Source organism: Vicia villosa, linkage group LG1 (genome assembly GCF_029867415.1).
Source record: "Vicia villosa cultivar HV-30 ecotype Madison, WI linkage group LG1, Vvil1.0, whole genome shotgun sequence".
Lineage (NCBI taxonomy): Eukaryota > Viridiplantae > Streptophyta > Magnoliopsida > Fabales > Fabaceae > Vicia > Vicia villosa.
Window position 1 is genome coordinate 6,210,584 of NC_081180.1, and position 57,534 is coordinate 6,268,117.

The 57,534-nt window shown below is 30.5% G+C and overlaps 3 protein-coding genes across 3 annotated transcripts; all 3 read left to right on the top strand.

Moving 5' to 3' along the window:
- Positions 1-4,326: 4,326 nt before the first annotated feature.
- Positions 4,327-6,752, top strand: LOC131627420 (eukaryotic translation initiation factor 5A-2). Its single transcript, XM_058898282.1, has 5 exons — positions 4,327-4,523; positions 5,254-5,376; positions 5,460-5,516; positions 6,205-6,279; positions 6,392-6,752. Exons 1-5 carry the CDS (start codon positions 4,401-4,403, stop codon positions 6,491-6,493), a joined length of 480 nt encoding a protein of 159 aa, XP_058754265.1. The 5' UTR covers positions 4,327-4,400; the 3' UTR covers positions 6,494-6,752.
- A 966-nt stretch (positions 6,753-7,718) lies between these two features.
- Positions 7,719-12,075, top strand: LOC131627426 (probable WRKY transcription factor 32). Its single transcript, XM_058898288.1, has 4 exons — positions 7,719-8,313; positions 9,144-9,833; positions 9,954-10,108; positions 11,488-12,075. The coding sequence occupies exons 1-4, from the start codon at positions 8,041-8,043 to the stop codon at positions 11,852-11,854; spliced, it is 1,485 nt and encodes a 494-aa protein (XP_058754271.1). The 5' UTR covers positions 7,719-8,040; the 3' UTR covers positions 11,855-12,075.
- A 22,241-nt stretch (positions 12,076-34,316) lies between these two features.
- On the top strand, positions 34,317-38,529 carry LOC131627435 (uncharacterized). Its single transcript, XM_058898296.1, has 5 exons — positions 34,317-35,547; positions 36,260-36,317; positions 36,414-36,497; positions 36,655-36,796; positions 37,963-38,529. The coding sequence occupies exons 1-5, from the start codon at positions 35,073-35,075 to the stop codon at positions 38,332-38,334; spliced, it is 1,131 nt and encodes a 376-aa protein (XP_058754279.1). The 5' UTR covers positions 34,317-35,072; the 3' UTR covers positions 38,335-38,529.
- Positions 38,530-57,534: the final 19,005 nt, after the last annotated feature.

The window sequence follows — 57,534 nt, forward strand, 5'->3', positions numbered from 1 at the left end:
CATAAAGTTTGCTTCACCTCCTCAACACGAATTTCTTTGTTATGGTAGATCAATTATCCAAACACAAACACTTCAAATCACTCTCATTCTCAGTACATTTATTAGAAACTTAATTGATTTCCCTATTAGTTTGGTTACTTAGTTTTATTGGGCTTTAGTCGGTTTGTTAGTTACAGCCCAAGTGTATATAGATCACTTTCCTTTCCATTTGTACAGTATGAATCATTAATTTGGAGAGTTTCGTATCCCACCCCTTGGATTTTTTTAGGCACCATGTACGTTTCCAAAAATACCCCCTATTTTTGTAGATGTAATTCCATACACACTTTTTTTTACTCAACGTTGGTTTGTTCCGTAGGTTTATCTACGGACGGATGCATTCCTGTGATGTATCTCCGGAACCATTTTTTTAATAAACTTGCGCCAGACTCTCTTCTTCTCCCTCATTCTCAAACCTTTTCATCTTCCCCTCTCCAAACTCTCTCAAACCTCAAAAATCAATTTTCAACCAAACTTATCTTTTTTTCTCTCGAGTTCGATAGGGAGCATCAACTTCAACAATCAACACACTCCAAATCATTCAAAGCCCAATATAATCGGTAAATTTTCGAGTTTCTGGAGTGTTTTCGAGTATTTCCCGTAAAAGAGTTAGAATATACTTTTAGGTGGAGAGATCCTTAGATAGTTTTAGAAACATAGTTTAGAGACAATGTAGGTATTGTTTGTTGTGTAAAACGAACGATCAGGACCTCAAAAATTTAATTTTCAAGGGTTCCAGACGTCATTGTCGTGTATGAAGAGTTGTTGAAGGTTACGGAGGTGCATCTACGAAACAAGTTAACATTAAGGTAGTTTCGTATATGCAGCTCCGGAACATCCTAGATGTTAAGTATGTTGGGTGCTTCCGTAACTGTATCTACCGAAGCTTTCCTTATGTACATATCCGGAGTTAAGAATTGGTTTTGTTTCTTTTGTTTTTATAATTTATTGGTATCTAATTCTAATTTATTTGTTATACTTTGCAGACCTTATGGATGATAGGACAGACCGACTCATACATGGGAGGATTGCACAACATGCATCCGTGCAACGTGCACGGAGCTAGATTGTGGCAGAGGGAGTTGATGCCTCTGTTCCAGCTGTTCTAGCAGATACCATAGTTGAGGCTACGCCACAACCTACTCCGTAACCTAGTGCATAGGCCCCATATACTTCTTCATCCCGGAGGCCTCGGGATGCCGATGAGGGTACATCACAGGCCTTGTTCTCCCGTATACCTCGTCGGGATAAATTTGTGCCACTTACTGTCAATGATGTTTTTTCCGGTGCCACCTCTAGAAGGTGATGACCCACTGCATGAGGATGCGCCTGAGGGTTTCCCGGGGTCCCTCCTATACGTCGTGCTGACAAGGTACGCCGATCATGCTTCCAGACATGTTTGGGATTGTGAGGTAACATTGCTCGTATTAATTCTTTATTTTTTTAATGGAAATTTATTATTTATAACATTAATTCTTGTTAACATTATTTTCATTGGAAATTTTCAAGAGATGCCGACCCAGAAGTTCTATAACCATGGGCGAAAGATATTAGCTTTTGAGCAGCCACATGAGGCGTGGTTCCAGGATGTCCTCAGTGCCTCTAGTCTAAAGGACCTTTGTGAGATCGGTTATAGCTTGATCCACAACGGGGTGTTGGTGGCATTTGCGGAAAGATGGCACCCGAAAACGTCCTCCTTCTTTCTACCTCGTGGGGAGATCACTATTACATAAGACGATGTCTCATGTCTGTTGCATATACCTATCAGGGGTGTCCTCCTCCGTCATAGTAAGATGACAAAGGAGAAAGCGAGAAAACTTCTGGTTTAGGAGCTTGGATGCACTTGAGGATGTGGATAAGACCCGCGACGCTCACGTGAGGTTTTCCTTCCTGTTGCGGATATTTAAATAAGGTTTTAGTGTATGTGTGCTTATAGTCATATACTTTTACGAAAAAGCCCTTTGCTTACATAAATTTACTCGTTTACTAAGTCGGAAGATATTATCTTCTATGTTGACACTGCTTGAGATCTCTCGAGACTTTAGATATTACACTTTATTTTCCTTTCTTGAATAGTCAAGTTCATCAAATCATATCACTTGGATTTACATCTTTAACCGCTTAAGTACTATGCTTGACTTATCATCACTCGTCCTTATGGATGACCTTATGAATTACCTTATGGTTGTCCTTTACAATTGTCATCATTAAAAGAAGATGTATTGGTTAAAGACCTGTTACATGCAAAACAAGGTTTCACACCTACCACGTTAAGCTCGAACCAGACTTTCACTTGGGGGCAGGGAAGGGGTATCGAGTCTTGGCCGAATACGACACCCAAGACATCCAATAAAAAATCAAGTACGATATTAGAAAATAAGCTATCTCCTAGAAAAACAATTTGGGAACTTAAAGCAATGACATATAAGCAAATAATGATAATGGTAAGAAATCAAAATTGGAACTGCAAAGGAGGAATCATGAAGCTTATTTATCCATTGAGGACATAAGTACGTCGGGTACACACATACCAAGGAAATAAATTCATCGGATTAATACCCCAAGAAGACTTGTTTTCCATTCTCTATCATTTGGTCAGGACAACTAGTTCTCAAGAATCATGCACTAAGGGATAAAAGTTTCCCACCTATTGCAAATCATTGTTAAAAGAATCACGTGCAAAAAAGCAACTCCCATCCACTAACTTTGCGTACTCAATGGACAATGTTAAATTCGCGAGATGCATCTCACTAAGACCGTCCTCGACCTTCTTTCAATCTTTATGAGACTCCTTCAATAACGCTTCAAGCTATTGTACCTTTCTACGGGAATGATTTAATGTCTGATTCGTTTCAACAAGAGTAATATTCGTTATATATTTTGATGATTGGGCAAAATCTAAAGCTTCATTCTTCTTTATCACTTCTTGCACGAGGAATTTCACTGTCTTAGTCAACGAGCAGTGGTGCCCCATCAGCAACATCTTATGTATAAAAAACAAGTTAAACACCCCTTCAAGCTCCTCTAGATACCGATCTCTCTTGACGATCATGGTGTTAATGTTCTATTGAAAGCACCTATTTTCCCTTCGAAGATAATCGAGCACGAATGCTTCTTCCAGCCTAACACAACCAAATGCCAAGACGGGTGATGCTCAACCCATATAATAAGCCAAGTATTATAACTCTTATTAACGAGCTTCTTCGGATTTGTGTAAGAAATATGAGTAATCTTCTTTAGAAATAAAGGCCTGAATTTCCCTAGTCCCCGATCAATGTAAGCCGAAAGTTTAGTCGATGACGCTTAACAAACAACCTTTTTACTTGAGGCACTTAAAGCTCAAGACTAAGGTCCATACTTTCTCCATCATTAGGTCGTGACGAACATAAAGCCTCTTTCACCGTCATCTAATATGATGAATCTCGGAGTTCCACTTGCTCTAGAGTAGGTTGACCCAAGGTAATAGAAATAGTACAGACCGTTGTTGGAACCCCTAGTAATCGGAAAATTGGAAGCACTAACTAAGTGAGAGAGAGAGAGTGAGAGATATAACTTGGAGAGTCCTCCTCATATGTTGCACCATTTTCTCGCATTTTATCTTATCTATAAGACAAAAATAGACACGTTATAGAACCCCAAAGAATATTCAAGAAAGAGAAGATTATTTGGCTCACTCATCAAAAATAACATTTTTATTCTCTTTCGTGCCGACATGCACCAATAGGCGTGTCTCAGTGAATCATTTTAGTTGCTTATTTGATGTTGCATCATAAGGGATAATGCCCCAATGTGACCTAGATCCTCAAAGAAGGACGCAACCACCTCTTAAAAAAAAAGTCTTCTTGAGAGAAATCGTTCATCCTTTAAATATAAGACATATGCTCTGACAAGAAATGACTCTGGCGTCAGAATTTAGAAAATATATCTGAATATTAGTAAGGCGACCCAAAATTTATAGAGCATGTTTTAACGTGTACTTCTTCGTTCAAGGGAATGACAAGAAAAAATATCCTTGAAATGCATGTATTTAAAATATAGTTTTATTTAAAAATAATAATTTTATTTGATAAAAAGTCCGAAAATATCTAAGCTAGTATTGTTATTATCTATTTATTTTTTATTTATAATTATTTGAAAAAAAACCATAAAACGTGTATCTATCCACAAAGGAAAAGAAAAGAAAGTAATGGGCGAAACATCTTATCAAACAAAAAAGGAATCACATCGAACGGCCAGGATTGCACGTGTGATTAGGTTTTAGAATAAGAGAGGGACCACCGCACCCATAAGTCTCCTAATTCTTTCCTCCTCTTCTTCAACCCTCAAACGTTTCTCACACACACAGCATCAATTCATCAACCATGTCCGACGAAGAGCACCAATTCGAAGCCGCCGCCGATGCCGGTGCCTCCAAGACCTACCCTCAGCAGGCCGGTACCATTCGCAAGAACGGGTACATCGTCATCAAAGGCAGGCCATGCAAGGTTTTTTATCTCTTTCGTTTTTTCTACGATTTTTTAGCTTTGAGATTTGTGTTTTTCTTGATTTCGTTACTAGATCTCTTATTTGATATTCGTGGTTGTTATTGAACTGAGGTTTCTCTCTCTGAATTTGTGATGCTGTTTGATTTGGATTTGTATGAGTTTTTTTGGGTACTAATTTACATGGTTTACTTTATGTTGTGTTGATTTTGGTAGATTCGATTGATTGTTAAAACTGGTAACGCTTGAACCCTAGAAAGGAACTTGAGATGAGTTTTTTTTTTTATTTGATCGTATTAAGTGGAGACGTAGGGTGTTTTGCGCTTAGATCTGGCACTGGTAGCGAGGTGTAAAGATTTTGGAATGATTTTGAGGTGTTTGGTTCTTCTAAAATACATTTGATTCTGCATCAAGAATTAAACATCAATTTTGCATAAAGTTATTCAAACATAAACCACTTTACATTCACCACAGAAACTGGAATTTACTTTTAACCTGAATCAATTTTATAGAATCAATTCAATCAACATTAATTTTTTTCACTGCAGAACCTGCAAATATATGTTAAGTTTGATTGTAAAGAGTAGCATGGTGATCACTTTACCTTTTTGAGGTCCTAAGAATGGATTATCAGTGATGAATGTGCACAATGAATTCTTTGATATATTATTTGTTGTTAAGATTTGTGTTTTCAGTTGTGTTAACTTTGTTTTTTTTTTGTGTATCTTGATAGGTTGTTGAAGTTTCTACTTCAAAAACAGGAAAGCATGGACATGCAAAGTGTCACTTTGTTGCCATTGATATTTTCAATGGGAAAAAGCTTGAAGATATTGTTCCTTCATCTCACAATTGTGATGTAAGTGATATTTGCTTTTGTTTGTGTGGGTTATATTTGCAGGTTTGAGATGTAATTTTGTGATCATTGTTTTTTATTTGCAGGTTCCCCATGTGAACCGTACCGACTATCAGCTGATTGATATTTCTGAAGATGGCTTTGTAAGTTTTCTTTTACTTATTATACTGTAAATTAAGTTTAAGAGAAATTAGGATACATATCTATTTTGTTGAAGGCTGTTTTGCTTTCTTTTTGTTTGCTGAATGCTGAAGATGCTACCATATCCTGAAATCTGAGAGTATGTTTTTTGGAAGGTTTCTATACATGACAACAATATGTCATCTGTCATGTTTTCATTCCATGAAGAAAATCAAATGTCATCTTATTTTGACTTGTGTATAAAAAAAACTTATCTTGAGTTGATAAGTATTATTTGATTAAGTAAAAAATGAAGTTTTTCTTAAACTTATCTTAAACAAATAGATGACAACAATAGTCTTCTGTCATGTTTTCATTCCATGAAGAAAATCTAAGCTTTCACATTAAATTCTACCAAATGAATAATAAAATTTATTTTTTGGACTTAAACAAATAACACTGTTCAACTCAAGATAAGTTTTTTATACACAAGTCATAATAAGATGACATGGGGCGCATTTCCAACCTTAAATTTTTCTCATGTTGGTTGAATATAACTTGGTTGATTTGGAAAAGAAAAAAACGAACAATTATGATTCCATTGGCTGCTGATGTAATGACTAACGCGTCTACAGCAAGAAATAGAGACATGATTTTGGTATTCTTTGAGAGTAGCTAACATTTCTTAACCTATTTGTGTGTTACTTTTAGGTGAGTCTGTTGACTGATAATGGAAGTACCAAGGATGATTTGAAACTTCCCACTGATGATGCACTTCTTACTCAGGTATTGGGTTTTATGATATTAGTTATTATAATTTATGATCTTATGACACATGTTTTGTGTTTATGACACATGTTTTGTGTCTCTAATTGATTTCTTGGATATTTTCATATAGATTAAGGATGGATTTGCTGAAGGAAAAGATCTTGTGGTTTCTGTCATGTCTGCAATGGGAGAAGAGCAGATCTGTTCTTTGAAGGACATAAGCAAGACCTAGTTTGCTTTAGTAATATTCTGGCTGTTGGGTGATAGCGCATATTTTATTCTTATGTTGCTAACCGGTAGTAATTTTTCATATGCATGTGTGCGCAATAAACTTGAAAAAATGGAAGCTGCCTTGAGCTTGAGGCTGGAAATAGGAACTTTATTTATCTTTGTGTCTTTAAGTTATTAAACCCTGCAGTTTTGGCTGGTTGAATTTGTCATAAATGTACCTTATAACTTTATGCTTTTATTGAGTTTAATATTGAACCTTATCATTCCTCTCTTCATCGTTTTTATTATGGCTGTGGACTGTGGTGGTCTGTATATGCTCAAAAATCTGCATATTTTTTATTGCTGTGGTGGTCTGAATGCTCAAAAATTTGACATGTGTGTTTTACTTTTGGTGGTCTGAATGCTCAAAAATTTGACATGTGTGTTTTACTTTTAGTATAGCCTTTTAACTTGGGATTACAGGTGTTCAATAAGTAATACTATTATTGTAAATGCTATTATAATGATATTGACACAAAGCTAGACATCAATACCATGTTTTTATACCACTAATAATTTTTTTTTATTACTTTATTGTTCAAGAACAAAACATAACCTTATTAATATTGCTTTTTGATTAAAAACAAAACGTATTTCATTGATGATTTTTATCGATCAAGATGTGACACACTTTAATGAAAACTGCAATTGGGGACTATCCGTGGTGGTGAGAAATTTTGATGCGCATCCTGTCAATACAAATCTACTAAATTATGTTAAAAGATAAATCACAATAACAAAAATAAGATAAAGAAACATCACACAAATTATTTATACAAATCAATTTAAAAATGAGTTTTTTCAAACCAGAAGAAAGCAACTTTGTAATCCACTATTGATCAATACTTTTTAATAAGAGATTATAAACGAGTTTTATAAAATAACTCCCATAATCAATAAGAACATCTTTTATTATTCACCTAATTTATCTCGCTTTCTCCATCTTTTAATGCATGAACCACACAATCATAAGGAATTTAAGAGTGTTTTACAATAAAATAGGATGGGGTACCTTAATTTGAAAAGTTTGAAAAAGATGCCTGTATAGTAAAATAAAATAGAACATTTGACTCTTGAGAAAAAAAGAAAAAAAAAAGGAAAAAAAGGATGGTAGAGAGTTATCCACGTCGGATTTAAGTAACTTTAAAAGCAAAAGAGAAAAAAGAGAAACAGCACAGTATTATTACTCGTCAATCAAAGAAGCAGTAGTAACATTAAAGAACTAACGCCGTTAACATTACTGCGAATCAGTAACGGAGAAACAAACGGTGTTTGTTAGTACTACCAGGTACGAGAAAGAGCATCATAACATAAGTCACAACAAAAACAACGAGAATGAACGCGAAACACCTGAGTAGTGAGTGAGTGAGTCAACACTAGTCAAACTCAAACTCACAACAACACATAAACCGTTTCACGAAACTCTAAACTCGTTTCGTTTTGTTTTTCTAACAAAACCATAAAAAGAATCTTCTAGAACCTCTCCTTTCTTTCTCCGTCGGAATTTCCATGGCTGAGCACCGCGTCTCCGAACCTTTCCCAGTGGGACCCACTCAGCTTGGAAATAACTCTGAAACTAACGACGAAAAAGTAAAAGCTGAAGAACGAGTCGGTGAATCACCGCGTGTCACCGAGTCGAAACAAGGCGATTCAGCGAGTTCTATTGAACATTCCGTAGAGCGTAATTCAGAAACCCTAGTTGTTCCTCCATCTTCGATTTCGCAGAAGCAGAGTTTTGATACGCCGAATACGCTCAATTCGGGTGATAAAGCTGAAAATAAGGTTAGAGATCATTCATAGTAGGAAATTTTGTTTCTTTTTTTGTGCGATCGTTGAAGTTTTTAATTGTTGAAGTAATTGAATTTCTTTCCTTACTTTGCTTGATCGTTTTGTGGGAATTCGTTTAGAATTGGGGAATTTGTTCTTCAAAATTTTGATTAGGGTTTTGAGTGCAAAGTAATGCTTATGTGTGAAGTGTTTACTGGAAATTTTGAAACACATTAATTTAATTACTCTTTTTTGTTCTGGATCTGAGATCAAGCATATAAATGCTAGTGTTAACTTCTGCTTTAAAGGTTATAAATTTGGAAAGTCTGGATTGAAAATGGTTGCTAAATGCTAGTTTGACAATATTTCATTTTAGCTAGGGTTTAGCACTTATAAAACTTAATCGAGGAATAGTTCCAAAGTCTCATCAAAATTGAGTTACTTGCTGTGTCTAATAATAGAATAGATCCGAAACTGAGACTTCAAGTTATATGTAAATCATGTATGATGTTGGTGAAGTTTCTTAGGATTTTTTTCCCCAGTAGTTTGCACTGCCCAATTCTGATTCCGACACTGTTGTCTGGTATACTAATGAATGGTCTGTCTGATTGTGCATTTATTGGTACAAAATCTATAGCCGCAAATTGACGGAGATATACATTTGTTGAGATTTCATCTAGTGAATTAGGCTTCGTAGTAATATTTTTTATTGCTTTTCTTGAATGAACAATTCTTAAGGCTAAGCAATTTTTTTGCATTCAAATTAAGCATCAGAAAGTTGCATGTTATGTATATCACGAGGTGTTTTATTTCTTTAGTATTAAAGTAGGCTATTTAATGCTCAGGAAACAGTTGGACCTCCTGAAAAGGAAATTACTGCAAGTGAAGCAGCCTCGACACCTCCAACTCCGACTGAAAATCAGCTTCAAATGACCGTGTATTCACCAAATTCTGTTACAAAATCTTTTTCACCTGTTCCTTTTTCAACCATACAAATACATAAAATGTCTCCTCCAAGCATTAGTTACACACCTGTACCAGGAGCAGGCAAAAAAAATCCTTCTGGTGGTAAAGCCTTATCTTCAGTTTCTGTTCCAAGGACATCAGCATCCGATGGATACAACTGGCGGAAATATGGTCAGAAGCAAGTGAAGAGTCCTACTACAGGTTCTCGAAGCTATTACAGGTGTACTCAGTCAAACTGTTGTGCTAAGAAGATTGAATGCTGGGGTCATTCAGGTCATGTGATAGAGACTGTTTATAAAAGTGAGCACAGTCATGATCCCCCGCGGAAGATTAATTCCCTTAGGGAAAGTAAGTTTGCATCTCCCAAAGAACCTACTGCAGTGAATAGTGTTTTAGTGAAGCCGGTCAATATTCTGAAAGATTCTGATCCGTCCACATCTTCCAAAGCTCAAGAAGAAGCACCGTGCGGTGATGACAAAAAACCGCAAAACTCGTCTAATATCAATGGTAATGGTCAAATTATTTTGAAGGAGGAACATCTAGACGAGCCAGAGCCAAAACGAAGGCAAGTCCGTGTATGAAATCATATTATTTATCGATAAAGCTTAGACAATAAGCCCATTTGCTCTAGTAGTGACAGGATATAGTGATTAATTTATGTTCTAATATTTAATTTGATAACCAGAAAGGAGAAAGGCGACTTAATTCTCCCAGATTCTCATGTAAAACCTGAAAAGAAATCCAAGTTTGTTGTACATGCAGCAGGAGATGTGGGGATATCAGGTGATGGATACCGATGGCGCAAGTATGGGCAGAAAATGGTGAAGGGTAACCCACATCCCAGGTAAAATGCCTTTATCCACAAGCCAAGTATGCTTTATTCATTTATTTTTATGGTAAATTCTTTGGGACTGGTACCCTTAACTAAATCTATTTTAAACTTTAATTTATTTTAAAAATAAACTATTATAAAAAGTGACGTGACAGGATAATGGGTACATACCCAACAAAACTCGAGTGGTACCAGAGTGTTCACATTTTTTATTTATTTTTTATATGAATTTCATTGTTGCATTGATAAATCTGCATATTCAGTTGAGGATTGTGAAAATTGAGTTGTATTTATTTGGATTTTAGGTTTAACTGGTGTATAATGTTTTTTGAAATATGCCACGTATGTTAAAGTCCAATAAAAAAAGTTGCAACTTGCACTTATTTCTCTAGTTTTTAAAATATTGTCATATTATCTTAATGATTATGAGTAACTCTTGAGACTATGGAGATTCACTTGCATTACGAGTAACTTGTCATACTTACTCTTTTAATAATTCTTTATACACATTAAATTATATCACTTAAATTGTTGAATATTGTCATATTATCTTAACGATGCAAACCAAATTATAGATAAATTGTACATATGTAGTTATGTTATTTTGTAGTTGACATTTATTTTTATTTTAGAAATATATCATGCCTTAAGTTTTAAGTTATTTGATAAAATATCAAATATCTTTTGAACTTTATGTAAATTTGTAGACTTGATAAATGAAACTTGGTAAATTTATAGCCTATATAGGTTAGGTATGTTTGTAAATATTGTGTTAGACTAATACTAGTGGGTAGCAGAGCTTGATTAATTTCATTCAGGGGGTCAAATTATTTAATGTTAAGGAATACAATAATGCACTTAAAAGGAATCGATTCCAAGCCATCGTCTTCCTTAAAAATCAAGCTTAGCCACTAGACCACCATAAACTTAGTTGATAGATATGGTCAACACACTACATGTAAGATATCACTAATGCCACAATGTTATACCTATGAAACACTAAAATAAACACTATAGACACATGCACACCAGTAATAGTTTAAGAAAGTAGTAGTGATTGAATGTAACCACATGATATGTCTGATATTCGATACTGTTGGACACATCCCCAATTCAAGGTGTTAGTTCCGCATGGATATATGCATATTGAAAATAAAAAACTTGGGGGTAGCATCATGTATCCATCCATCACGGTAGCATCATGTATCCATGAAAATAGAACCGGATCTTCAAGAAAATGCATCCAAATGAAATTTCTGTTTTTATCTGTCTTTAGGAGTGATATTAAAGCCCTTCTTTTTTTCTTTTCAGGGGCTGTTTAGTTTCCTTTTTAGTTTTCTTTAATTCTACAGTTAAATTGAACTATCTTCCTATCTCCTGCTTTATTTCAGAAACTACTACAGATGCACTTCTGCCGGATGTCCTGTCCGGAAGCACATCGAGACAGCAGTAGACAACTTAGATGCTGTCATCATAACATACAAGGGTGTACATGACCATGACACTCCTGTGCCGAAGAAACGACATGGCCCACCAAGTGCTCCTCTCGTGGCTGCTGCAGCACCTGCCTCGATGAATAATTTGCAGTTGATTAAACCAAGCTCGCCTCTGCAAAACCAGAAAATTTCTACTCAATGGTCAGTGGACACAAAAGGTGAACTAACTGGGGAAGCCATAGCCATGGACCTTGGGGGTGAGAAAGCAATAGAGTCAGCTCAAACTCTTCTGAGCATAGGTTTTGAAATTAAGCCTTGCTGAATTCATCACGAAAAACCTCGCAGTTGTAGCATCATATAAATTGGTTAGCCCGGTCTCTTGTAATTTCACAGCTTCCTGTGTTTATTCCTTGGTTTTCTTCTCATGTAGGCTTTAGCAGAACAGTTTGTGTGTGTTTGTTTGTAAATCCATTCAGTTTGTCTGAAACAGTTTGCTAGTAGTGGAACAAGTAATAAAGAATTGATTGGCATAATTTATGTTCATGGTAATGGAGGACAAGTATAGTATGACTGTTACCATTACCCTAGTAGGTATGTGACAAATTTTGTATTCATTCCTACTCATCATTGCATATCCACCTACCTTGAATTCCATAGTCAAAAGCTAAAAAAAATCAAAAGCTAAAAAAAAATGTTTAAAGATGGTTTTAAATTAGATGGTTTGATCTGGCCTGCCATCATTCTAGATCAGTCATTGGACCTCCCTCTTGGTCCCTGGCCGCCAATTGCTCATTATGTTCATTAGATCATTCTAATTCAGTCATTGGATCTTCCTTGGTCCTTGGCCGCCATTGCTCATTATGTTCATTAGATCATTCTAATTCAGTCATTGGATCTTCCTTGGTCCTTGGCCGCCATTGCTCATTATGTTCATTAGATCATTCTAATTCAGTCATTGGATCTTCCTTGGTCTTTGGTCGTCATTGCTCATTATGTTCATTACATGATCTTTCCTTTCCATTCACCACCTCTAGACGTTTTAACAAAACCTAACAACATGAATCTCAACTTCAACAGTCACAGAAAAATGTTTTTTTGTTTGATCTGATCACATTAAAGTCAACTACACTAAAAAAACATGTCAACTACACTAAAAAACAAGTTACCAATGGCTTTTAAAAAAGCATAAAGAAAGTCATTAACCATTGTATTGCTCCATCGTGGTCTGGTCTTAGATTTAGCCTATGTTTGTTTTCACCGTGGAAACTTCTCCAAACATGTGTTTACCAAAAGCTACAATTTCTAGTTTAAAATTACGGTAGAAGTGCATTGGGAAGCGTAAATAGCAAAAACATGTGTTTACCAAAAACTACAATTTCTAGTTTAAAATTACGGTAGAAGTGCATTGGGAAGCGTAAATAGCAAGACAAACGTGGATCCAAACATGCAATTAGAGACTTTATCTTTTAGAAAAAGAAATCAAATTCTTGTGTTGGCTCGCCAGACACAACTCAGTTTCCATTCTCTCCATGTTGCATCATCATGATATGAACACATTTACTTTGTGCACACTGTGTGGCTTAGAGGATGAGTATTTTCTCCATTATATTTGGAATTGTAGTGCATCCACATACCTTTGACATCTTCTTGACTTTACTAATATGGACTTTTTTAACGCAAACAAGTGTAGAAACACTTGACTACAAAATGGACTAGCTAATAATAACTATTATTGTGATATAATCCAAATTAAGTAATTAAAGCCCAAGCTCAAATTAATTAGGATTTGTTTGTTACTTAGTATATAAGTTAGTTGTATATAAATAGATATATTGTAAATCAGTTTTTATTCATTCAATAATATTAATCCTTATTTTCTTATTCTCTCTCTTTCTATCCTTACTAAAAGTGTCTCACGCACTAACAAATTGGTATCTAGAGCTTCTGGTTCGTGTTCTTGACTGTGTTTTCAAAAATTTCACGTTGGTGGTTGTGTTTCCATGGAACGTGAATCAATCGCTGCAAAGATGAATGGTACCATGGCATTTTGAATTCTATTCCAATTCTTGACGACAAAAATTGGAACCGATGGAGCAAGCATATGAAGTCCTTGTTTAGCTTTCATGAATTTCTAGAAGTGGTAAAAAACGGTGTTCCTGAGCTTGCTCAGGATTGACGTGCAGAAAATTGCACACAATGAGACGAAGAAGAAAGATTGCAAGGCTGCATATTACATTCAATCGGCGGTAGATTTGGCGAATTTCGATAAGATCTTTCATGTTGAATCGACGAAGGAGGCATGGGATATTCTTGTTAAGTACTATGAATGAGGTGAAAAAGTGAAAGTCATTAAATTACAGACTTTGCAATGATAGTATGAATTGCAGCAGATGAAAGAAGATGAAAAGATTGCAGGTTATGTGTCGAAGGTGTAGAATCTCGTTCATCTCTCGAAGGGTTGTGGTGAAACGCTAACTGATAAGATGATACTTGAGAAGGTATTGCGTATGTTAACCTCTCACTTTGATCACATTATCGTTGCTATTCAAGAATCCAACAATCTCGAAACCCTAAAATTGGAAAATTTGGTTGGTTCGTTGGAGGGGCATGAGATTAGGATTGTCGAAAAGAAAGGGGTTTAAATTTCGATACAACCACTTCAGGCTCAAGCATGGAATAAGCATGGTGGTTTCAACAAGTTCAAACGCAAATGAGACAAGACTCAGAGAAAAAAGTCTTGGTTAAACCCTCCAAAGCATAAGGTCGATATAGAGCTTCTGAATCCTCAAAAAGAGAAGGAAAGTCTTATCAGAAAGACAAAGAAGAGAAAAAAAGGTGTGCAATGCTATAATTGTGAAAAGTGGGGTCACTTGGCCAAAAATTGTCGGTACATGAAAGTTTAGGGAGCGACAAAAGGTAAGGACGAATGAGCGAACCTTGCACTTTAAGATTCAGATGATTTGGTGCTCATGGCTGCAATTACTGATGAGCATGACAACTCTAAGATCTGGTTCCTTGACACAGGTTGCTCGAATCAAATGAGCACCAAAAGGGTTTGGGATAAACCTTTTTGGCCACATACATACGGTCTAACAAAACATATAATAAAATTGGGATTCTACCCCACTCGCCTTTTTACGATTGCTATCCTTAGATTTTTCTGCTGCTTTCTCTTTTGCACAATTTCATATTCCTCCAAAAGTTTCATCTAACTTTTCTATTTATATTACCCTAATTCACTTATTTTATTTAAAAAAATCCAATATTCAATTATTTTAATCAAATAATAATTCTCCCAAATATTTATTTTATTCCAAACATACCACTAATATTTAATTATTTTAATAAACTTAATTATTTTAATAATTTATTAATTTCCACCATACATTCAGTTCTTTCTAAAGACACCTATTTTCTCAATTATCTCTAATTACCTAATAAACAATTTCCAAAACATATCTAAATCATACTCAAATAATTAAAATAAATAAATCAAAATTAAATAACTAAATTTAGGGTGTTACAGACGACGCTATGTTGGAATGTGGATCGCGAGTCTTTGGATTGGTCTTCATGGAAATTGCCTTCACACGACGATACAACCATAAATTTGTATCCAAAACCCTTTTCATTTTCTATTTCGAGGAGCTCTCGAGGAATTCAAAAATCTTGACGGCAAAAATTGTAGTTGAGAATATAATCCGTTGAATCGGTTGTGGTAGATTCTGAGTGTTTGATTCTGAGCGCTTATCTACTCCAATGTCCACTCCAATACAACAAAGAGATCTAGATCTGAGACGGAAAAAATCCATATTTGGAACTTTTGAGTTTGCTCAATGGTGTTCGTGAGGCAAATGAGATTTTCATGGAAATCGCATGAATCAAAAGTCATTTCCCACAAACGACACCATTATTCTATTTGAAAACTAAAAATGGATGTTTTAGCTTCTCGAAGGAACCACCAATGAAGAAAGTTGGATAACTACAGATCATGAATGATAATTTTGATATCTGTTACAACGGTTCGAGATGGCCCTGTGGATGGCAACGAGTCGGGTCGGGTGCGGGTTTCGCACTACCCAAATCCGCATCCGAAATCAGCATCCAAACCCAAATTTTGTTCGGGTGGCAAAATAACACACACGCCCACACCCGTTGGGTTCAGGTTTTTTTCACCCAAACCCGAACCCGCAGTTAAATACATAAAATATATTTTTCCTACAATTTTCCACAATATATATATATATATATATATATATATATATATATATATATATATATATATATATATATATATATATATATATATATATATATATATATATATATATATATATATATATATATATATATATATATATATATATATATGAGGAGGGATCAAATTACACCCGAAGAGTTACACCACGAGTTACACTCGTTCAATAACTACATCTCGAATTAATATTTTTTAAATTCAACCGTTCGATTGAAACATAATATCATATAGATCATACATATAAAGTTTGAGCTTAATCTGTAATGATTTACTATATCATCAAGATATCCAAAGATTAACGTTAAAATGAGCTTTCATATAACGTTAATTTTGATGTAATTCAATGACATAGTAAATCATTATATATTAAGCTCAAACTTTATAGGTATGATCTATATGATATTATGTTTCAATCCAACGGTTAAATTTAAAAAATATTAATTCGAGATGTAGTTATTGAACGAGTGTAACTCGTGGTGTAACTCTTCGGGTGTAATTTGATCCCTCCTCTCTCTCTCTCTCTCTCTCTCTCTATATATATATATATATATATATATATATATATATATATATATATATATATATATATATATATATATATATATATATATATATATAGGTGTGGCCCTGATCATGGACTCGTAGGGCGGGAGCCCAGGGCCCCATAATTTTAGGGGCACCAAAAAATTGTTTTTTTACCTTATGTATATTAAAAGAAAATTTTATATTATAAAAATATTTGTTAGAACTTTTTTTTTTGTTGAAAATACTGGTTAACAAAATTATAGGGTCACTACAAAGTCAAAATTAATAAAAGAATGTAATTTCCCATGAATAAAATATAGAGTAAAATAAAATTAACTAATTCTCCTAAAATAAAATAAATTAATATATCCATAATTTTAGTAACTAAACAATTTAATTGAGGCACTAAAATTAAAATAATGATATAGAGAATATTAATATATATTATTGATAATGTTTTGATACGTTAGAAATCTTCTAACTGTGTCAAATTTGGATTAAACTGTTGATCTTGATGGTGAAATTTTGTTTGAAGAATTGAAAGTTATTAGAGAAGATTTAACCGTTGAATCAAAATCAAGCTATACGATATTTAGTTCTTTAAAGACTTTTAATTGTTTTCCTAATGCATGCATAACTTATAGAATAATATTGACTATTTCTATCAGAGTTGCATCTGCTGGAAGAAATTTTTCTAAATTAACAGTATTAAAATCTTATTTGAGATCTACAATGTCACAAGATAGATTAAATAGTCTTGCGTTGATTTCAATTGAAAATAATTTTTTTGAAGAACTTTGATTATTATCAAATTATTAATGATTTTGCAACAAAAAATGCTAAGTTGATGATATTTAAATAATTTTAAAGGTTTGGTATTTTTTTTATAGGAAAAAAATCAAATTAAGAAGAAGAAGAAGAAGAAAAAGAAGAAGAAGAAGAAGAAGAATAACCCTTTTTATAGTGGATTATATTTTTATGTAGTATAAACATTGATTCAAAGATCCATACTTGTATTCTTTTTGCAAAATGTCAAATGCAAACGTGTTTTTATTCAATTTTCTTTTATCCTTATGTATTTATTGTTAAAAAATATTATAAGGGTACCAATATATATATATATATATATATATATATATATATATATATATATATATATATATATATATATATATATATATATATATATATATATATATATATATATATATATATATATATATATATATATAGGGGTGTGATTTCGGTTGCAGCAGAGTGATAAATTTTCCAGCCTATCAGCCGAATTATGAAACTACTGTTTCGTTTTGCTTTGAATTTTTCCCAGAAGTTAAAAAAAAATTGAGAAACAATACTCCTTTAGAATAAAATTCGAAAGGATTTCGACGCTCAAAGTCGCAAATTCCTCGTTTTTCTATTTTATTTGATTTAATTTCTATTTTCATATTTTCAAAAAAATCTCAAAAAATTTGTAGCTTCGTTATCTTATTTTATTTGATTTTTGATCAGATTTTTATATTTTTTTGATTTTATTTTGATCACTTTTCCATTTTTCCATTTGTTTTCTTAACCGTAACATTCCATGGTTTATGAACAGGTTTCCTATGGAAGGAACTTTATCCCTTGACCTCAAGGAGGTTATTCGTATTTGACCAAAAGCCTTTTGACTTTTGGCCAAATCAAGGTTATAGGCCAAAAACCTTTTGGTATTTGGCCAAATCAGGTTATTTGTAATTTTGTCCATAATTTAATTTTCTAAACCCCAATTCTTTTCTTGTGTTGTTATTATTATTATTATTATTATTATTATCTTCGTTATTAACATTATTACTATCATTTTCTGTGGGTACTTCCTTCCCATCATGCACCCTCAAGGCCTAGCCACATAGAATCCAGCCACACCATATCATATCAAATCCTGGTTTTTCTTTAATTCATTTTTTTTAATTATTGGTTTATTGTTTTATTATTTAAAATTTCACTAAAACCTTATTTTTTTTTCTCAAACCATAAAATTCATGTTATTTTCATAAATCACTCTAAAATCTATTTTTATAAAATTAATTTGTTTTTTTAATTTAAATTAATAATTTAGAGTAATATTTATTTTTTGGTTTAAATAATTAATTTTTTTAAATTTAGGTTAATTCAACAATAACATTTTTAGACTTAGGTTAATTTAATTAAATTAGGATTTTTAGGCTAATTTATTTTTAGGTTTTCTAACCCTGATTTTATTTTTTGGCTAACTAATTTTCATCATGACTACTAATCACAGTTTTCCCTAACCCTTTTAATTTTTGATCTGTTACCTAATAATTGTTGAGGTTTTTTATGCGCGAATTCTTTCCTCACCCCATACTCTGTGACTGTCAAATGCCTTCTGTTAAATATTTTGCCCCTTTTTATTTTATTATCTGCCTTTTTTTCAATTATTTAATTTTCTGTCTTTTAAATATTAGGAAATATGTATAGGTCGCAATAAATTTTCTTGTAATAGTTGTAGGTTTTATTTCCTGACTTTATTTTTCTGCCCTACAGGGGTTTATTGTAATAGCGTAGAAACTTTTAATTCTGCCTTTATTTCAATTGCGTGGTTAGTAATCTTAGGGAGTGCAAGCCTTGTTAAAATGAATTAGCCCACTTATCTACAAGATAAATATCTGAATTTAACCACATGATTGTGCCACACACACCTTTAGGGTAATCCTTCTTATGCTGCCTGTTGCCTTATAAATCTCAAAATAGTCAAGTCCTTCAAATACGAGGATACCTAAAGCAAATGTCGCTCTCAGTTCATAAATCATCATAAGATCATAGTCCCCACGAAGTTGCCTAACAGAAAAATGATCTAGTCCCTCGATGTTGCCTCGGTAATATGATGATTGTCCCAATTGTTAAGGTATCCTCGCTGGTTGCCTAAGAATGATTATTCTATCCTTCCCTAAAGACTACCTACCTCTACATGGTAGAGACAGTTTTATGGCGAACGATATTTCTCGATGACCCTTCAATATCCAATGGAAGGACTTCCTACCCTCCTATGGTATGGATAGCCCTTTCAAACTGAAAAGCTAAAAGAATAATTTTTCTAACTTAGGGTAGGTGCTCCTGATTGCTTGCTCTATTCAAATTCAAATTCGAAATTCCAATCTCTTTTTCCACTTATTTTCAAAACGAGGCTACGCTTATTTACAAGCTAAAGTCCTTATTCAAAAATCTTTTTCTAATCACACACTACACTTCAAACATTTTGAAAAAACCAAGTGAGCTAAGCAATTAAGAGCCCGTAGATAACCATGAATACAAAGGGTGCTTACACCTTCCCTTTGTATAACCTACCCCCCGAACTCAATCTTTTTAAAAGGTTTTTTCCTATTCTTTTAGCCTTTCTATATATTGGTTAAAATAAAAGTCGGTGGCGACTCTTGCTATTCGCAACATTTAAAAAAGTCAGTTCTCCCACCGTATTATAGAATTGGCGACTCTGTTGGGGATTTCGAATAAAAAGAGGGGTTACCTTAAATTTTAGGATCACTTAAATGTTTTCAATTGTTTGTTTTGCTTGCTTTATTTTAAAGGTTGCTTGGGAATTAAATAAAGGACGAATCCAATACCCGGATTCAAGTACACTTGAGATAGGAGCGGCATAGTCATGAAGACCTCCCTTGTGCATGCTTGGGATTGGTCAATATTAGAGTTCGCGCTTGAGTTAGGCCTCCACTGGTTATTATATACCTATTTTGCATGAGAGAGGTTTACGTATGTACCTTTGGGTGCGTCGGAGCTCAAGGACCTTTAGTCACCTTTAACCCATCTTGACTTTTAGGAACGTAGTGGGAGGGCTATTCTTGATGCATGTCAAGTTATGGTTGCGACCCGATACTACAACTCAGATAGGTTTCTTCTTAAAGTATCATTGCGTGGTATGCATGTACCATGTTCTAGGGTGCTTTAGAAGGGTTAACAATTCTGAGTAACTTTGTAGAACCCGCTGCTGATTTCATCCTTATCTTTAGAAGTACCTATTGGGGAAGGGTAGCTACCTGGTCAGACTTCATGCAAGCCTTTAAACCTAAGGATATTTGTGTGACTTGCTTGTGTGTGCTACTAACCCTTCGATTTCCTTGCAGGTTTTTTTCTTGTGGGACTCACTCGTCCTTATTACCTTATGCTTCGCTTACTACATTACATCTATATGACATCGTGACATCGTAACATCATAACATAGCATATTGACTAACCCCTTTCAAGGATCTTAGGGATTTAGGACGCACAATTTCAGGTGTTCTTATCAAGGACGGAATTCCTATCAAGGGGCAAGAGGATTTATTTTCCTCTAGCCATGTGCCTTCCAATTCAGAGATACTATACCTATCAAGGAGCAAGAGGATTTATTTTCCTCTAGCCACATGCTTTCAAACTCAAGGACAGGTATCCTGAATCGGAGGCGATGCCTCACTCGATATGGTGAGCTTGATTCTCAAAGAAGGACGTTCCAAGACAAAAGTCAACATTCTTCAGACAAAACTGTGACCGATCTAATTTCCAAATGTCGCAAACTAATTTTCCTAAAAGATCCTTGGAAACATTGCATTTGCATTCATAACATCGCATAACAGGTTTCTTACAAAAGGTCTCTCATCCTTCCTCGCTGTTTATTTCAGCATCATGGATCTCGAGCAATCAGTAAAAAAAATGCAGGTTCAAAACAAACCAGTTCAAAGAGATGATCCTTAACTTGGCCAAGGGGCAAGAAGAGTTGAAAGCACTTCTGATCAAGAAGGAGAAGAATCAACATAGGCATCAAGGTAGTCAAGATAATCGGAGATCCAAACCTAAGCGATCATTTACTCTGTTGCACATGCCGCTGTCTCAAGTTCTGCAACAACTGCTCAATCAGAACTTGATAACCCTATTGCCTCCATATTCAGTTCCTGCCAATCCGGCTCCTGGGTACAAGTATAATGGAAGATGTGCTTATTATTCGAACCGTCTTGGTCATGATACCGAGGATTGTGGACCATTGAAGCACAGGATTCAAGACTTAATTTATGATAAGATCATTGACTTCAACTCACCTGAGAAGCCTCATATGACTGATACTGTGCACAACCAGAAATGGCGTAATGAACATAACCAATCGGTTTGGGGAGTTCTAATCTCCACGTCGGCACAACAACAACAACGTAAACAGGGCGCGCCCAAAAGACAATTCACAAAGATCAACATGAATTTGCCCGAAGCGTTACAACGGTTGCTGAAAGAAGGGCTAATTACCTTGAGGGACCCTCCTAAGAATCCTAATACCTCCTCTCCCCGCTATAATCCTAATGTGAGGTGTACATATCACTCCAATAGTCCTGGACATGACACTAACAATTGCTGGACATTGAAGAATAAGATTTAAGATATGATTGATGATGGGGAAATTAGATTCAACCCTCCTAAGACCCTTATGGTGATCATTGTTCCCATGCCTAATCATAACAAGACTGATTAATGTCAAGAAGGATGGATTGTTGGGTCATTAGCTTTGCTTTCATTTGTAATTTTCTTTCCTGTTTGTTTAAACATTCAGCTCATGATAGACATTATCTGTTTTAATAATAATCATTAGTGCGTTGCATATGTTTGCCTTGAATCAATCATTTCGCTATCACTCATTTAAACTGTGTTTTTTCTTCGTTTTATGTTTTGTGATATTCAACTTCTGCTAAGCTGCAAGCCTTTTGAGGGAGGATGACGAATACGATACCGCAACCTCATACAGTATGCTTTTGAACAAATTGTGCTGACGATGTACATGCATTGTTTCAATTCCTAAATAGTGGAGATATAAGGATGATAATCCCTCGTCAACCCCTTTGAGCCTAAGGAGTAGAAGTTTTTTTCCCGTACAAATTGAAACCTCAATCATAACCTTGGGCAGGGTAGTTACTTAGTTAACCCAGTTATGCCAGTATGCCTTTTACACAAGTAATGATGGATTATCGTAACAATTAAGTCAGGCAGTCAACATTCATCAAAAAGAAGGAAAAATGAAAAAACTGTCAAGTCAAAACCTATGAAGGAGAGTTATCAAAAATTGAGACATCCCGCTGACTGTAATCTCAAAATAAACAGTTCAGGAAAAAGTTAGGGATAACAAAATCAAAGTCAAAAAGAGGTTGCTACAAATCCTCGACAAAAGAAAAAAAGAATATATTACAAGAAGGATGGCTGCCTGTCCAAATTAAACTTCCTTACTTTAACCATCATCAAATATCAATGTTACAACTTCAAGCTTTGCTAAAGCTTAAACGCAAAGTTAACTGAGCATAGGATCGAAGAACATCACGAAGATTGGGATGGGTATAAATAAACTTTGAGTCGTTATCCTTTGTTTCTTAAACCGTGAACCAAGTCACGTAACAACCATTGAAAGTCCTAATTGAAGCATGGTTAGTTCGAAAGCATACTGTCACCCAAAAGGTATCCTGACTCCTTAAGGTTTGCCATAAATGCTGAGTTGATATCTTGTTTTTACAAACATCACATTTTTATAAACATCACGCTTTTCCATATCCTTTTTAATGTTTTTAAAAAAAAACAAGACATACATATGCATTGCATCTCATGAATTCATTATTAAACATATCTTGCTGCATAATTTCAAATGTTAGCATCAGGAAGAATTTGCACAGGGTACAACTAATGACCAAAAGTTGTCCCGATAGACAAGATCACTTCAGAAGCAACGTCTCCTACGTATACAAGGGGGCATGGCATGGTTTATCCGATCGATCTGGGGCAATCAGGTCAAGATTCCGAGAATCTCTCAAGGATGCCAAAAAATCAGGGGCATACACCCAGGTGCTTCTAAAGCTACTTCCCAGCCAATATGGGGGATTGTCCTAAGCCTATGATTACTAGGGGCATGTCACCTTTAGTACACATCTCATAAAAGTCCTCGCGAGGAAAATATTTCCAAAATCTTTACTAGCAGGGGCAAATCTAGGCAAGTCCAGTTGACACTTCGACCAATACTCATTGACGAGTCCAGGAATGGCAAATGCTATAATCACTGGGGGCAATATTCAAGGCATCCATGGTTTCCTACAGTGCCAAGCTCACAGGGATCATATCCCTACAAAGTAATCCTCAAGAAGATATCTCCAATGTTATCTTCCCGACAGATACTTAGTTCCCCAACGGAGTTTACATCTTCAACACTGCCGGTTCTCCGATACTTCTGTTTTCTCTAAACAAGGTTATTAAAATCTCTTATCCCCAGTCAAGGTACATCAAGATCAATCATTCAAATTGCTCTCACCCACAAGCAGAAATCATAAATCCCCAGCTGAGCATCTTCAAAACAAGACCAGACATCAAAATCACAATGATATAGAGATTTATTTTCTCAATCAAGAAAAATCACTAATATACTCCAGATAGCATAAACATATTCATACATTGCATACATTACTTCATAATAAACATACAAGTTTCTCATTTAGTTTGAGAGACTCGTCATATAATACATGCATCATGACATTGCATAAAGACTAACTTTACATTTTTCAAAATACAGGTACAAACAGATAAACAAAATCAACAACTCAAGATCTAAATTCATCAATACAAACGGTGGAGACGATCATTTTAAGATCTAAATAGGTTACCCCACAAGGTGCCGAGACGATCAACAATCAAAGATCTAAATTCATCAATACAAACGGTGGAGACGATCATTCCAAGATCTAAATTGGTTACCCCACAAGGTGCCGAGACGATCAACAATTCAAGATCTAAATTCATCAATACAAACGGTGGAGACGATCATTCTAAGATCTAAATTGGTTACCCCACAAGGTGTCGAGACGATCAACAATCAAAGATCTAAATTCATCAATACAAACGGTGGAGACGATCATTCCAAGATCATAAATTGGTTACCCCACAAGGTGAAGGCAAAATAACCCATCATCAACAACAACAACAATAATAATAATATTAATAATAATAATAGTAATAGTAACTTATATCATCAATTCTAAAATCAATATAATTGATTTAGTTTTTTATTTTAATTACTTAATATTAGTTATCCATAATAAATTCAACAACAATATGAGAATTTATTTGGGGAGGAGAATAGGTGGTGAGTGGAAAGTCTTTTGGGTTTTATAATGCCATAATATATGGGGTTAGAGAAATAAAGAATTGCATGAGGAGAATTACGTGAAACCAACATATCTCTGGTAGATTTTTTTGCTAAGTTAGCACATGATTATGCTAATGCTACACATGTATCTAATACAATTATTAGTATGTAAAAGGAGGTTCAACTTATCAAATGGGAGCCGTCACCATTATACTGATGGAGCTTTTAAGGAAGATGAGAGAGTTGGGTGTAGTTGTATTAGAAGACGAAGTAATGGAGATTATATATGTGGTTTTGCTAAGAATCTTGGAGTTTGATGTGCTTATGTGGTAGAGTTCTAGGGAGTGTCATTGTTGATGGCAAGGAGATTGGGGTGAAAGCTGGTTATGTGAATCAAGACTCGTCTTTAGTGGTGAACGATATCAACAACAATAATAATGGTAAGCTCATGGATAGATCCTTAAGGAAATTGAAAATTATTATAATGTTATGCAGAAACTTTCTTAAGGGTATGTTTGGTTCAATGGAGGGGAGGAGAAGGAGAGGAGGGAATTTAACTAAATATATGTTTGGTTCAAAGAAGGGGAGGGGAGGGATTTTTAACAACATGTATGTTTGGTTCACAAGGAGAGGGGAGAGATTTTAAAATTAAATTACCTTTTTATCCTTATAAATATTGTTATTTGTACTTCGTAAAAATAATTTTAAATAACAATAGTATTGATTAAATTTCCCCAAATAAAAACTTGTTTGTTCATAAATAAGACTATAATTGTAAACAACCACACACATTAGTTGAACTATAGATCTTCAACGCAAATCAAACCATTATCTAATCTTGATGATTCATCTAACCCAATAAAACAATTTCTATAATTAAAAATACATAAAATAATGTTAGAATGTTAAGAAAAATTTGACAAATAATATTAAACTTAAAATCTTTATTTATAACATAAAATAATATATTTGCATATTGTTATTATTATCATACTAAATTATAATCCTAAAAGTTCTTGCCACCAAAACTTCCCGCCAAATTTTATAATAAATAATAAATAAATTAAATTAGATAATAAATAAATAATAAATTAATTAAATAAATAAATAATAAATTAATTAAAAAAAACCACTCACCCACTTATTAACTTTTTTCTCCAATTTCTCTCTCTCCTCTTTAGTTTTATTTTAAAAACGTAAATAATAAATAAATAATAAATTGATTTAAAAAATCCACTCAACCACTTATTAAATTTTTATGACTAAAAATATGGGACACGTAGTTTTCTTTTCATTTTCACAATTACTAATTCTTCTTTTGTTAACTAACTAACCCCATCATTCCATGTTTTAGAAATCCACTCACTCTTTTTAATAATTCCACTAAACCATTATCTCATAAAATCTCCATCTATATTTATAGCAACTTCATTTTTCCAACTTACTTCTCTTTTCATTCCGTATATATATTCTCTTTAGTATATATAAGAGCTTTTGTTTGTATGTTTCTCTTTTGCAATTTTATCTAAATTCTACATCTTCTTCCTTATGTTTTTTTTATATTTTTTAAATATATTGTTTTTTCTAATTTTATTGATGTTGAGTAATTGTGATTTTTGTTATAGGTGCAATATTTGGAAGTCTACAAATACATCTAAATTCTATATCTTCATTCTTTATTGATTTTACTATTCTTAATTTCTTCTAATTAGTAATCTTATACCGTTTTATTTTTAATTTTGTTGATGTTTGTTGAAAAATTACAGATATAAATTTGAAAGCAGCACAAATTTTATAATAAATAATAAATAAACTAAATTATAATCCTAAAAGTTCTTGCCACCAAAACTTCCCGCCAAATTTTATAATAAATAATAAATAAATTAAATTAGATAATAAATAAATAATAAATTAATTAAATAAATAAATAATAAATTAATTAAAAAAAACCACTCACCCACTTATTAACTTTTTTCTCCAATTTCTCTCTCCTCTTTAGTTTTATTTTAAAAACGTAAATAATAAATAAACAATAAATTGATTTAAAAAATCCACTCAACCACTTATTAAATTTTTATGACTAAAAATATGGGACACGTAGTTTTCTTTTCATTTTCACAATTACTAATTCTTCTTTTGTTAACTAACTAACCCCATCATTCCATGTTTTAGAAATCCACTCACTCTTTTTAATAATTCCACTAAACCATTATCTCATAAAATCTCCATCTATATTTATAGCAACTTCATTTTTCCAACTTACTTCTCTTTTCATTCCGTATATATATTCTCTTTAGTATATATAAGAGCTTTTGTTTGTATGTTTCTCTTTTGCAATTTTATCTAAATTCTACATCTTCTTCCTTATGTTTTTTTTATATTTTTTAAATATATTGTTTTTTCTAATTTTATTGATGTTGAGTAATTGTGATTTTTGTTATAGGTGCAACATTTGGAAGTCTACAAATACATCTAAATTCTATATCTTCATTCTTTATTGATTTTACTATTATTAATTTCTTCTAATTAGTAATCTTATACCGTTTTATTTTTAATTTTGTTGATGTTTGTTGAAAAATTACAGATATAAATTTGAAAGCAGCACAAAAGGTATGTACAAGATTTAAAATTTTGTTTAATTTTTATCATTCTTATTTTCTTTTTATCATTTAACTTTATAGCGTTTTACTTCTTTTTCAATTCTATTTATTTTTATTAATTTTTTTAAAAAAATGTAAATACCTTGAAAAATCACAAAATTTAGTTTTTAAAAAATTGTTGAAATGTGGTATTGAAACAAATTACACGTTTTAAAATGGTTGTGTTTAGCTTTTATTATTCATATTTTATTCTTAATAGATATTAATTTTATGATTTTAAATCTAAATAAAATTTGATAAATCCTTACACAATATTTCTAATAAAGAAATTGATGTCTTAATAAATTTTTGCATGACCTTGAGTTAGGCTCATGAAATTTAACTCATATCTAGATGTCGAGTAAATTAAAAGTTACCCAAATTAATTTTATATCTATATGTTGCAACTTATTCTATACCTTTAAATATACTATTAGCTTGCAACTTATTTCACTGTAATTTATTTTTTGGCCTCTAAAAATTTATTATTTATCTTTTATTTTTAAATTATTTTTTTATTTTTTCCAATTATAATTTCAAAATTCTATATATTTTTTACTTCTTTTATTATTCAATTGAGAAGGCCCCATGTATTACATATAGATAGTTAATTTTTCTTATTTATTAATTATATTCATTTTAACTTTTATTTTAAATTAAATACATAACTAAATTTTATTTAACACATATTTTTAATTTATTTTTCAAACTATATTAACTATTAATATTTTTGCATTTTTATTTTATTAGTCAAAATTAAGGTTGTTTTAGTAATTGTATATTTTTATTTGATTTTATTTTATTACTTATTTATTAAAAATAAATTTTCTTCAACTAACTTTTAAATTTCTCCCACTAACTTTATATTATTTATTTATTATTTTAGTAGTTTTATATTCATTTTAATTTTACTTTATTTGTTATTTCTAAAACTAATTTTTATTACTAACCAAAATTATTTATTTTTAGTTATTTAGAAAATTTTAGTAGTTAATTATTTAAAATTTTAGATTTTAAATATAATGATATTATTATTAATCTATGTCCAATGTTATAATTTTTTTCATTTTTAATAAATTGTAGTCTAAAAAAATATTAAAACCCACTAATGCCATTATAGTCTTTACTATTTTTATTAATTAACATATTGTTTGCATATCCACTATAGCACCCAATTAATATTTCACTTTTGATTTTCTAACTTCTAATGCATGCATATTTTCTTGGTTTTGTTTCTTAGTATTATATTAAATATTAATTTTAGACAACTTTTTTATTAATAAGAGTATATAATTTTTCTTTGGTATTTTAAAGATGTATTTTAATTTCTAATGCATGAATATAATGCATAAAATACATAAAATTATACTTTTTTTTAATCGTATTAGTTTCTGTTTGTATAAAATTAAATATCAATTTTACAAAATATTTTATTATATTAAAAATAACTTTAGCGAATTCATATATGTAATTATGTACAACTATTTCATAACATGAAATTATATATTACTATTCCGTGCATCGCACGGGCAAACGTCTAGTTAATAGTATAATAGAAAATCTTATTACTGTTATGAATATTTATGTTAGTGGATGTCCATCCATCTCCATGTTCTTCATCTTCCTATTCCATACTTAATATGTGTTTAATATGTGTGATTTTCTATCTCCCTTGAGTCCTATAAATAGAGACCCATATTACAATGTAAAGCACACTTGAAATAAGATAAGATAATATTGCTCTCTTTCTTCTCTATCTCTCTTTGATCTCTCTATTGTTTTAGTTAGTTTTATAACACGTTATCAGCACGATACTCTACAACGCGAGTGATGATATAGCCAGGTTCTACGTTATTTTTCTAATCTTAATATAATTCATGATTTTGTTACTATTTTTTTTCTTCATATAAATATGTTTATTTTTTGTATATTTTGTAGAGAAATTTATTTACCTTGTACAATAATATTAGATTTCTTTGATCATTCTTGTTAATTTCGGAAGAATTTAACATTAAAGCATTTCTATATGTTTGCTCGGATTTGAATCTTAACACATAGAAGTGTTAATTTAATATTCAGGCATCCCTGAAGGATTGCACAAAGAATAATTTTTCTTGATCGTTGTTTATGGAAATAGTTTGCGATGTGATATTTGTAGAACTAAAGATTAATATTAAACTATTTCCAAATTATTAATCAAAGATTGAGTTTAATTGATTATTGTGTTTATCAATAATTGATGAATTCCAGAAGAATTCAACGTTCAATCCCCTTTAAAAGGTCGCATCTATAATATTATTGAATCCAAGAAGGATTTCATAATTTTTTTTGTATCGATCTAAAATTTCATAATTTGTAATATGCTCATTAAAAGATTGTCATTCCAGAAAAATGACACAATACTTTTAACGCATCCCAGAAGGATGGTTATATTTTTTTATAGATTATTGTTTATGACAAATTATTTATATAGTTTCTGAATAACTTATCAAGCATCCCTGAAGAATAGAAAAATAAATTATTTTTATAGTTCCTGAAGAACTTATCAAGCATTCCTGAAGGATAGAAAAATATATTATTTTTATAGTTCTTGAAGAACTTATCCATCCCTGAAGGATAGTAAATCAAATTAATTATATGACGATATAATTTTAGTGATATAATATTGTATGATTAAATATGTTTAATTTTATAAGGGGTAATTGTTTGATAATTATATGATAATATGTTCATATGAATGTGTTTGATTAAAGTGTTTAATAATGAGATACTATTATATTGGTTTTGAATTATATTGGAGGTATCGAATATCTTTGTATTACACAACACAATTTGGACATTAAATGTGTAATAGAAAAGCTACCGTCTTTTTTCTCGGGTTTGTACTACACTTATATTAGTACAATTGAAGCACATGTCATTGTAAACCAGTAGTTTACAACTTACACTTAAATGTGTCGTTGGTAAAACCGGTTGGGTCATCTCGGATATAATATGATGCAAATAATTTGTATTGAAGAACCAGAAGTTTCTTCAATCCAGTCAATTTTTGTGTGTTTCTAAAGGAAAATAAAAATTTGAGAAATTGCGTTTTTATGACATTAACTGTTGCATCGACTAAAATATCATGCATATGTCTCTATTCACAACCAGAAGTTTGTGAAATTATTTTGTCACCTAATTAGACTAAGATCTTGTTTTCTGAACTTTTTTTTATAGAAATTCCTGTATAAGTATCACATATATATTATTAAAATTGATATTGAATATCATGTAATATATGTTCATAAAAAGAAAATGGACCCGAAGATCCATTCTTTAGACGTCTAAAGTTAATTATATGGTTGATACTTATGAGATCATCAATTCTAAATTATATATTTGAAACACCCAAAGTATGTTATTAATATATTTATTCGCATTAAGCCAACAAGATACTATATCTTAGTCCTCCCTAATTTATTCTAATACTTCTCATCTAAATGAACATTTGGATGTGTTGTGTATATTCCAATTGCTCCAATATAATACATTAAGATGAGTCATGATAGAATATTGGAAAAATATAATTAATATGACTCTCAATTTTGAGGATATAATTTGAGAAAATAATCAAATACTTGATTGCAGCCCAATAGGCTGATTATCACTTGATAAATTAATTTTCCCAATATTAGGGGGAGGGAAATGAACAGCTGAAATCATGAACAAGAAGTTCAAATGAACAATTTAAAATAAATTGTTATCTTGATCCTCGAACAAATCAATATGAACCAAATGTTCAAAATATTATTCATTTGCAAAGTTTATGAAATAAATTATCAGCTGATAATACTCCACTCAAAGTGGATTCTCTTATTGGATAATATAATATTGCAAATGAGTTGTAGTTGCGCCTGAAGCGTGGCATGAAAGTCGGTTCCAATGTTAAAAGTCCTCTACTAAGAAAAGAAACTAAAGATGACCCAAGTGAGGATATGAAAATTCTAAGAGCACTTTGATCTAATTTAATTTTCAGTTCCAGAAGAACAAATCAAGTACTTGAAATATGAAATAAAGAGATCTCGATCAATTATGTCATGGATGAAATGGAATGGAACCGAAATTGAGATAACTAAATAAAGTCAATATTGACAATTTCTTTATATACAATATAGCGCTAAAAGTGATCAATGATAACGAGGATCATGAGTCAAAGTCTATTAAAGATTAAAGACTAAGTGAGAATTGGCCAAAATAAATATATTCAATTGAATAAGAATTAAACTCACTTTACAAGTGACTCACTTTTGGACCTGTAGTCCGAACACCTCATGGTGTGAAACTAATGTGATATAAATGAGTTTTTGTAAAAAAGAAAAATAAGAATGATATAAAGTTTGATTTATTGCTCAATGATTTTCACAAAGACCTAAGATTGATTTTGATATATTCACCTGTAGTGGATTCAATCGATTTTTGATAATTAATTAGCCTTGTAACACATGAAGGGCATAATTTGAACATGATGGGTGTAATGACATCTTATTTGTATGGTTCACTTAATAGTGACATTTACCTGAAACTCCCTGAAGGGTTCAATATACCAGAGGCACGTAATTATGGATCTCGAGAAAATTACTACATCAAATTGAACAAGTCTCTGTATGAGTTGAAAGAATCTGGATGCATGTGGTATAATCGCCTCAGTGAATATTTACTAAATGATGAATATACAAATAATTCAATTTGTACTTGTATTTTCATAAAATGATGTGGAAAAGAATTTGCAATACTAATTATCTATGTGAATGTGATACATATTATTGGAACTCCTGAAGAGCTTCCAAAAGCTATAAATTCCTTAAAGAAAGAGTTTGAGATGAATGACCTAGGAAAAACAAAAATTATGTCTAGCCTTACAAATTGAGAATTTGGACAATGGAATATTTGTACACCAGGAAGATTATATAGAAAGGTGTTGAAACACTTCTATATGGACAAATCTCATTCGTTGTCTACTCCAATGATTGTTATATCATTAGATGTAGAGAAAGATCTTTTCAGGCCTCAAGAAAATGATTACAAAAATTGTTTGGTCCTGAAGTACCATATCTTAGTACAATTGGAGCACTAATGTACCTTGCTAATTATACACGTCTTGATATATCGTTTGTGGTCAATCTATTACCAAGATACAATTATTCACCTACATGAAGACATTTGAACGGAGTCAAACATATACTTCGTTATCTTAGAGATGCTGGTTACTTGTCAGATTCTCACAATAGTAGATCAGAAACAGGCTATTTGTTTACATGTGATGGTACAACCATTTCATGGAGATCTATGAAACAACTCATGGAAACAACTTCATCAAATCCCGCATTACTATTACCACTACATGAAGTCACTTCGAAGAAGATATTTTAAGAAACAACTACAAAGAATATCGTCTCACATGTAAATGTCTGCATGAGGGGGAGAAATACATATGTTTTGCACTCTTTTTTCCTTCACCATGGTTTTGTCCCATTGGGTTTTCCTGGTAAGGTTTTTAACGAGGCAATTCACATTCAAAGGATATTGTACTCTTTTTCCTTCACTAGAATTTTTCCCACTGGGTTTTTTCTAGTAAGGTTTTAACGAGGCATATCCTCAATGGACATCCAAGGGGGAGTGTTATGAATATTTATGTTAGTGGATGTCCATCCATCTCCATGTTCTTCATCTTCCTATTCCATACTTAATATGTGTTTAATATGTGTGATTTTCTATCTCCCTTGAGTCCTATAAATAGAGACCCATATTACAATGTAAAGCACACTTGAAATAAGATAAGATAATATTGCTCTCTTTCTTCTCTATCTCTCTTTGATCTCTCTATTGTTTTAGTTAGTTTTATAACAATTACTATTATATATTATAAATAAGAACTGATATAAGGATGTTATTATTATTATTAAAAAACAACATAATCTCAAAAAAGAAAATTCAACAAAATAAAAAGGAAAAAATTCACTTGAGAGCAACAAGGCATAAATAGCAACCGCACAATAGAAGTAAAATGAAACGTGAAATAACACAGAAAAATTTAGTCTTTAATAATTCAATAAGGACAATCTTGGAATTAAAAAAATAATTGAGGATAAAATAGGGAAAATAATAAAATTTTGATTAATGAATCTTCCCTCCCTTCCAAATCCCCCCAATTTGGAGGGGAGCAAAAAGTGAGTCTAGGAGGGAATTTGCTCCCCTCCCCTCATAAAAAAATGAACCAAACACATTTATTTATAAATATCCTCTCCCCTCCCCTCCATCTACTTCCAACCAAACGGACCCTAAGAGGGAAGACATATTGTTAATTCAAGCTTGAAAATGCCGGTTGTGAGAGTGAAATCGAAGAAGATAGGAGAACAAATTTTTTTATGTAAGTAGTATAGGGTAAGATCTCATATAATAGCTTAATCTAACGACTCTTATCTGTGGTCCACCATGAACCACGTACGCTCTGTTTACCAAACTATATTATGAGCTTATAGCTTATAACTTATAAGTTCGTATGGTAATAAAAGACCTGTTTGGTAACAGTCTTTTCATCACGAAGTTATAGCTTCTTTTACTAGTTTATAACTTATTTTCCAGACGCAATTTTAAATAGCGTTTTAGCTCTATAACTTATAACTTATTATTTTTTCTTCCATTAATATCCTTATAAATTTTAGTTATTTTAAATGTGTATTTAATTATTAATTAAGAAATGTCTTTTTATGTCCTTTTATATTTATCAGCTAGTTAAACTGCTAATTTTACTAAATACTTTAATTAACTTATAAGTTATGAATCATCAACCATCAGCTATAAACTATCAACCATCAACCATAAATTATAAACTAATCTATCACTTAACCACTAATTTTATAATACCGTTGTTGGTTCACTGTACATGTCTCCGTAAAATATAAAATAGATTTTAATTTTTTAGAAAAACAATTTTAAGATGGGAAAAGCTAACATGTGCCCCAAGGGAACAAGTTAATGAATTATTTATAGAAATATTTTTTTGAAACGCGTGCATTCAATGTATCGACTTTAAATATGACTTTATTGCATTTAATTATATTTAACATTTTCCAATTATAGTATCCTTAACATGTGCCCTTAGGGCACATGTTAGCATGACCCTTTTAAGATATTCAATCTCCTAAACAATAGATGTAGTTTCAAACTTTGTCCGACGGATATGAAAGGTCTTGAAGAGTCTTTTATTTTCTTCTATTTTACACATCTTCATTTCTCTCTTACTATTTTCACTCTCTATCTTCATCCTTTTCTTCTTTCCCGTTAATAATACTTTGTACCTTGCTTTCTTTGTTTCATCAAACCCCACAGTAACCATAAAAGATAAATCATCATCAAAACCCTATACTCTCTCTCTCTCTCTCACATCTTTTTCCCACCATTTTCTCCCCCATTTTCTTTCCTATTTCTACTACAACTCTGCTCAAGGAACGTGTGTGATTGTCATGTCACCAGCTTTTTGATGTTGCATTCAAGAGTACTATGCTTTTTCCACAATGCATAATGGAATCTTGGCCTTTCGAGGTTCTTTCGAGCTCAGTTCTAAATTACAACCGAACTCTACCTAAACCCTAATTTTTGCTCCCAAAAAGTCAACCCATTTTTCTAAATCAAGTCAATTTCAACTTTTTATGGGGTTTCTATTCTGGGTTTCTGATTAATGGGTTCTAGGAGTTCACTTTGAAGGTTGAAAATTCAAGATCTGTTTTTGGGGTTACGTCATTGTGCACACCAGGTGTTTGCTTTAAGTTTCATATGAGTTATGATCCTTTTTTGTTGTTCTTTAGCTGATAAAAAAGTGTGGGTTTTAGTGGATTTTCATGGGTAGTTTTGATTGATAATTAGAGTGAGTAGTGAGGTTAGAAGAGAAGAAATTGGTAGGTGACTGTGTGTTTTGGGGAGATTTGTGTCAATGTCAGCCTCAGGAGGTCCTAGGTTGAGGTCTATGAATGTTGCTGACTCAGAAGCAAGGCCTGTGTTTGGTCCTGCTGGAAATAAGACAGGTTCTTATAGTTCTAGGAAAGATGGTTCGAAGCCACTGAGGAAGGCTGAGAAATTGGGCAGGGATGTTGATTTGGCCAGAGAGAAGAAAGATGCTTCTTCTCCTCAGTCACATTCTACCAGTGTTTCTTCAGTGCTGCGCCGACACGAGCAGTTGTTGCATTCTAATTTGTCTATGAATGCTTCGTGTTCGTCTGATGCGTCTACTGATTCATTTCACAGCCGAGCTTCTACTGGGAGGTTGACTCGGTCTAATAGCTATGGTTTTACAAGGAAGCGGTCTGTGTCGAAGCCAAGAAGTGTTGTTTCTGATGGTGTGTTAGAATCCCCTCCTCCTGATGGCGCACAATCCAAGAAGAGATGTGCTTGGATCACTCCTAATACTGGTTTGTTCTACTCCTTCCTCCAATTTCCTTAAATTCTTAAGAGGGCATGCTATGTTGATTTTAAAACATCATAGGCAGGGGAATTGTTATGTGTTTAATTTTGTAGGATTTAGTTCTGTTCATGATACTTTTGGAGGCTGAATTGCTTTCTCGAGTATTGCTGTTGTAGTTTAATTTCAACTATAAGGTCTTATGCAATGTGTTGTGTTTGTATATGCATTTGAGCTGATATTGACATATTGGTGAACTGCATGACCCATTTAACTTAAACATAGATTTCTTCATTGAAGATTAATATTTTCTATATCATTATAACTCCATTTGGACATCATCATATTTTCCATTTAACTAATGTGAATAATAATGAAGTCTGGTATATTAATTTTTGATATTTTATTGCTTGTGTTTAATGTATTCATTTATGCAATGAGTTTGTAGGCAAAATAGGATAGAACATGCAATGGACACGTGCCTCTTACAATATATTTTAGTTGATGTTTTTGATTATTGAAGAGAAAGTTGGGAATTCCAAGAGAAGTACACTGTACGAACCTGATATAGGTCAATGGCACTGCAGATAAATGTGCACAAGCTATACATTTACTGGAAATTTCTCTATAATACACAATTCAAGTTTTATTTAGTTCCGAGCTACTTTGGCTTTCTTACAAAATTTTGTTTTCCTGACTAAGTGTTTACCTGTTGATATTAGAGCCATGTTATGCTACTTTCCACGATGAAGAATGGGGAGTTCCAGTACATGATGACAAGTAAGCTTTTATACACTAAAAATAGTATTGTTATGTTGGTTGGAAAAAGAATGTACCTTCCATTAAATTTTGTTTGGCACTCTTAATCACATGTAGGAAACTGTTTGAGGTTCTTGTTCTTTCAAGTGCCCTCTCTGAACTCGCTTGGCCAGCCATTCTAAGCAAGAGACACATATTTAGGTATTATCAATGTAGAATTTCTGAATATCTTTTTATTTCTTTAAAATTATTGTCAATTTTTGTGCTCTAATCTTTGCTGGTTGGCGGCTACCTCACATGTAGCCTATTTTTTCTTTAACTTTGTTCACATTATTATTGTTAACAAAGTTCTTTGCAGGGAAGCTTTTGCTGACTTTGATCCAGTTGCTGTCTCAAAATTAAATGAGAAGAAGATGTTGGCACCAGGAACCACTGCAAGTTCCTTACTCTCCGATCTGAAATTGCGTGGAATAATTGAGAATGCTCGCCAAATATCAAAGGTATATTATTTTTCTTGGGACTTTTGCTACCTTCATTATGCAATATGTCCTCCTGGGTTAAGTCACAGTTACTTGTTAATTTCTGGGTGAGGACCACTGGAAGTGGAATCAGAGAGAGTACATGCTTGCGGTATTTTACAGCCATATTCAAAATCTATAGTTCTATATCTGGTGTATATGGGATTCTTGGGATAAACTAGGTATCTACGCACGTAATTGCAGGGACTGATTCATTGAGTTGGGTAGGACCATAATGGGCGGCAAAACTCTCTCAAGAATATTAACACTGCCACATTCTCAGGACTGAATTTGAACCCAAAACCTCTCGTTAACCCAAAAGAGACCCAAACCATTCCATCCAAGAGTTTTTTGGGTGGGTGTATTTAATAAAATGTCTAGGAAACAAGTGATGCTACTAGCTATTTTAGACGGTACTTAATACTTTCCTTATTCATGATATATGAATAAAGTTGAATCCCGAGGTTATGCTAATCTAGAAAGAAGTCAACTGCTTAATGTTTTGGAAGTTTACTTTAGAGGTTTCCCTTTGAAAAAGAAATATTTTTTTTATTTTGTGAATTGATCTTTTGGAGAAACACCTAATCTAGGAAAGTAAGTCTAATAATTTTCATAAAAAAGAAAACCTGTCAAGCAGGATAGTTCAATTCTGTTTCTTTCATAAATGAATTGTGTTCCCTTTTCTGAAGAAAAAAAATACTTGAGTTGACTTTCTAATATCTTAGCTTTAGTATTTTAACTCATAATTACCATTGATAATGAGAGACTAATTAGAGAGATATTGAATCAATTGAACGACTTAAAATGCTATTTAATGATTATTTGATTAGGGAGGTTTAGGTAATAAGGGTAATTGAGTTGTGGTCCTGGCTCTCATTTAATTTGCATGGACCATATGGGACAACTCATGACATAAATCTTTTGTACAGTATGAGCTTCTTATATTCTTATTTACCGCAATGATGTGAGACCTAATTATTTGGATTCTCTAACCAGCCAACATGCTTAGCTGGTATGTGCTTAGCTACATAACATTAAAAACTACAATGCTTTACTTTACTCAACTGCCATAATTGCACTCTGAACAATTTGCACCACAGCTATGATTGTTGTTGCAACTAACTTTTTGCAGGTTTTACTGATGCCAGGTCATAGAAGAGTTTGGGTCATTTGACAATTACATTTGGAGTTTTGTGAGCCACAAGCCTATAGTTAGCAAATTTCGATATCCTCGACAGGTTCCTGCTAAAACACCAAAAGCTGAAGTTATTAGCAAAGATCTGTTGAGAAGAGGTTTCCGTGGCGTGGGTCCCACTGTCATATACTCCTTCATGCAGGTTGTGGGGTTAACTAATGACCACCTCATCAGTTGCTTCAGATTTCAGGAATGTGTGGCTGCAGCAGAAGGGAAGGAAGAAAATCCAATCAAGGATGATGCTCAACCAAAGGCATGTGATAGTGTGATGGAATCTGATCTTTCCATTGCCATTGATAATTTGAGTTTGTATGAATCACAGTAAATCTGGTAGATCAAATAGGTAGTACATACTTAGCCTGAGACTGATATTCGAGGAGAATTTGTATTAATCTCAAAGAAGGGTTGAATCAACTACCTGTGATGTGTATGAAGCTTTCTAGAGGGAAGCCTTAACAAATTGGTGTAGAATTTTTTGTACAGTAAAAAAATACCAGTGATTAGAAATATCTTTTACTGATTCAGTAGCCGCAGTTAATAGATAACCTGACTTTCATCATTTTGTATTAACCTCTCAATTTGACTGTTAGCATTCATGTATGCATTGTGTTGTTGTCCAGATAGAATTTGAACACATTGACACTAGTAATAATTTGAGAATGTGAAGCGATTGAATGAAACTACACATGAGGTAACACGCATTCAATCCGAAATGCCTGAGCTACATATGTTTGAATTGATTGATGGGTCCTCTCCCACTTGTGATGAATGACAATGATAGAACAATGGCTTGGTTTTTCTCTCACTGGGAACATGACTCCCATTGTTCATAGACATGTTTGCTACCTTTGGATTCCACCAACAGTGGTGGGGTTCTAAACATGATAATTGTGGCAGATGATTGCTCGTGACCTGCAATGTTTCATGAGCTCAATACTAGTAAAAGTGTAAAACCACAATTTTTGTCCATGAGTAAAATAAAATATAATAAATATTCTCATGTTGTCTCATTCTGTCAATATCTGCAATTATATAGGAGATTTTGTTAGCAGCAAATATTGAAATTTGATTCTCTTCTTACTCTTTCAACGTACCAATCTATACCAGCAAGTTACACCTTCGAGTACATTAGAGGCTGTTTAGTATTCCCGTTTGAATAATTGAATGGATGATTGACTTATTCCTATGTTTTTGGTCAAGTAATTTACATACACTTACAAATTAGCACAGTTATTACACAATTATAGAATATTGAGAATGATGACTTGTTTGGGCTTGTGTGAAGACAACTATAGAAGCCTATGAAGGCACATGTCCAGAACAAAAAGGAATATATGCATATTTTTAGGCAATTTTTTTTCTCACTTCTATGTATGGCTCACACTTTGGGGTGGAAATAGACTGTGCCGAGTTAGGCTTTGTCAAGTCTAAGTCCGTCCTGTCAAAAAAATTGAAGCTTAAGTCTGACCTGTAGTCTATCGTAGACTTATTTTTAGGCCTGAGTCTGACCTTTTCGAATGTCTGGTTAGCCTCCATAAAAGCCTATTTGTTTTAGACATGAATAAACAATTAAAATAATGTTTAAATAGACTAACTAACTAAAAGACTGAGAGACTAATTTTTTTACATGGACTTATTTTAACTTACCTATTAGCATAAGTTTTGGGAACTATTTGTTTAAGAGAACTTAGGAAGACAAAGTTCTTCAAGATAAAAAAGTTATATTTATGAATTTTAATTCAAAGTACAAAACATAATATAATGATAATAAAAAAAATTATTCATATTTATTTAAATATGCCGGTCTGATAGGCTTAAAAGACTTTTTTAGGGTCTGATGCCCAACCTTTTTAACTAAATAGGCTTATTAAAAAACTAGGTCTTTTCTATTTAAAAAAAAATGTAGTATGGCCTGAGCATGTATAGGTTAGCCTATAGGCCTCTGTTATCGGCCTGAACTATTTCCACCCCTACACACCTCTGAAACTCTAAATATGAGACACCATCCTATAAACCCTAAATTTCTTGTTTTTCTATTTGATTTGATTTAGTTTCTGTTTTTATATTTTTGAAATATTTTTTTTTAAAAAATTGTAGACTCTTTAATGATTTTATTTAAATTTTAGTTGTGTATTCAGATTTTTATAATTTTATTTAATTATTTTTCTATTTTTCAAATGTTTTTTTCAATAGGAAAATTGTTGATATTTACATATTTATTGTATTGGCGATTCATGACTATTAGGTCTGCCTATTCGGATGCACCCAATACTAAACTAAAAAAATACAACAGGACACTTACGAATATGCATATCTAAAAATATCATTTTTCGTAAAAATAGAAGAAGGTGTTTTCGGATATGCATCTCCAAAATTAAGTATAATAGGATGACTCACTCGTTTGAGTTCAATTTTGTAGGAAATGGGTGGGAAAAATTTCAATTTTTTCTATGATCACAACTAAAATAATTATCATTAAAAACAAATGTTATGAGGAAATATCACTGAGAATTTAAAAGCTCCACAAAGGGAAGATAAAATAGGGCAATAATAATTCCACCTAGTGGTGGAAAAACACCATAGGAAGATTTAAAATTGTCCCTCAGATTTTGGAGATGCATTTTCGAACGTACTTTTGTCTTCAGTCAAAACGTTAAAATTTAATCCCACCCAGTATATTTTCGAAAATTTATTCTGGAGATGCATCTACGAAATAATTCAATTTACAACTCATAAACCCCTCACTGAAATGTCTCTTTTTACCATCAATTATTTGGAAGATGCATCTTCGTATTCACACCAGACAAATTCTGGAGATGCATCTTCGTAACCAGACTACACATTAAATTTGAAGTATGTTTTAATGATGCTCAGATGAAATTGACGATGTAGTGAAGGTATACTATGACGAATTAAACCATACAACCGATATGCATAAAATGACATATACAAAGTAATAAATCCAAAGTACACAATGAAGTCGAAATAAGTAAAAATAAAATACAACTGAAAATACATCCAGAGTGCAAATAATATAAACTACTCATATGACGAACTCGGACTCGGGACCCTCTATTCCTACGTTGCCTCCTGTACTGCAGTGCTCCTCCATAGGGGTGGAAATAGGCTAGGCTTTATAAGGCCTGAGCCTGGCCTACGATAAACTTACAAGGCCTGAGCCTGGCCTATGGCCTACTATAGGCTCTTTTTTCAGTCTGACCTGACCTTTTTAAACGTTTGACCTGACCTCAAAGCCTATTTAAAAGTCTCTTTCTCATTAAGGTTTTCAATTAATTCGTATTACTTAAGAAGCCTTATAAGTCGGCCTATATATGAATATTTAGGTCGGTCTATTTAACATTTTTTCTAATATACATGCATATATAGACCAACCTATTTAACTTTTTTTCTAATATATATATACATATATAGGCCAACCTATTTAGACTATTTTTAATATATATGAAAATATAGGCCGACATATAAGACTTCATATGATTTTTTAATAGCTTAAGTCCGACCTATGTAATTAAATAGGCTTTTAGAAAATCGAATGTTGTAGCCGAACTGCTGCATGACACGCTCAAGCATATCAGGATACCTCAGACGTGAACCGAATGCCAACCATCTAGCGTATAAGACTATGTCGTCAAAGGGGTGTGTCTCACGGTAATCGACGTGCATATAGAAGTGTATAACCTCTACTATCAAGCGATCAAGATACACTTTGAACGACTATGTCGCATAGTTCCCTCTGAGCGGGGCTAATGCAGAAGCATGTGGCATATCCTTTATATAGGTCGATACACATGACCAGCCGAATATGTGTGGGAAGTGCTGGAGGATCCAATACTGAAAAGTGTTGGAACACATGAATCATTACTAATGATGTTGCAAAATTGTAATGAAAATGACACACAAACACTAGAAGACTAAGAAATGTTATTGCAAATAGTGTGATACTGCGTGTCACCTGTTTCATCTTTCACGTACAACCTTCAGATAACTTAGAGGACAAGTAGGCCAAACAAGCCACCCTCTAGTTGTACTCATGGGTCCGCTCAAAGTCAACAAAGTATCACAAGTAGATGACATTCACATAATTCATACTCTTGTTCACAAAAAAAGGCATTACCAACCAAATACAACATGTATGCTCTCATAACGTATGCTCTATGTTGCGCAACCTGCTAATCATCACCAGTAGCATGCTCTGCTCTAAGTAGCTCATGTATATACACCTTCTCTAGGAATCAGAGCCTAGCATGAGCCCCTCGAGTGGCTTAAAACTCCTTTGTGACAACCTCTAGGTCTACTTCCAAATAGTCTACCATAAACTCCAGTGCTTCATCTCTATTAATCTTCCCATGATCTAAAAGTTCTCCCTGATTGAAAGATGCAGCAGACACAAGACATCATCTAGTGTGATAAACATATCACAGTGTGGAAGATGAAATGATGATGTCTCCATGTGTCATCTCTCCACAAACACAGACAGCATACCATCATTAACCATAACATAACCGGTCATGCACAAGTCTCTCATTCCAGATAGATGCAAAATATCCTAAAACCAATGCTGATTAGGCCGCTGCAGGCCAGTAATCTTCTGCCCATGGTTGGTGAATTTTAGAGCATCACGATCCAGCAAAAAAAAAATCATCGTCAGAAACTTTTAATATTATAACAAACATAATTTTAAAAGAATGAATCAAACTAAATTTTACCTCTCTGTCACAGACATGTCTGGTAGTATGGTATGGGTAAAGAGGAAGTATTGACAAGTCTTATGGCCTCCTCTAAGCCCCTCACGTGCCTAGGATTCCTCAGCTGCCTCCTGGGCCTAGGGTGCCTTAGGTACCCCTCCAGCCTCTTGAGCCTAGGGGTCCTCAAGTACCTTTGCTACCTTCTGGGCCTGAGGTGCCTCAGGTACCTTTAGTGCTTAAGGTACCTCTGGTGACATGGATACCTCTGCTGGCTTGGTTGTTTGAATAGGTGAAACCTATCGCCTATGGGAATATGGAGGTAGGGATGCATGAGTAGGTAACACTCGTCTCCTACGGAGAGAAGAAGATGGAGATACATGAGCCCCAAAAGTTAACGCCTCCGCATCAACCGAGCTAGAGGTAATAGGAGCTTGCGATGGTTGAATTTTTTTCCTTCTGAACAAATTCATGTTGTGATATCTACGTGTCTCAATCGGTCTTGCCTATCTTCCATAATTCCTGTAAGTAAACCACACAAGCGTTACACAACAAGTACAAGAAAAAATTGCCAAAAAAATGTACTAGAAAATCCAGAGATGCATCTCTAGTTTATGAGAATCAAAACGTTGAAAAATTCTGGATATACATCTCCGGAATTTTCTACAATTCTCATTAGCATCAATGGCAGAAATGCAATCCCCAAAACAATAAAAATAGTGCGTTGATCAATAAAACTACCTATCAAACATGTTTCACATTATGTATAAATTATCTAGTCATGTATAAACTATCTATTTTATAACCTAATCACCAATTTCTACAAATTTATACAAAAATTCAAAAAAATTGAGAAAAATAAAAAACTTACAAATTGTTAGTTTACTTTAGTGTCGAATGAGTTCTTTGATGGACTTGATGTGATGGAAGAAGCTTTGAAATTGGTTGAATGATTTTGAGATAATGTGAGTTGAGAGAGTTTCAGAAACTTGAGAGGTTTAGAGTTGATTTTTTAGAAGTGATGAAGGAGAAAGGGTTCTAGGGCGATTTTGAACAAACAGCGTCCGGAGATATATCTCTGTAATATACTCGTAGATGCAATTTCAATCTCATAACCAGGTTTGATGTTGAAACTGTTTGGTTTATTGCAAACAAAATAGACAAATGAAGAAATCCAATACATGTTGGGAAAAAAGAGAAAATGAATGTGCATACCACACTACTACGTAAAATCCATTTCACCACGTTTGGACAAGGGATACCACACAACTACGTAAAATCCATTTCACCATGTTTACAGCCACGATCTATTGCAGATTGTAGTCAATTGGAAAACATGCTACTTATAACCACAATTGTATTAAACATCCGTTGTAAAATTATTTTTATGTCCCGAGTTCAATACCCGACAACGGTTGTATTAAACAATTGTTGTGAAATTATTTGTTTTTTTATATTTTTTATATTACTGAATTATCAATTTTGTAATATGAATTTTTCTAAGCCGTATCAGACCAGAATTCCCTATTTTTTTTTAGGATATAAATTAAGATAAATAAAACTTAGAATTATAAACTAAATAAAATAAAAGAGAAATTTTTATTCATTTCATATATTTGATGTGATATAATACTCTTGATGAATAATTTATTAAAAAACCAAAAACTATTAAAATTATAATTCAATAATATTTAAAATAAAAGAATAATTAATATAAAATCCTAAATTAATTTAAAATTAAAATATTGCATGTATATAATGTCATTCAGAAGAAAATGTCTTCCAACTCTATATTCTTTTATAATTGTCACATTTTGATTTTTTACACATACTAAAAAATGTAATAGTTGGTGTTACTTTTTAGACAATAACTTTCATTTTATTCATAATACTCTTAACTATTTATTACTTTAATTTACTTTTTTTCTCTCCATAATAAATATTAACGATAATTTTGACAAAACAATAATTATTACTACATTAAACTTTGAAAGTGACAATTAAAAAGAAACATATTTTTTTTTAAAAGAGTAACAGTTAAAAAGAACGGAGAGAGTATCAATAATAGTTAATTTTATCTAACTTCACACAAATTCGTTGATATATATATATATATATATATATATATATATATATATATATATATATATATATATATATATATATATATATATATATATATATATATATATATATATATATATATATATATATATATATATATATATATATATATATATATATATAGAGGAGGGATCAAATTACACAAACAAGTTACACTAATTGTTAGGACCTCTTTTGGACTCATAATTCACATGATTCTTTCTAAAGATAGTTTCCTCTATTTTTGGAAATAAATAAAAAATGATTTTCTAAATATTTAATAAATCAAAAAATTAGAATTCTTAAACACTTATAAAAAACCATTGATTATTAATAAAAAATAGTTTCTTCTTATTTTTAAAATAATCTCAATTTTTGTATTTTCTTTATATTAATTTTTATTATATTCAACTAAAGCAAATAATGAATTATGATTTTAAATATTTCTTAAAAAAATCATAATTCTTACTAAAAAAATAGCTTTTTTTAAAATTTTAAAGGAATTTCTTTTTTATTTAATGTTTTTAATATAATTTTTTTACATTTTATTATGTACATTTTCTATAGTAAGTGATAATTTTTTCGATTACAACATAATTATTATGTACATTTTATTCACTATTTTATTTTTTTCTTTAATATTTTTCAATACAATTTTGTAATTTATTTTAAAAATTATAAATTTTATTGTGTATTTTAAGTGAGTAAATATTGTTTTATATACTAAAAATTAAAAAAAAAATGTATTAGATGGATACGATATTAAAAAAAAAAAACTGAATTTTAATATTTAATAATATTTTCTAAACAAAACAAAATTTTATTCACGTTTTTCTTTAAATCAAGTTCTATTATATTTAAATTCAACTAATACTCTTTAAATATAGTATGCAATAATATTCAAAAACATGTATGAAGAAAAATAAACTAAACAATGAGTAAAGAGTATATAATGTTTTAGTTTTGAATGAAATAAATAAATAATTGATATAAATTAATTTCAATAAATTGTTCACTTAATATTTTCCAATTTACAACATAATAATTATATACACATTACTCACTATTTTATTTTTTTCATTTTATAGTTTTTAATACAATTTTTTAAATTTTATTTAAAAACTTATAAGTTTTATTGTGTGTTTTAAGTGGAAAAATATTATTTTATTTAAAATAAATTAAATAATATTGTTTTAAGTGGATAAAATTAAAAGAAAAAGTAAATTTTATTATTTATTAATATTTTCTAAGTAAAACAAAATTTTTTTCACTTAAAGCACACTACAAAATTTATAATTTTTTAAATAGATTACATAATCTTATTAAAAACATTAAAGAAATTCCTTAAAAATTTTTTTTAAATAAAAGATATGTTTTATTAAGAATTATAATTTTTTAATAAATATTTAGAATCATAATTCATGAATTATCATATTTATTTGAATATAATAAAAAATAATATAAAGAAAATACAAAAGGTGAGATTATTTTTAAAATAAGAATAAATTATTTTTTATTAATAATCAATAGTTTTTTTTTTATAAGCATTTAAGAATTCTAATTTTTTGATTTATTAAATATTTAGAAAATCATTTTTTATTTATTACCAAAAATAGAGGAAATTATCTTTAGAAAGAATCATGTGAATTACGAGTCCAAAAGAGGTCCTTTAATAACCGTTAGATTAAAGTACCATCAATGGTTATAAAAGAGTGTAACAATTAGTGTAATTTGTTGGTGTAATTTGATCCCTCCTAATATATATATATATATATATATATATATATATATATATATATATATATATATATATATATATATATATATATATATATATATATATATATATATATATATATATATATATATATATATATATATATATATATATATATATAATTTGTTGGTGTAATTTGATCCCTCCTAATATATATATATATATATATATATATATATATATATATATATATATATATATATATATATATATATATATATATATATATATATATATATATATATATATAGAGAGAGAGAGAGAGAGAGAGAGAGAGAGAGAGAGAGAGAGAGAGAGAGAGAGAGAGCATATCAAGTGAGAGCATTTTTTAAATGAGAGATGAGAGGAAGAAATATCAACCATTGGATGCATCAAGAGAGAGAATGTTAATACTTTAATGAGACTATAATTTCTCTCTCCTGATGAATCGAGTGATTGATATTTCTTCCTCTCATCTCTCATTTAAAAATGCTCTCACTTGATATGCTCCCTGTAGATCTCTCTCTCTCTCTCTCTCTCTCTCTCTCTATATATATATATATATATATATATATATATATATATATATATATATATATATATATATATATATATATATATATATATATATATATATATATATATATATATATATATATATATATGAGAATGCCTTCTTTGTATGAGAATGTGAGAATGAATCAGAACCATTAGATTTTAAAATAAATGGTGGAGATTACGTGTGAATATTTTATCTCTCTCTTTCATTATTAAAATAAAAGATGTAGGAGAGAGAAAAAAGATTCACACATAATCTCCACCATTTATTTTAAAATCTAATGGTTCTGATTCATTCTCAAATTCTCATATAAAGAAGACATTCTCATATGATATGCCATATATATATATATATATATATATATATATATATATATATATATATATATATATATATATATATATATATGTATATATATTATATATATGTATATATATATATATATATATATATGTATATATATATATATATATATATATATATATATATATATATATATATAATATATATATATATATATATATATATATATATATATATATATATTATATATATATATATATATATATATATATATATATATATAGGGGACGACTCAAGTGAGAACACTTGGTTATTATGAGAAATGAGAACAATGAATCACAACCATTAAATTTTGATTTTGTTGATTTTAATGGACTGGATTGGTTTCTCTTTCTATGATCCTTAATATTTATTTTAAATCAACGTAGAAAGAAAAACCAATCCAGTCCATTAAAATCAACGAAATCAAAATTTAATGGTTGTGATTGATTGTTCTCATTTCTCATAATAACCAAGTGTTCTCACTTGAGTCGTCCCATATATATATATATATATATATATATATATATATATATATATATATATATATATATATATATATATATATATATATATATATATATTATCATCAAGTTTTAAAAATTTTATAAGATTGTTTGCTAGAATCTTCAAGTTTTTTTTAATTGATAGCACTACTGTAGTTTTTGTTTATAATTTTTCATGACAACAAGAATTTTTTTTAATGGAAATTGTTTTGGTGCACTAATGTAAATATTTTATTTTAGGGACAATTTTTATTTCGTCTATTAATTTTGTTAACTTTATCTCTTTCATTTTTTTATTGATTAGGTAGTTTTTGATTGAGTTTTTCTATTTTGTTTGCCTGTGGTGATAGAATATCTGTTCAGCTCATTATGGATAGACCCCTAGCGCCTTGGAAGAGAATCCTCTTTATTAACTATACTAGACCCCGCGCCAATTTCACCTTTTGGATGGCACTAATGGGAAAACTACCAACTAGAGATCGGTTTGAGAAAGTTTTGAGGTACCATGGAAAGTAATTGCCGCTTCAGTGATAAAGATGAGAGTATTAATCCACTTATTCTTTGAGTGCAGGATATCACAACAATCTCGCAGGATGTTTTAGTGTGGCTGCACATCTCTAGACAACCTTACGTTTTGACGAGAGAAATTGACTGGCTCATTCAGGAGACGAAGAAGGGCCTGCATAGACAAATTCTGAAGATAACACTAGTTGAGACAAATTACGATATTTGGCATGGCAGAAATGATGTGTTTTTCACAGAAAAACATGGATTGAACTTTGAGTGAGAGAATTATACATAATGTGAAAATTAGATGTAGCATGTATAGCAAACTAAGCACACAACTTCTTGATTTAGTGATTTTGTCTTCCCTGGATCCTAGCGATCAGGTGTATTAACTGTTTTGGATAATGAGAAAAGTTCACATTGACTCCAAAAAAAGAAGTGAATATTATTAAGCCTGAAGGGACTTGGGTTTGAGACCTCATAAGTAAAAATTTATGTACATAATTTGTTAATATTAGTAGAAATCATGAGAACTACTTGTCATGAATGTATATTGGCCTAATGGTAAAGACACAAAGATGTCTTTTAAAGACCATGGGTTTGATTCCTTATAAGAAACAAATCTGACTTTTTTTATATTAATCCATAATTGTTTAAAAATGAAATTAAAAATAAAAATTAATTTAGTATTTAAAAAATGAAAAATAAAAAATAAAATCCAACGTGGCAGTCCCGTCACGGTTTAAAAGTATGGAAAAACCCAGTTTAAAAAAAAGAAAAATTCGGTTTGAAAAAAATATTAGCAGAATGACTAATATGATCTAGTTAAATTTTGTAAGGGATTTAGCCGGGTTTATTTTTTTGTGAGAGACTAATTTGGCTTTGTTTGTGAGGAATCAAAATGGATCTTCACTCTAAAATTTATATACAGGAACACATTCACTATTGATTCTAATATTTTCAATTTATAAAAATACTATATATATATATATATATATATATATATATATATATATATATATATATATATATAGGAGGGATATATTTACTCCAGGAGTAAGGCTCTGTTTGGTAAAACTAGCTTTTAGCTGGTAGCTGATAGTTGATAGCTGATAGCTGATAGTTGATAGCTGATAACTGGTAGTTGATAAGCTAATGTGAGTGTTTGGTAAATTAGCTGTTTCATTAGCTGATAGATACAAAATGACATTAATGGCATTTTAATTAATGAGGGTAATAATATATTTTAGTTAAAATAATAAGGGTATTAATGGAAGAAAAACTCACAAGCTAAAAGCTCAAAAGCTACTTCAAATAGCTTTTGAAAAAAAAGCTAAAAGCTAGTAAAAAAGCTACAAGCTAAAAGCTAAAATAGAGTTACCAAACAGAGCTTTTTTATTAATACGAGCTAAAAAGCTAAAAGCTCTTTTTTTTGTCTTACCAAATAGACTCTAAGTTATTATAACTTACTCCAAATCTAGACCATTGATTCTTCTCAATCTAATGGTTAAAAATAATAAGTAATAGTTTTCTCTCCACATTTAATTTCTTATTATTTTTAACCATTAGATTGAGAAGAATCAATGGTCTAGATTTGGAGTAAGTTATAATAACTTACTCCTGGAGTAAATATATCCCTCCTCATATATATATATATATATATATATATATATATATATATATATATATATATATATATATATATATATATATATATATATATATATATATATATATATATATATATATATATATATATATATATATATATATATATATATATATATATATATATATATATATATATATATATATTTTTTTTTTTTGTTTTAAAAAATTGTTTTATAATAAATTAGAAATAAACAAATGATTAAAAATATGTATATTTCAAAATTTTGATAAGTGTCTTTTATTTCTATTTTAAAAAGTCAAAAGTAATTTTAAATGTGTATAATTGATTTTAATGTGTTTGAATATTTTTTAAAATAGATTTGCACACAAAAATATTAAATTAAAACTTATGTACGGAAAATTTACCATTAATTTAAATTTTTATAAATAATGTCAAAACAAATATAATATTTATATACGGCGCATGCTTATTATCTACGCGTAACACACTAGATATTCCACTAGTGGACCTTTATGAATAAATCATGCTCACATAATTTTATTAGACACTAACGCACTGGATCTCACCTTCATCCATTATCTTTCCCTTTCAAACATAGGTGTTTATTCCTCTCTCTATTTCTTTAACTCAACCATAGAAACAAAACTTCTTTTATATATATATATATATATATATATATATATATATATATATATATATATATATATATATATATATATATATATATTACAATTTTTAACATCTGGTATAAAATCTAAACCACACAAAGTGTTCTGCTCATCTCCTAAAATTTTAAGCCTAAGAAAATTTTGATATCATAGAAATTTCAAAAAGCAACTTATAATGCTGTAACAAAATTGAAGAAAGGTGAATTTAATTTGAATTTTATAGAAAATAACTAATTCAATTTTTGTTATAACTTAAAATTAACCCCTAAAAATTCACTATAAATTATATAACTTATGGTTTAGGATAGTTACACAAGAAATCAAAATTAATTTTTGAAATAATTTTTGAAATCTATGAGGATGTGAACAGGGGTGTGCAAAATAACCGATAACATGAACCAAATTACTATCTAAATAGATACAAATTTAAAAATCCAATCCAATAGATCCAAATTTAAAAATCCAATCCAAAGTTAGATCTCTAATGAACCAAATTACTATCAAAATAGATCCAAATTTAAAAATCCAATCCAAAGTTAAATCTATAAATTAGTGGTCCATTAATCAAATTAAAAAACAACTTGCAAACTTGATCAAGTATGGGTCACAATTATATAAACTTCTAAATTTCACAAACATAAGCTTTACACACAACTTTCTTTAATGTATCATTTATTTTACACATTTCTTCTTGATTCTTGACCATTTCTTCTTGATGTTGCACCTTTTCTTGATTTTTGACCATTTCTTCTTGACGTTGCACCTTTTTGTTGAACATTTCTTCTTGATGTTGCACCTTTTTCTTGACCATTTCTTCTTGATATTGTACCTTTTCTTGATTCTTGACCATTTCTTCTTGATGTTGCACCTTTTATGCTGTGCTAGGTACGTAAATGAGTCGATAAAAGGGGCGAAGGCCAAAGACGATTGGAAGCATATCAACATAATCATGGTTATTTTATTTAACTATATATATATATATATATATATATATATATATATATATATATATATATATATATATATATATATATATATATATATATATATATATATATATATATATATATATATATATATATATATATATGGTTGAGGCCTGATTTTAATCTCTGTTTAAAACTGATTTTTCTTAACGGGTTCTTGTGAGATATCAGTTTAGAACCAACTATCTAATCCACACGTAAATCAGTTTTTAAAAAATAAATTGATTTTAATGATATATTTTGAAGATCCAATCCAAACCAAACTATATATATATATATATATATATATATATATATATATATATATATATATATATATATATATATATATATATATATATATATATATATATAAAAGGAGGGTTATATTGACTCCAAGAGTAAGTTATAATAACTTACTCCACATCTTGACCATTAACCATTTTCAATCTAATGGTTAAAAATAATAAGGAATAGTTTTCTCTTTCCACATTTAATGACCTATTATTTTTAACCATTAGATTGAAAAGAATTAATGGTCATTCCACATTTAATGACCTATTATTTTTAACCATTAGATTGAAAAGAATTAATGGTCAAGATGTGGAGTAAGTTATTATAACTTACTCTTGGAGTCAATATAACCCTTATATATATATATATAAATATATATTTATATATATATATATATATATATATATATATATATATATATATATATATAAATATATATATATATTTATATATATATAAATATATATTTATATATATATATATAAATATATATATATATATATTTATATATTTATATATATATATATATATATATATATATATATATATTTATATATAAATATATATTTATATATATATATATAAATATATATATATATTTATATATATATATATATATATATATATATATATATATATATATATATATATTTATATATATATATATATATATATATAAGGCGCGTATCCGATGAGAACTGATATCTATCGTGAGAAACGAAAACTATCCATATCAATCGTCAATTTTAATAGACTTCTAAGATTTAAAAATTCCATATCAAGAACAATATAATGAATTATTTTCTATTAAGGTTAACATTTAAATATTCTATAAAAAGAAATTCTTACCATAAATATTTTATTTTTTTGATTAAATCATTGTTAAAATATTTTATATAAAAATACTTAATATTAAATTAGAGTATTATAATATGTTAGAATATTATGAGTACAAAATATAACTCAAACGTATTGAGTATTTTTATTTAAAATTAAAATTTTCTAATTTTTTAATAATATTCAATACTAAAAGAAGATTTCAAAAATAAAAAAATCAGCAAAATAGTATTATTTTTTTTGTTTTTTATTTTTTTTAATACCTGGAAGACGAGTAAATAGTTTATGCTTCTACTGTTAAAATTATGTCATTTAATTTTTTTAAATATAAACTCTTATATAATTAATTTAAAGAAAAACATATTTAACATTGTATTTCGAATTTTATATAACTTTATTTTTTCACAATTTATTTTGGGTAAATAAACTGTTCAAGACATAATTTTAAATGCAAACATGACATACAATATTTTAATATTAATATAATAAAGATTACTAAGTAAAAAATTTAATACTAATTACATAGTTCATTCCTTAAATTATCAATAATTAAAAATAATAAAATAAATTGATTTTCTAAAAATAAATAAATGATTGCTTGTACCTTACAAAGGGCCAAACTAACTCACATTGATATATAAAAACTACAACTTCACCAAATACCAATTAATTTAAAAAATCAAATTATTCGATTTCTTTAAGTTATTGCTAATTCATGGAACAAGATATTTAATTAGTGTTAAATTTTTTATTAGTAATCTTAATTGTTTGTTATTAAAATATTGAGAGTCTTGTTTGATTTCAAAAGTAATTTTAGAGCAATTTATTCAACAAAATAAATAAATATAAATTTCAAAATACAATGAGAAATAGTTTTATTAATTAAATTAATTTTCTTAGAGTCAAATTTTTAAAATAAAATCAAATGATATAATTTTTTTAATAAAAGTTTTCACTAGAGAGAGTAGTAAATAATTTATGCATCTAACTATTTTAAAATGAATATAATTTTGGCATTTTAAAAAAGTGTAAAAAACAAAAAAAAAATACTATTTTTCTGATTTTTTATTTTTGAATTCTTCTTTTGGTATTGAAAAATATTTAAAATTTAGAAGATTTTAATTTTAAATAAAAATACTGAATATGTTTGAGTTATATTTTATAATTATAATATTCTAACTAAATATTAAGTAATTTTATAAAAAATATTTTAATAATGATTTAATAAAAAAATAAAATTATTTATGGTAAAAATTTCTTTTTATAGAATATTTAAATGTTAAGCTTAATAAAAAATAATTAAGTATATTGTTCTTGATATGAAATTTTTAAATCTTATACGTCAATTAAATCTGACGATTGATATGGATAGTTCTCGTTTCTCACAATAGATATCAGTTCTCACCGGATACGATCCCATATATATATATATATATATATATATATATATATATATATATATATATATATATATATATATATACACCATACGATTTAAAATCAATGCTCAGATCTGCATATATGTGATATGTATTTAAACCAGAATCTATCTATTAATTATTGTCTCTTAAAATTTGAGTGAAATCTGAGCCATTAATTTTAAATCATATAATTATTATTAAAAGTTCTCAATTGTCATAATAACTAAAGTTCTCATTTGATACATCCTAGATATATATATATATATATATATATATATATATATATATATATATATATATATATATATATATATATATATATATATATATATATATATATATATATATATATATATATATATATATATATGGTTGAATTTGAATTGGTTATATGGTATAAAAGTTATTTATGGTAAAAATTTCTTTTTATAGAATATTTAAATGTTAAGCTTAATAAAAAATAATTCAGTATATTGTTCTTGATATGTAATTTTTAAATCTTATACGTCAATTAAATCTGACGATTGATATGGATAGTTCTTGTTTCTCACAATAGATATCAGTTCTCACCGGATATATATATATATATATATATATATATATATATATATATATATATATATATATATATATATATATATATATATATATATATATATATATATATATATATATATATATATATATATATATATATATATATATATATATATATATATATATGAGAACTTTAGCTATTATGAGGACTGAGAACTTTTAATATTAACCATACGATTTAAAATCAATGCTCAGATCTGCATATACGTGATATGTATTTAAACCAGAATCAATCTATTAATTATTGTCTCTTAAAATTTGAGTGAAATTTGAGCCATTAATTTTAAATCATATGATTATTATTAAAAGTTCTCAATTGTTATAATAACTAAAGTTCTCATTTGATACATCCCCTATATATATATATATATATATATATATATATATATATATATATATATATATATATATATATATATATATATATGGTTGAATTTGAATTGGTTATATGGTTTAAAATTAATTTTTTATTAAAAAAAGTGGTTTTTGTGAGAAATCAGTTTACAACCAAATTAATCCACGTGTAAACCGGTTTTAAGAAAATAAATTGATATTTTTTTTGAATAAACTCAAAATATATTAAAAGGAAAATAAAAGATTACAAGATACACAAGAGGGAGACCAAGCCAAAAACTTCTTAGGAACAAATCCTAAATCTAGGTGTACCCGACTTGTCTAGCAAGTAGTCCGAGTAAATGTCATTAAGAATATAATTAAACCAAGTGAAGCTTTTTCTAGTTAAACCAAAATTGGCCAGGGTATCCGCACAAAAATTGGCCTCTCTAAAAATGTGAGTGATCAAGAAATCAATTCTTAGAGTATACGCCCAACACGTAAGCCAACAAGACTTGAGAATCCAAGGCACACAGTGAATATTTGCAAAAGCCTTCACTACTAATTTACAATCTGTTTCAATCCAAAGTTTAGTCCAATTCTCTTTAATGGCCTTCTCTATAGCTATAATGACTGCCATGAACTCCGCTACTACCGGCGAACCTGGTCCAATGAAGGCGGCAAAGCTGGAAATATGATTAGCCTTCTCGTCTCGAAAAATACCACCACAAGCAGCCATCAAAGGTGATCCAATGGCCACGCCATTCATGTTACACTTTATCGAACCTTTGGCAGGAGGATACCATAAAACCTCAATAGAGTTTGAATTCCTCCTAGGATGAAGGTCAATATTAAGGGCTTTGAGAAGAGAGAAACAGGTAATATAATTGTTAGCTTTTCTGGAAGTAAGAGATCCCACCATCTTTGCATTCGTAGCAATGCTTGAAGCACAAGTTTTTCATTGAGTCAATTTATTCTCGAATCTAACTTTGTTTCTCGACTGCCAATTTTGATAGAAAGTTAAAGCCAAACAAGACTTGATGACAGCCAGGGCTTGAGGGTTCCGAGATTCCTTCAAAACACGGTATCAGTCCTCCATATTCTGAATGCAGTAGTTTAAGTTGAATTTCCCACCAAGCCAATTCCAAATACTAGAGGAAAATTTTCAGCCAAAGAACAAATGGGCAGTGGTTTCCTCCTCCTTATAGCAGAGGGAACAACAAGAGGGAAACGAGAAGCCTCTAATAGCTAAGTTATCATCCGTGGACAAACGATTGTGGATAATTTTCCAAACTGTGATCGAATGCGCTGGAGCCGTGTCTTTGTCCCAAGGAAATAACTTCCAGTTGCCAGAACCCGCAGAGTTAGTGCACAAAGAATAGGCATGCTTAATTGACAACACACCACCTTCCACATCCTTCCATGCCAGCAGGTCATTAACTGGAAGATCAGACACCACGAATCTGGAGATGTAGGGCAATAAACCAGGTAAAGCCTGAGTGATATTATTATGAATAGACCAGGATTGATTTTTCCAAACATCAGCAAGGTTTTTATGAAGGCAAGAGTGGAATTTCTCTGGGATTTTGTATTTAAATGCAAGGATTTCTCCTGCCCAATTATCTCTCCAAAATTTAATAGTTTGCCCATCTCCTATGATCCAAGTGCAATTCTCCAAAACAATGTCTTGAACTTCTTTGAATCCTTTCCATAGTGAAGACTTAATAGCATACTTGATGAAGACTCCTTTCTTTTTAACTCTAGCAGTGAGGAGTTTGGACCAGTCTTTATTTTGATTCAAAAATTTCCAACACGGTTGAAAATTAGAAGCTTTGTTGTAGTCCTTGAGAGAGATGATGTTAAGTCCCCCTGCAGCAAACTGAGAACATCATTTCTTCCAAGAAACAGAAACCAGCTTTTTCTTATCCACATTCCCACTCCATATGAAATTTCACATCCATATTTCTATGCTGCTAATGATACTTACAGGTATGTTGTAGACACTTATGCAACGAACCATCATACTGTGTATGAAAGATTTGACCAGCAGAAGCCTTCCAGCCATTGAGAGCATGTTGCCCTTCCAAGTGGCAAGCTTTAACTTGATATTATCTGCAAGAGAAGAAAAGAATTTGGCTTTAGGTTTCCCAATAAAAATGGGCGCACCAAGGTAAATAAAGGGTGGGAAGCCAATAGTGAATCCAATGATTGAAGCAAGGTTGTTATGTCTCTCTTGAGACATTCCTCCTGCATAAATTATGGATTTGGTGGGGGTTGCAAATCTGGCCAGAGCAAGAGGCA

What these genes read in the sequence shown, in the direction of transcription:
- LOC131627420 (XM_058898282.1), top strand. Translation starts at nt 4,401, where the DNA reads ATGTCCGACGAAGAGCACCAATTCGAAGCCGCCGCCGATGCCGGTGCC. An exon ending in TCAAAGGCAGGCCATGCAAG is followed by an intron (nt 4,524 to 5,253) that starts GTTTTTTATCTC and finishes GTATCTTGATAG; the next exon opens with GTTGTTGAAGTTTCTACTTC. An exon ending in ATATTTCTGAAGATGGCTTT is followed by an intron (nt 5,517 to 6,204) that starts GTAAGTTTTCTT and finishes TGTTACTTTTAG; the next exon opens with GTGAGTCTGTTGACTGATAA.
- LOC131627426 (XM_058898288.1), top strand. Translation starts at nt 8,041, where the DNA reads ATGGCTGAGCACCGCGTCTCCGAACCTTTCCCAGTGGGACCCACTCAG. An exon ending in GTGATAAAGCTGAAAATAAG is followed by an intron (nt 8,314 to 9,143) that starts GTTAGAGATCAT and finishes TTTAATGCTCAG; the next exon opens with GAAACAGTTGGACCTCCTGA. An exon ending in CAGAGCCAAAACGAAGGCAA is followed by an intron (nt 9,834 to 9,953) that starts GTCCGTGTATGA and finishes ATAACCAGAAAG; the next exon opens with GAGAAAGGCGACTTAATTCT.
- LOC131627435 (XM_058898296.1), top strand. Translation starts at nt 35,073, where the DNA reads ATGTCAGCCTCAGGAGGTCCTAGGTTGAGGTCTATGAATGTTGCTGAC. An exon ending in TTGGATCACTCCTAATACTG is followed by an intron (nt 35,548 to 36,259) that starts GTTTGTTCTACT and finishes TGTTGATATTAG; the next exon opens with AGCCATGTTATGCTACTTTC. An exon ending in GTTCCAGTACATGATGACAA is followed by an intron (nt 36,318 to 36,413) that starts GTAAGCTTTTAT and finishes AATCACATGTAG; the next exon opens with GAAACTGTTTGAGGTTCTTG.